We start from the raw sequence: 67,633 nt of genomic DNA, 5'->3' as shown, positions 1-67,633 counted from the left end.
ATATATATATATATATATATATATATATATATATATATATATATATATATATATATATATATATATATATATATATATATATACTGAACATAATACTTAAGAGTGAAGAAAAAAAAAAGGAAAGAAAGAATGGTAGAATGACAAGAAAAAGGATGGGTGATGATGAAATGGTAGGAAAAGGAAAGGTTATATGATGAATATTTTGTTGGTAACTTACTATATTATTTTTGTAAGAGGTGAAATAATGTCTTTATGACAGGAAATTTCAACACAAGACTATTATAATGATGATGAAATAGTTTTTGTTAGATTGACAACATGGCAACAAAAGAACAAGAAAAAAAAATTAACACTGGTGCAAAATATACTTTTATAGTAACTATTTGTACCGGTTGTAATTTCCTAAATATAAAAAGTGGCACAATGACATAATTGTAAATAAGATAACACTTTTGATATCGATTGTAATTGTAACAAGGAGAGAAAGAAACGAGGTGACATGTTTGTAATAAAGATGAAAATTTTCTCTACCAATTCTAGTTATAACTGATATAAAAAAATGAACACAGTGACACTTATGTAATAAATAAGAAAACTTTTTATATCGGTTGTAATTAAAACTTTTATAGAAAATGGACACAATGACATTTTTATAATAAATAAGAAAACTTTCTATACCGATTCTAGTTATAACTTATAGAAAGTAATTTCTTTATATATATATATATATATATATATATATATATATATATATATATATATCAAATTAAGATACACTAAAATTATAAACTTTCCAAACCTTAGCAATAACACCCCGTGTGAGCACCTTCTCCTTCCATTGACACTCCAAGCATGCGAGAGCACCTTCTTACCCAATTCAGACTCCCTACACCATGGATTTAAACTTCCACAGACCTTTGAGCAACGTCGCTGGCGAGCTTGCAACCATGGATTTATACCCTCAGTGATCCTTTCCCTCTTACGAGAGTCTTGCTCATTCTCATTCTCTAATTTGCAGTTCAAATTCTCTAACATCACATCTTCATCTCCGGTGAGCCATAATTGAAGATGTAGTTCTCTATAATGTCGTTCCCCATTGCCCATTAGCAGAGGCTAGAGGTGCCTTGCTATATGAACTCCCCTGTCTCTTGAAAATCACCATCATCTGTGGTTCCATTCTAGAACGTTTTGGGAGTCACTTATAGAACACTTGTTGAATTTTCAGCACTGACGAAAACTACTTGTTAAGCACAATTACCATTGCATCGAGCAAAATTAGAAGAGATTTTCTCTATGCAATTTGTACCTTTAACTGGTATGAAAAGTGACACTTTCTATACTAGCTCTGAAGCCAGTATAAAAATTCAATATTTTTTATACCCTTTACTTTTATACCGATTTCAGAATCGGTATAAAAAGTCCTTGTTAACACTCTGACAAGTGTACTAGATCGTATCAAGTAATAATAAGTGGTAAGACTAAGTATTGTTTTTCCAAGAGACTCACGACACTAAACATTTGTGCTTTTGCTTAGCCAATCGAGACTATAAGAACAATATTTTTGGGTTTTTGAATGCAAAACAATAAAAGTAAATATGCATGCAATTTGATCAATTGAGGCTAAACACAAAAGGGAATGGATGATGTTGATAATATGAGATGAATATCTTATTAGGGTTTAGATTTCACCTAATCACTCTCATGCATAAACAAATTCATCTTCTTCATTAATGTCAATTCCACTTTCTAATTTACTTTAAACCCGAGGTCTTGGTGAAAAGAGCCTACTCATAATTACTAGTTTACTATGTTTAGTCTCCCTAGCAATTATTCATGCATTTCATTGGCATAGAAACTTAAAGTCAATCGGGCCTCCTATCCCTACGTCTAGGTAATATTGCTCCTGAGAGAATTCCCCAGATCATGATTTGTACATATCTCATGATACCAATCTTAAGGAGAGAAGAGGAGAGCTGTCACCTTCCCCAAATCCACCAAACCCTAAGAGTGCGATATCTCCTCATGATACTTACAAATCATAAGATTTATGCCATACATAAAAGAAGAATATCTCTAACAATTAATGAAAGAAAACATATATGTAATAATAATCAATTCAAATGCAAGAGAGTTTAGAGGTTACATCTTCCCTAATAACAAATGAGATTAATTCTCCATTGTCATGGAAGAACTAGGTGTACAATGGAATGAAAGAGATAGAAACCCTAGAAAAAGAAAAGGAGAGTTGTCAAATCTCCAAATCTGCCCCCAAAGGGGTGAAACACGTGTTTCTGTGCTTAAGCCATCAAAAGATACCCCTTCTGGTTTGTCTAGGTCTATATATAGTACAGAAAAGTAATAGAATTTTTGCCCAGGCCCACTAGTACACCACCCAACGGTGGTTTCCACTGCCCGACGGTAGGCGCGGCACTTGGTCCACCCCTCAGCACTACCACTTGAGCATCCTCCAGATAAGCCATTGAAGATTCCACTGCCTGGTGGTGGATAGCGCCACCCGACAGTGAGTGCGGTACTTGACTTCACCTCTTGGTGGTGCCCCTTAAGCGCATGGCAGTGGATGCATTGAAGGTCACATCGCCCGACGGTGATTTCACCGCCCCGCGGTGGCTGCGATTCTAGTTTTCTTCAATCTTCCACCTTTTTTGCATCCAACACTTCTCTTCTTTCCTTTCCTTCACCAAACTCCTGATAAATCCTGTCAAAACAAGGGAAACCAAGCATAAGACCTAGAAAACCCACTTTGACTCTCTTATTCTCTAACTTAAAAATGCATGATTTCAAGCTAATTCTAAGTCATAAAGGATGTGATTTAATATAAATTTTAAGTATAAAAATAATGTTTAAACCGTTATCAGTCCTTTCACTACAAGACATTAGGTCATCGATAAAAGTGCATTATCGACGGACCATAAGGTCGTCTGTAATGACTTGTTGATTTAACTTATCAGCGGATATAGGCCGTTGATAAAGTCTTCGATGAAATGAGGACAAAATTATAGTTTTCCTTCTCGCGATTTGATTTCCCAACAAACGTTTATTCTTTCTCTCGTCCCTAATCTTACCACTCTTGAACTAAACCCTTGCCTGAAACCCTAGGCCACTCTCTTTGTTTTCCCAATCTCACCACTCTTTCATGGTTCCCTCCTTCGTTCACTGTCGTGGTTGGTTTTGCTTGCATTGGTTTTGTCAAAGTGAGGAGGAAGGACGTGAGTTTTTGAGCTTGGTTAGAAGCTATATGTGGTCCTATTAAGAGCATAAAATCTAGGAACCTTGTACAATGTTATTTGGAACCACCTAGAGGTTGTAGTCTATTTTTCAAAGTAAGGCTGTTTTCATGTCTGTACATTCTTGTTTGGTCATGAATCGTGCTATCCAATAATGTGGCCGTACTCTTTCTATAAACTATGTTAAATCATGCTTGGAGTGGACTGTCATATCAAGTCCAAAACGTTGCTAAGATTTGGAGTGCATGAATAATGGATAAACATCCTTAACTTGGTCAAGAATCCAAATTAGTCTGTCACCTTAAATTTGATTAAGGTTCTAACTGGTGAAATAATATGTAAATTTGAAAGAGTCTCCATCTTGACCTTGGAAGAAGATCATTTGCTTAGCTCTAAGCATATAGGTGTAAATAATTATTCAGATTAATTGTATCCGTGTAAAGACTCATTGTGAACAATAGTGTTTACAAGTCCAATTTTCACAATACATGCATACTAATGTAGAGAAGAAAATTAGTTTAAAGGCAAGGAAACATAAGTTAGAAAGTGCATAATGCATGGGAATTAGCTAGAGTCAGCAATATGACAGACAAACAACACGCAAAAGAGAGAGCAAACAATAGGTTGGAAGTAGTCAACATCTATTTTTGTCTTTCTTTTCTGCATTCTGACTCCTCCTATGCGGTATCACAACACATAAAGAAAAAAGGGGAAGAGGGTGGTGGAGAATAAGCTTTTGTCGTCTAGTTATGTTCTTCAAATACTAACTTTTTTCTCTCAGTCTCTAATCATTGAGCAAAGGAAAGGGATGCAACTATGTGAAAGAACTGTAGTTGGTCTAATAGCTCTTTAGCATGGGTAGTGGCTCTACGGTAGTATGTACAAGCTAATAATGTTGGTAAATAATCTCTTTTATTCTTTGTTGAAGTTTTTTTTCTGATGTAAGCAAACTAGAAGCTCGTGTCCTACCTAATGCATGTATCAATGGAATTTTACCAAATCAAGGTGAACATGTATCATTTATGTGATTCCTTTTGTCCTTGTTCCAAATCTAGTATACATATACATTAGCAGCATATACTTTAAGTGTATTATTATTAGAAGATTTTAATAACTATACTTTGTTGCATATACTTTGTTCCTAAAATTCACTCATAATTTAAGGTAGTTGTAAAAATAAATAAGTTTAAAGACATAGTAAACTGTATATATATATATATATATATATATATATATATATATATATATATATATATATATATATATATATATATATATATATATATATAACTACTTAAGTGGGAATGTGACACCCTTCCTTGAACAACTAACATATATCGAATTTCTTTGCATTGCATTCAATAACTTTGAGGATATATTCTTATTCAACTTTTTGTACAACTATTCAAACCTTAAGAATTTCATCATTGGGAATATGAAAGTGGAAACCGAAAACCCACCTTAGGTTGCATAATTTTAGTTGGAAGAAGTCCTAATGTGCGGTTGTGAGTTAAGCTTACCAGCAGAAATTTCAACTTTCCTTTCAAATCAAAGTAGCTTGCACTCTAAGAAAAACTTGCTGACTTAGTTCGTCACCAATGTGGGCATTAACAAGAACTGTTGACACGGTCCTGCAGTTGTTGGCTACAGCTTTTCCTACTTCACTTGCATCATCTGGTTGATTCACCAGAAGTGGACTTCCTCCTTTGGATACCTTGTTTTTGTTGATTAATCAACCCCTGAAATAAAAAATTTAACTCAATAAATCAAGATTTCTGATTTAAATAACAAGTTCTCACATTAATAATTGTGTACTGAAACTTGTCCAACTTACTCATGGGGAGCTTTCTAGATTAATTGTGCACAGTTATGTGATGAGGACCTTTCTCTGAGTGCTTTTGAGTGAATCAATCATGCTTGGCATTAGTTCTATGTTGAGTTCATTTCATTTTGCGTTTTTTGAGCCAATTACTTTGTTGTATCATTTTATGAAATGAAATTTTGTAGAATCAAACTGTTTGTGAAAGTCATACTGCATTGTTGCCAATTTATGTTGTGTATGTGCTTATAAAGTGATAAAACCATGATGTTGACTAGGCATATGAAAGGACTGAATAGTGTTAAGTCCCTGGCAAGTGTACAAGATCGTTATCAAGTAATATAAAATGGGTAAGTCCAAGTATCGTTTTCCAAAGGACTCTTAGGCCTTACTTTTCATGTAAACCAATCGCGTAAGACTTGAGAAAAGAATTAAATTAAGGCTTGAATGCAAAGAACAAAAGTAAACATGCAAATGCAGTGATTCAATTGGCTTAAAGAAACTATGGTTGAATGGAGTTGTTGGGGTTTACAATTTAATCTTATCCACCCTCATATATCAACTCTTCTTATTTAATTTGCTTATTTATCATATTGTCATGCAAACTTTCTTGGTCTACCCTTAATCCAATCCCTTGGCGAAAAGAGCCTATTACTAATTACCGGCTTGCTATCCCTAGCCTCCCCTAGTAATTAATAATGCATGATAAACGGAAGCAAAATACAATTGATTGTCCTACCCCTATCCCTAGGTGGTATTGCTTAATCAAGGAATTCCCCCCAGTTCATGACATTATTGTACGTTCCCGTATCAATAAAGATAAACAACATTTACCGAATGAGTTAAACGATAAAAATATTAAATACAGGTAAGGAACCCAACAATTAATAAATTAAGCATATGCAAGCATATAAGCTAAATAAGAATTTGGATATATGAGAGTTTCAAAAGATTACATTGTTCCCCAACAACCTAGGGCTTAGTTCACCATAATCATGGTGAATCTAGATGAAATATAATGAAAGAATGGAAGAAATAACCCTAAACTTGGTAGATTGGAGCCTAAGCATCCAAGGAACCTCCTCCAAGGTGTGTGGAATAGCTTTGGACGTTTTTCTCTGCCAAAAGAATATGTTTTGATTCGCACTGGGGCTATATATAAGACAAAAAGATAACAAAAAGATTACAGAATCTATGCTAATAATAACAGACAACCGCCCAGGCGCCTAAGTAAACCGCTCAACGGTCAGTTTTGCAGCTGAGCGATTTGCCCTTGATCGCTCTGGACGCTCAACGGTCCATTCTGGCGCTCACCAGTTCATTTGACCCTTATTTTCATCCTTTTTCTTCTTCTTTCATGGGTCTAAGTCCACCTTACTTTACTTCCATCTTCATTTCACCTTAAAACCCTGCAAAACATTGTAAAAACAAGCATAATATCTCTAAAACCATCTTTTGACTCTCACATGACTCAACTAAGTGTTTTACTTGATTTTAAGCTCATTCTAAGCCATAAAGGGTGTGTGTTTTAATATCAAATTTAAGCATGAAAATAACGATTTTTAGACCATTATCACAACTCCAAACTTAGAACTTTGTCTGTCCTCAAGCAAACAAGACAAAACTTGGCTTTCCACTTCTTCATCAAATAGTTCAAACACTTTTCAAAATTCTTTTTTCTCACAACGAGTTTTTATACAATTCAGATTTCAGTGGAATCCTATAAAGTTGCATGCATGCTTTCAATCCAATTCAGTTCACATAAACAATCTTTTTCCAACAGATTTTTTGTTTATGAATGATCAATCAACTAAACATAGATGTAAACATAGATTTAACAATTCTCACCAAGCAAGTGTTTCACTCAAACACTCAAGTTTTTAGGAGGTCACTATACTCTCTACTGTTCACATGTCACATAAAACAATATTGTCATTCACTAAAAAAAATCAAAATCTTCACATGCAAATGTCATCACAAGGACTTTTTCCAAGGCTTGTAATAAGGCTGGGCTATCAAGAAAAATTGGTTTTTCTAGAATATAAAATCCTGGAGTTTAGAGAGTTTAAATCATCATTCAAAGTTCAAGCATACTCTCTTTTTAACCAATCTCACTCATTCCCAACTTTTTCCCTTTTTCCTTTTACATTGGCTCACTTTACATGCCTTTTCTTTTCTTTTTCATGCATTTTTATTTTTTCGACTTTTGAACTCAATGCTTTTTCTTTTGCCTTTCACTTTCTCCATACAACCCCAAACTTGAACCTTTTCAACACATACAATTATTCTCAACCCAACTCAAGGTAAATCAATTCAAACAAGGGTTTTCATACCGTTTAACGCCAAGGTTCAAAAAGGGTATATCATTTAAAACACTTTGGGTGAAAATTTGGCTAAGTAAGGGTTTCCAAGCACGACCTTAATCATAACATGCAATTCAATCAATTATCAAGACTAAGTCAATACCATTCATGATTCCCTGTGAACAGTGCATACATCAATAAAAACTCTGAATCTCAATACCTCACACAATCATGCTTTCTCACTTCTCATTCATGAATCCTGCTTAGCATCAAAATCACAATCATAAACCACTTACTCATCTGTTCACATAGTTAAAGAACCATTAACCTGGATATCAGCATTCACACATTCTCAATCATTATCCACAATCAATCATCATTATTAAATAACTCATCATGCAATAAAATGAAACCATCATCAGAATCAGTGTTCAAGCCAACAAAAATAAAATTTAACCTATACTACTAATTCAAAGTACAAAAGGAAAAGAAAAATCATTGTCCAAGTGCTGGCATCCATCAATAGATGCCATGTCAATCCATATCCTCATTTGAGCCATAATCATCCCCAGCCTGGGCATCTTCAAAGCCATCATCCTCCTGGTCATCATCCTGTCCATCTGGGGCTCCAGCTTCTCCAGACCCATTGTCCTGTGCCTTCCCCTGAAGCCACGCCGTTGCACTATGGAACTCGTCCATAATCCACCTGTGCACTGGTGGCGTGTCGTACAGTCCTATAATCATCTCAGCAGTGGCCACCTGCCCTCTGCGAAGAGACTCCATCCTCGCCTCCATCAGGGACATATACATGTCCCTCATCTGGAAAGGCTCAGGCTGTTGCGCCGTGCATCTACAGGTATGTCCTCCTGATGTGCTGCTGCCCTCCTAAGACGTCTCCTAGGACCAACTCCGGCTGGCTCATCTCCTCCACAGTACTGACGAAAATAGAAGGCATCAATAGCTCTCCTCGGCCTCTCATAGGGTGGAACTACAGTGTCCACTCCCGCCTGCTGGCACAAGTATGTAATTAGGGACGGATGTCCCAATGGTTTCCTGCTACTCACAGTAGTAGTGCAACTCAAAATTTCACTGGTGACAGTAGATGACAAGAATCCGATGCAAAGTGATGTCGGAGACATGAGAGCATGGCTGTATGTTGGCATGAGTAAGTGCCATCCAATACTTGGCTAGGGGAACCAAATTTTCCCTAAGGATGTTAACTGGTGCTCCATTACGATTTCTCTGAAAATGTCGACCAGGGATACACATTACTCTCTCAATGTCTTCATAATCCCTAGCCTCCCCTAATATAGCAGCATACCTACACTACTCTCCTTGCCACTCAGTCCCGAGGAAGGTGTTAATGGTGTCGGGATCGTAGCTGATCAATGTCCCCTCACATAACTCATATACCTCCCAACTGATATTCCTCCCCTGGGCAAGGCGTTGACATATAACTCTTTCACCAACTCGAAATGCAAAGAAGAGTTTCAAAGTGAAAAGCTTCAAAAATCGCTCAGCTTTTAAGAAAAGCCGAGACAAAACACACTGCAACCGCTCAGCGATAATTTTTCCTTCTTCTTCTTTGCTTGCTTTTGAGCAATCTCACCTTGTAGCACTCAATTTCAACCCTCAATTTTTCAATTATATGCCTTTCCCCTCTCAGATGCAACATTTAAACATACAATGCACTCAACATAGGATTAAAAACAATATAATCAACTAGGTTGCCTCCCAGGTAGCGCTAGTTTGACGTCACGAGCCTGACCCAAACCTGCCTAGCACTCATCAGTAAGTGCTTATCCTTCCAACACCCTTCAGTAGGTGTGCTTACCTTGTATCCTTCAGTAGATACATAAATCATTAGCATCCCTCAGTAGATGCTGCCCAATACACAAAAATTTAAAAATTGTTCATGATTACATCACCAAGATTTAAAAATTTAAAGTACAAAAATATTGTTCTTGGATCACTAGGGTGCCTCCCAGTAACTGCTCTTTTTATGTCACTAGCTTGACCCGGTAGAGTTCAAACACCCATCAGTAGGTGTTGATACTCCCCTTGCTTGATATTCTTTTCTTTTTCTTCTTCCTGCTGAATTTCTTCATAAAGTTGAGAACACCAAGAACATGTTTCCATGTTTCAACCATAGGAACTTTAATCTCCAATTTCTTGAAGATCTCCATAAAGCACTTGACCTTCTTTTCCTTCCTATGATATTTTTTTGAATGAGGAAGGGGTTTTTCATATGATCTTTTCTTCTTTCCTCTCTTACTCTTTTTCTCACTTTTCTCCTCCCTCACCTTTCTCTTTTTCGTTTTTCTTTCTTTCTTTATTTTCACAATTTTTCTCTTTTTTTTTCTTTTCTATCAACCACTACTTTTTCCTTATCATCATTTTTATCCCCCTCACTCAACTTTTCTTCTTCCTCTTCATCTCTCTCTATCTCTATTTTCTTCTCATCAACAAACTTATCACTTTCAGAGATAATGGCTTGACATTCTTCCCTAAGGTTACCTTCAGTACTAACCCTAAAATTATTCAGAGATGCAGTCACGCAATCTAATTCTATCTCCTTCCTTTTACATCTTGCGTCATCGTATTCTGAAAAGTAAATAATATTCTGCAGTACTTGTTGGAATGTCTCTTCACGGCTTTCTGATGGAGATAATTGCTGCTAATGTTGTTTATTTTCCTCCAGCCAACGTTGTTCAACTTCCCCCAACGTTTCTCTTGGCATAGAGGATTATTTCTACCAAAGACATTGTTCAACTTCCTTCTCTCTTTCTTCAAGTGTAGGAGAATATTGTTGCCTTTAACGCTCAACTTCCTTAAGTGAAGGACGATATTGTTGTCTTTGACATTCTCGTAACTCCTCACGTTGTTGCATCTCCTCCAAACTTCTGATGAAAGACATATTCATACCCGTCATCCGTTGACAAAATTCGTCATCTGTGGTATCCCTGCGTGGAGTAATTTGTTGCTCGGCAGCTTGCCCAAATTGGCTTTGATCCATGTATGAGTGAGGTTCCCAACAGTGGTTGAAATTATTTTGGTAGAATTGAGTGTCCATATAATCAAATTCTTGTCCATACTGCATCCTGCAAACATTAGGCACAAAACCCTAGAAAACATTTATTAGAACAAAATTAAAAATAAACATAAAATCAAGCCAAAGTTAATCAGTTTACAGTACTAGATAAGTTAACCACGAGTCCCCGACAAGGCGCCAAAAACTTCTTAAGTCCCTGGCAAGTGTACCAGATCTTTATCAAGTAATATAAAATGGGTAAGTCCAAGTATCGTTTCCCAAAGGACTCTTAGGACTTACTTTTCATGTAAACCAATCGCGTAAGACTTCAGAAAAGAATTAAATTAAGACTTGAATGCAAAGAACAAAAGTAAACATGCAAATGCAATGATTCAATTGGCTTAAAGAAACTATGGTTGAATGGAGTTGTTGGAGTGTACAATTTAATCTTATCCACCCTCATATATCTACTCTTCTTATTTAATTTGCTTATTTATCATATTGTCATGCAAACTTTCTTGGTCTACCCTTAACCCAATCCCTTGGCGAAAAGAGCCTATTAATAATTATCGGCTTGCTATCCCTAGCCTCCCCTAGTAATTAATAATGCATGATAAACGAAAGCAAAATACAATTGATCATCCTACCCCTATCCCTGGGTGGTATTGCTTAATCAAGGAATTCCCCCCAGTTCATGACATTATTGTACGCTCTCGTATCAATAAAGACAAACAACATTTATCGAATGAGTTAAACGATAAAAGCATTAAATACAGGTAAGGAACCCAACAATTGATAAATTAAGCATATGCAAGCATATAAACTAAATAAGAATTTGGATATATGAGAGTTTCAAAAGATTACATTATTCACCAACAACCTAGGGTTTAGTTCACCATAATCATGCTGAATCTAGATGAAATATAATGAAAGAATGGAAGAAATAACCCTAAACTTGGTAGATTGGAGCCTAAGCATCCAAGGTGTGTGGAATAGCTCTGGACGTTTCTCTCTGCCAAAAGAATATGTTTTGATTCGCACTGGGGCTATATATAAGCCAAAAAGATAACATAACGATTACAGAATCTATGCTAATAAAAACAGACAACCGCCCAGACACCTAAGTAAACCGCTCAGCGGTCAATTTTGCCGCTGAGCGGTTTGCCCTTGATCGCTCTGGACTCTTAGAGGTCCATTTTGGCGCTCAGTGGTTCATTTGACCCTTCTTTTCATCCTTTTTCTTCTTCTTTCATGGGTCTAAGTCCACCTTACTTTACTTCCATCTTCAATTCACCTTAAAACCNTGCAAAACAATNTAAAAACAAGCATAATATCTCTAAAACCATCTTTTGACTCTCACATGACTCAACTAAGTGTTTTACTTGATTTTAAGCTCATTCTAAGCCATAAAGGCTGTGTTTTAAGATCAAATTTAAGCATGAAAGTAACGGTTTTTAGACCGTTATCAAATAGAAATGTTAGAATGTTTATTATATGAACCTAGAAAGCAAGGTAAACCTTAGTCAAAACAGGACAACAACTAACTAATCCTAGAATCAGCAATTAAAAACTAACTACTTCATTGAAGTTTAAACTCACTAAAGAAATGTAGAAATAAACTTCAAACTTAAAATGCATAACAAACTCTAGATTTGACTACTTAAAACTTTAAAAACTCTACTAAAAAGGTGAGAAATTAGAAATTGTACTAAAGTAGCCTAAGAATATGTAAACTTGATATCCTAACAAGTTTAAAACAGTCAAATGTAGCTAAGAAACAACTCAAATTGGAACAAGTACCTAAAACTCAAAATATGACTACTTGAGACCTAAAACTAGCATCTAAAATAGTAAAAGAAAGGTAAAAAGAAAGCTAATTCGATAAATAGAACAAACTACTTCATTGTAGTTTAAATTCTCTAAAGAAATGTAGAAATAAACTTCAAACTAAAAATGTATAATAAACTCAAGATTTGACTACTTAAAACCTTAAAAACTCCACTAAAAAGGTGAGAAATTGGAAATTGTACTAAAGTAGCCTAAGAATATGTAAACATGACATCCTAACAAGTTTAAAATAGTCAAATGTAGCTAAGAAACAACTCAAATTGGAACAAGTACCTAAAACTCAAAATATGACTACCTAAGACCTAAAAAAAGTAACTAAAATAGTATTTTAAAGGTAAAAAGTAAACTAAATTCGAAAAACAGAAGAAACTACTTTTTGTAGTTTAAATTCGCTAAAGAAATGTAGAAAAAAAACTTCAAACTAAAAATGTATAAAAACTCAAGATTTGACTACTTAAAACCTTAAAAACTCTACTAAAAAGCTGATAAATTGGAAATTGTACCAAAGTAGCCTAAGAATATGTAAACATGATATCCTAAAAATTTTAAAATAGTCAAATGTAACAAAGAAACAACTCAAATTGGAACATGTACCTAAAACTCAAAATATGATTACCTAAGACCTAAAACTAGAAACTACAATAGGCTAAAAAGTATTAAAATGTAAATCTCAGTAGAGTAATAATTAGAACTATGAAGAAAATATGTACATAACTTTTGAATACTAATACAAAGCTAAAAACTAACCTAAATTCCCATGTAAAGGAATTACATACTATCTTCCCATATAACAATACTACAATTATAATACATTGAATGACCAATTTCTCTGACTGCCTTGATGACACTTGAAGGCATTTCTTATTGTACAGATTAAAAATTATCATACTTCATAATCCTAAGTTGAACTTCCATGTTCGACTTAAGTAGTAATAGGTATATTACTTATGTCGCATGGACATATTTTGTTATGGCTAAGTTTTTGCTTGTTTTGGCTTTTCACATAACATGGCCGAAGTCCTCAACCACTATGTGTAAATGTATGACTGTCGTTATAGTGGAAAAAGAGGTTTGAAGGAAGCTTTTTCCAAAGGAGTTGAAAAGTTTGTATAGACAGTTCGACGATATAGATATTATACTCTTGATGGAGGAATTTGATGCTCATGCATCAAGTGCGAATGTACAAGGATTTTGAAAGATGAGGTGGTCAAAGTTCACCTATATGAAAAAGGGTTTATGCCAAATTACACAGTTTAGACATTTCATGCTGAAGAAATTCCTTCTACCTTCACTGCTCGTGAAAAGAGACAATCTTCAGTTTTGAACACTTTTGTACATACAACCGAGATAGATCAATTTATGCATATGCAAGAGATGGTCAACCATGCTGTTAGTCGGCATGATGAATAAGAAGCATATGATATTCCTGATGAAGAGTCTCCAAATGAAACAACCCTCACAACAGCAAGATGATGAACAACAAGATGATAATTATGTAGATTATTAGTTTTGTTGTTACTGAACATACTTCTTCTAACATTATATTTTATCTTTTAGACTTCGCCATGTGTTACAAACATACAATAGTACTTAGTTTAGATGAACATGTTTTATGTTTTATGTTTTATTACAAATACAAGTTCTTAAGTTTGGAAATCAATGTTTAATGTGTTATTATTTATTGCATCAGTGATTGGATTATTGTGGGATGCATATTATGTAGGTTTGTCTATGCTTTGAAAATGTTATGCAAGTTTGTCTTTGAATATGAAAATGTTATGCAGGTTTGATTATGTAGTTGGATAACAAATATAAATGGCACTTGATTCTGCCAAGTACTTTTTGATGGTCATTTCCTTCGGTAATTATCAATGATATTTTCTTTCGATAATTAAAGACGACCTTTTCTTTCGATAAATTACCGACGACCTTTTCCTTCGGTAATTATCGATAGCCTGATCCTTCGGTAATTACTGAGGACTTTTTCCTTTGATAATTACGGATGAAAAAGGTCATCGATAATTATCGAAGGTTAGGATCCGTCGATAACCATTACTGACAAGGGTATTACCGATAGAAAAGTGATCGTCGGTTTATCAACAAATTTTGGCTATTTCCGATGGATTATATCCGTCGGTAATCCCAATTTTGATTTTGTAATTTTTTAACCGATATATAAAGGCTTTTCTACACTAATGTAAGACAAACAAAGTCAATAAAAAAGATTCTATAATTAATGCATAAAGTCAAGTCCCTAGAAAAAAGATTATCCTAAGCAAAAGGACAAAGATTCTTTGGTTTCCTTACATATAATGATTAAACATCTAATGATGATCATCTAGTGCTAGCCATTCAAGATAATTTACATTATTCTAAGACATAAATTTTGAATTCTGGTCATACATTCTATTTATGCCTAAGCAAGACCTACTTTGAGACATGTGAGGAGATAGCTAGCGATTTATGATGAGCATAATAATCCTTGCAAATTTTTTAGCATTGTGCCTATTAAAATTTGAATTATTAATAAGGACATTGTCAAATGTTGATCACATTTTATAATTAAAGGAGAACCTTATTTCAATGGGTATAATGGATGCATAACATTTTACATGTAATGTTAAAAGTGAAAAGATGTGAAATTTAATGTAAAAGATTTATGGTAATGCAAATTAACAAAGTGACAAATTTGTATATGTTAGAAGTGTCCAAAGGAACAAACTCCTAATTGTCTATCTCTTAATTTGCATTGGACATTTCTTTGTTGCATTTGCATTTAAGCCATGGTTACATGGTGGAAACAAAAATATGTTATATTCAAACATATGATATGATACTCATATACAGAATAATTGAAAAAGAAATCCATCAATTATTTATTTTGGAGAAGACAACATTACATTTGTTTCTAAATATAGAACCAATAAACTTTACGTATAAACCTCATTTTCTATTGGCTTACATAGCATTTTTCATTTAATCCACATTATCCCCTCCTAAAAATTCTTCTTTCGCTTATCATAATTCATCAACTTTTTTAAAGATTTTAAAGAAAGTATAAAATAAAGAAGTCGTATTATAAAGAATGACTTTATGAGACTTATTTACAAACAATACGTGATTTCTTTTAAATTTACTGAATATCTTCCATATATCTTAAATTTCTCGTATCAAAATCCCTACATTGTGTTCGCCTGTGGGTGATTAACTGTTCAGTAGGATGGTCACAGACAGATTTGAGGTATAAATTATGTTCGTTTTGAGGTATTTGGAAGCGAGGGAAAGTGATCATTTGTGGGATTCAACATTTTTCCAATCTTTGCTAATTTGTTGGGATTTGGGGGTATTTAGGCTGAAAAGCCCTTTTTATCCTAGAACAACTTTCTTTTTACTTATATCCAACTTTTGTATATCAAACAGAGAAGGAACTGATTCCATTACATGTTGTAATTAATTCCATTTGTAAAGAAAGGAATCAATTCCCATCATCCTCGAACCAATTAATGTGAGAAACATATTTTCGTTTTTATCAATAATAGTTATAGTAATAATAATAATAATAACAACAACAATAAATAATAAAATAAAATAGTGATAATAATAATATCAAATAATAATAATAATAATAATAATAATAATAATAACATTAACTTTAACTTTACCTAGGTTATTTTATCCGTAACGAGAAGTTCTTTCTTTTCCTTCACATATACCTCTATTCTTTGGTCAGTTGCGAGATTCTTGAGCACAACACATAATACAGTTGGGATTAATGAAGACACTTTTTCTTTGTACAAAATTTTTTACCATTCATTAAGCTATTAAATATGCACTAGGTGGTTGGTATATGGTTGGTGAATGTATAGTAACTTTCATGGAGAAGGAGAACCTCATTTGACTCAATTATTATGGAGCACAAAGTGGTGTTGGGAGTTTTCTATCTTAAGTGTATAAGTTTTCAAACGTCTTAAAGGAGAAGCTAAGGCATTAAATCAATGTTGCGGTGGAAAAAAGTGTTATTTAGAGTTATTTCAGGTGAGTGTGCATGGTTCATGGGTTACAATGTTCACTTGTGACAATGTTAATGAAGCTTCCAACACCGTTCCCATTGTCGAGAACTTCCATTGTCCTAAACATGGAGATAAAGGTGAAGGCGAACGAGGAAATGATCTCCTTTCACCTAAAACATATTCCACAAAGTAACAAATGAAATGGAATTGATTACAGGAAACTCATATCAGATTAATGGGATAGAGTAATCGATTCTAGAATGTGTGGAATGGATTTCATGAGTTTAGAATCGATTATGTGAAACGTCTAACTCATTCTATGAAGCTTGTAATGGATTCCATGGCGCTCTAACCCATCTTTTTTCTGTTGCAGGTGTTACATGCTCGAAGGGGAAGCTAAAGCAACTAGTGTGTGGACGTATATAACTTGGTTTTTGTGGTGGTGCTATCTGTGTCAAGTGTTGTGATGACTTGGGCACAAGCCCAAGTATCTATTGCTAGTATTTCTTGTGTTTCAATAAACATGTGTAAAATGTGTTAAACATATGGTAGACATAGGTGGGACTTTCATCCCTATAAGCATGCTAAGCACCTTGTGTAAAATCACTTTTGAGAATAATGAATTGTCATTTTGTAGAGATTACTCCATAGCAATTCTACCTTGAAAGTCAAAGTTAGAAAATCTTAAAGGATCTCCTCTAGCCACCTTCTATTCACATTGCCATTCTCTCATTTCCCATCATATTCTATCTGCTCCACCAAAGCTCCCTATCACTAATCAGCATCATCCGCCTAGCTTGCATCAACTATCACATACGCGTCAACGTTTTGATAACGGTTGATTTCATTGTTATCTGTGATTCAATTTTGATACTAAATTAACCCTTTTTGACTTAGAAACTTGCTTGATCTCTTATTTTTAGTTTAATTATGTGAATATGAGAGTTGAAGTTATACTTGATGATATTATCACTAAATTTCCTTCATTTTGTAGATTACTAGAATGATTTGGAAGAGGAGTTGAAGTATCAAGGAGTTGGAACCCAGAAAGGACAAAAGAAGCACCAGAAGAGAAGGCTACAGAAGGTCGTAGGACGCTTGGTTGCCCTTTTCTGGGGCCCTCAATGCCAAGTGTCTCGCATGGGCGCCTGATTACCCTCCTTGGGGCGTTGAGCGCCAGCTACTTATGTCGTAGAGCGCCTGCTTGCCCTTTTCTGGGGCCCTCAACGCCATTCCTCTTGCAAGCTCGCTTGGTTGCCCTAAGTGGAGGCGCTGAGCGCCAGCGTGGTGGGCTTGGACTTTGGTTTCTAATCTATTTAAAGACATGTACATTTTAGGGTTTGCATCTTTTGGAGGCAGAAGCGCAGAAACACACTTTTTGACTCTTTGGAGGCAGAATTCGATGCGGGAGCTTTCCTCTTCAGTTCCTAGGGTTTCTATATAACTTTCATTCCATTGTACACCTAGTTTCTACATGACAATGGAGAAATAAACTCATTTGTCGTTGGGGGAAAATGTAACCTCTAAACTCTCATGTATTTGAATTTGTTCTGAATTATTATATGCTTCTTTCATTAATTGTTAGAGATTTTCTCCTTTGCTTTATATGCTTGTTATGTTTTGATCACTCATAGCATGATTTTTGGTCTTCTTTGTTATTGGGGAATACCCTGAAACCTAGATCTAGAGAATTTATCCCAAAAGAAATATTTCCCAGGGATGAGGATATGATGTTTGGTTGTCTTAAGCTTTTATTCGTAATGCAAAATTAATTATTAGGGATGCAAGGGATCAGGTTCTAAGTAATTTAGGGAGTGACGTTAACAATTTAATAAAGAAGATGAATTCTTATATACATGAAAGTAAGGATGGTGAAATCTAAATTCCAACAACATACTTATATCATATTATCAATATCATCCATTCACTCTTCTATTTTGCTCTAATTGATCACATTTTACATTTTGTTATCATGTTTATTTTTATTGCATTTAAAAACCTACAAAAGAGCTTTTCAGTCTTAATCAGTTAAGTAATTACACAATTGTCTAGTGGCGTGAGTCTTATGGGATACGATACTTGGTCTTACCATTTTATATTACTTGATACGATTCGGTACACTTGTCGAGGTCTTAACACGTTTCACGCTGCCTCTCATGCCTCATCATACGTGCTTCTCCATTTTGCATTTCTCTTTGGAAGCCTTGTCCTCACAGAGACACACTTCATTCAGATTTGCCTCTCGAAACCTCCCACATCTTCCTTTTCCAAAACCTTTTGAGCTTCTCCCTCACCCGATCCTTCACTGAAACACATTGTCTCCATTCCTCGCAAGATCAAATCCTGGAAAACCTCTTCCATTAGGTTTTACCTCGACCCATCGTTTGTTTTTGCCTTTTCACCGATTAAATCCTTGTTATGATTTATTTCACTGATTAATTCATTTTTTACCACATTCCCACCGATTAATCAGTTCACCTAAGGTTTTAGTGATTTCGCAATCAGTTTTGTGTTTTCCCTTTGCTCCTTGGGTTTTCTACTTATGTACTTTGAATCCTTTTTTCTTCCACTGTGATTCAACATCAAGGATGCCTCAAGGAGTCCAAATCACTCAAGTTCGATCTTCTCCCTAGAGTGTGCATCATCATGTGGTATTCAGAGCCTAAGTTAGGCGCGTCTACACAGAGCTAAGTGTTTCTTTTTTTTGTTTTTCGCGTTATTCACTTTTATTTTCCATTATATGTGTTGATCTATTCTGATTTGTCTTTTTTTTTTAGAGATTTACTCTTCGGTTTTGTTTTTGGATTTAGTTTCTTCAATTTCGTATCATTGAGTTTCCCGTGTTGTCTTGAGTATTATGTTATTGTTGTGCTTGAATTGTTCGATTAAATGCCTATAAGAGCTATTATGAGTTTGTTTATTCATAAAGCTCTTCGTATTTGTTTTTAGGTTTTCGTAATCTATTGTGTTTAAGTGTTCTATGCTTGAATCAGTACGTCTTTCATCATTTTTATCGGTTCATTCCACTATTTTGAGTCATTTTATGTTTGAAATCATAAATTCTAGTTTGAAACCGTGTTTTGATTGGGCTGCACAATCTGATCAAATGTTCTTCGTTTGCACACCATAGGAGCCATGACAAACTCATTGAGAGCTCAGGTGCATGATGTTTGACATCAGATTCAACTTTCATTTTTTTTTTCTGCAATAGTGTAATATGCCTTTGTGTTCATTTGCAAGTGAATGAGAGTTGAACTTTGTGACACATCTGAGCAAGTACCAGGTGCATACTATAAAATCAATGAATTACTTAGGCAAAGCTTGGTTGCATTAAGAAAACTCCAACAGAGTCCAGATTGCAGTTGACCAATCTGCATTACACTTGTTTGAGTCTATTTTGTTGTTTGCAATGGTTCAATGTATAGACCATTGTTGAACATCTTTAAGTGTGATTCTAGTGTCTTTCTCAAGTCTTATTTGTTTTTTTTTTAGTACACTCAATGTCCAAAACTTATTTGGTCAGTGATATCTAAAATTGGTTGGTGGAAGTTGTTTAAATTGACACATAATCGAGTTTGGATCAGTGAATTTTGGATACACTACTGTTTAGCATAAATTAAATGTGCATACAAGTTTGTTTCAATGAATTAAACATGATCATGCCAAAGAATTTGAAGTTTTAATAGTTTTGTGTCATTTCACTCTCCAAACCACTAGTTTTAGACTATTTTCTATTCACAAGTTGCTAATTTAATTGCTAATTTTTGAAACCTACTGGTGCATTTGATATTGTGTAAGAATTGTAGCAGAAGCTTGGTTATTCTGAGTTAATACAAAATAATCAATCCAAAAGAAGCATTTATATTATTTTAATAAAAAAAAAAAGCTAAAAGACCAGTGCAATCCAATTTTTGAAATTCAATGCACCAGAAGCTGATTTTCTTTTAGGCCTTTCATCAAACAGTTTCAATCATTGGAATTGGAGTTTCAAATTTTGAGGTTGTTACAACTTGTTTTTTCGTTTCTTGCTTTCTTAATCTTCTTTAGAGCTATAGTTAAGTTCAATTTGAGTGCTTTTGTCTTAGTTCCCTTTAATTGATTACTTGTCTTTATTGAACCTCTAGTTTTGTCTCAATGCATGTGAAATATATTCTATCATTCTTTAATTGAAGCTTTTAATTGCTTTATTCATTAGGTCTAGAGTTGTCTTGACTCTATTGATCTGTTGTGCTTTCATTACTTGGTTGTTTGACTAGTTTAATGGTTATGCATTGTTGCACAAACGTTGAATATATTGGATATGTATTTGAGTGCAATAAATAACGTTATGGAATTTGTACCATACAAAGACCATACCAAACAAAGATTGTCCCGTAGAGCTACTGATGTCTTACCTTGTGCATACTAATTAGTGTCACGACATTATTCGGATGGGACCAGAGGCATTTATTAACCTTTCCGAACAACTAAGAGCAATTGGACCATGATGAGTCCGCTCCTAGACAAATCGACAAGGAACCCGAGAGAATGGAACTGAACGCATGGCTGATGAAGATGAAACAACGGAAGAAGTACAAAGTTATATATATACGCTAAGTTTCAGTGTGAAAGAGGACAAAGTTCGAACAAACCCTAGATTGATGGTTTGTTCGGCGGAGGATTTAGATCTGGTGGTCTAGGTTGGTTTAATCGGTGAGATTGACCGATTAAACGGTGGAAAAGGTTGGAGATGGAGATTTAATTGGTGTAATAGGCTCGAATCTGATTTCAATTGGTGAGATTGAAACAAAAGATCGAAAAAGTTCGGTAAAAAGGAATGAAAGGTGATGAGAAGGCGGATCTGATCGGTGTTTCGGTGAAAAAATTATGATAATGGAAAATGAGAAGAATGGAAATGTGAATGGAAGGTGGCTGAGGGGATCCCTTGGATTCTTCTGCCTTGACTTTCAAGGAATTAAAATCTGGATTTCTCTCAATAGAAAATTTAATTTAATATCTCAAAAGTAATTACAAGAAGTGTTGGCATGGCTATATATAGATAGGACTAAAAGTCCCACATGCCTAACACAATTTACACGTCTAATATAAGTAAACGAAATGCTAATATAAGAAATTGGGCTTGGGCCTAAGTCATCATCCCCTCCCCCTTGGAAAGGATTTGTCTTCAAATCTGATGGTTCGCCCGAGGACTTATTATTGTAGACTCCATACAAGTTCCTCCTGGGTCAAAGATTAATTTGCAATAAGAATCAAACATATCTCTAATTAGCTTTATTTGACCCAATAAGATAGATAGAGGAATATGTTTAGAAGAAGGTTTCCTAAATTTGAAATTTTCAAGTTTATGATTATAAAGAAACCTTACTTCGTTTGACAATTTGTTTTTGTCTTGAGTTAGTGAAAAAGGTAACTTTAACTCAATTTTTTTATTGCCATATGTTAAAAGTTGCAATTTTTGAAAAGATATAATGGCAATTTCTTGGGAAGAATAGGTAAATTCAATAATAAATGGAGAAAAGTGAAACGGTAAAAAACCTCCACTTAAAGATTTGGTATCTATTGTGAGTATAGGAGATGTCGCCCTCCATTGTTCTTTCTTCTTTTCTTCCATGTCCTTCTTTTCAAGTTCTTACTGCTCTTCCTGTTCCTTTCTCTCTCTCTCTCTTATTTTCTCTTCTTCTCTTCTCTCTCTTTCTTCCTCTTCGCTCTTTGCTTGCTCTCTTTCTTCCTCTTCTTTTCTCTCTTGTTCTCTTTTTCGCTCTCTTTCTCTTCTTCTTTCTTCTTCTCTTTTTCTCTCTTTACTTCTCTCTTGTCTTTCTATTCTTTCTTATAGTTTCCTACATTCTCTCTCAACGTCTCTTTTACTTCCCTCATTCAAGAACATCATAAGTTTGTATTTAAACTCTCTTTCCTGATGAGAAAACCCACTTAAATTTTTAATGAATGATTTACCCTCTTGAATAAGTTCTCTTAAAATCTCTTGATTTCTCTGATTCTTTTGTATGACTCTTTGATGATTGAGGATTGCACCTCCCTATTTAGCTTATCTAGAGTCAAACTTTCTATCAATTTCCCAATCTTTTCATTATAGCCCTAAGAGCATCTTGCTTTTCCAATTCACTAATCCTATGACTTTACATCTTTTGTTCTTAAAAGTTCTTCTAATCTAAAGAGGTTAAGGGTTTCACACTTGACAAATCCCAGGTAAGAGAGGTGAACCACAAGGGTTGCTTAAATACCAAGTCTTGCCTTAGCCAGATTTGTCTTATGCTACTCACTAAATACCCTTTATAATAAAATTACTTCTAAAAGCAAAGTACATAACAAACAAAGAAAATTGGCGGACTCTAAGCGGACTGTAAGACCCCTACGCCCCTAAGCGAAACACAATTAAAAGACAATCAAATTCTACTCCTATGGTGAGGCTTGTAACTTTTGCTAACAAGACACACTCACCTATCTAAGCCTAAAATTAAAAGGAAACAATCAAGAAAAGTTGCCAAGAGTTGGAAAGAGCACTAAGAACTCTTCCAATCTACTTGGACTTTATAAATGGCCTTTTACAAATTAAGTCTAAAGCTCCTAGGAGTGGGCTAAACACAAGCCCATTTCAAATCAAATACAAGGAAAGAAAAAAAAAATAATACAAAATAATTTAATCCTATGCTACAGTCCACTTCTTGTGCCCACATTCACGTGCTCATTTTGGTTCATCCTTGTGCATAAATCTTGTGCTCAATTTGGGTGCTCTCTTGATTTCTCCTTATCAGTGCACTCCTACAAAGGCAAATCAACAAGATAGCGGTCACTTACACCCTTAGCTAAAACCAATTGCAAAATAAAAACACATAACAATAAACTTCCCTTTTATTCTCTTGGCTGCACAAGCTTCCCAATCCTCGTCAAATCCAATCTTCAGTTCTCAAATTGATCCAATATCACTGTACAGATGATTCACCCAATTCAACAGAACATTCAACGCTTAAAATGGACAATTTATTCAGAAACAACTAACAAACTGGAAGTAATTAAACTAATCAACTCCCTTAATTAAATGATGGCCTCTAGTTGCTAGTGCTTTGAACCAAATCAGAAACCTCCTTGCATTCTACACTACCCTGCACGGTTTCATTTCTTTTTGTGAGTTTGTACACTTGATGCAACTAAAGGAGTTCTTGTGTTTTCCAGGAATAAACTGATTAATGCTACTTCTAAATGTGGTTTACACAGTGTTTTCCAGGAATAAACTGATTAATGCTACTTCCAAGTGTGGTCAAAGAGACACGGCTGGAAATGAAATGAACGAGTAAGTTGGTGACGCAGCGTCACAAGATGATGTGAATGGAAGGTGGCTGAGAAGAATGGAAATGTGAATGGAAGGTGGCTGAGGAAATCCCTTGGATTCTTCTGCCTTGACTTTCAAGGAATTAAAATTTGGAGTTCTCTCAACAGAAAATTTAATTCAATATCTCAAAAGTAATTACAAGAAGTGTTGGCATGGCTGTATATAGGACTAAAAGTCCCACATGCCTAACACAATTTACACATGTCTAATATAAGTAAACGAAATGCTAATCTAAGAAATTGGGCTTGGGCCTAAGTCATCAGACCAGATGAAGTAGTTGCTAAATTTATTCATATAATTGGGTATAATGTGAATAATCAAAGTGTGATATTTTTCTTCCGTCGATCTGAGTCAATTGTTAGCAAACTCTTTCACAATGTTTTGGATGCAATTTAAGTTTAGAGTATGAAATTATAATCCAACTCTAAAATTTTAATTCAGCCCTCGAGATCGAAAGTTCATCTAAATTTGGTAAACAATAGTCAATTTTACCCATAGTTTATTGTAAAACTTTGAATACTTAATATCTACCTTTATGAAAACATAAGAATGTTGTTCACCTTTATTATGAATTGTAATTTCTATGAATTAGGATTTTTTAGGGGCCATAGATGAAACTCATGTACGAGTAAGGAAATTCAAAATGTTTTGCAGCGTGTGATTTCGATATGAATTCGCATATGTTTTAGTTGGTTAGGAAACGACAACAACTGATACAAGAATATGAAAATATGTTTTGGCACAAGATGATCCGTTGGTTTTACTTGAAGGTTAGTGCGTTTATTTCATTTTTACGTTGTTAGTCCTTGATTAGTGGTATATGTATAATATTGTAGGAAAGTATTATCATGTGGATGTTGGATTTATGCTCAAAAGAACAATTATGACTCTATATATATATGTGTAAAATGTCATCTTAAAGAATTCACACGAAGAGGACAACAAAATCCACGCAAACTCTTCAACCATTGCCATTCATCCTTGAGAAATATCATTGATTAGACATTTGGTGTTTTGAAAAAGTTATTTCCCATTATCGCTAGTGGCATTGAACCTCATTATGCTTTGGATACAATGACAGACATTGTGCTAGCATTTTGCATCCTTCACAACTTCCTATATGGTGTGGACAACGATGAGTCCTTAGTTGATGAGGTTGACTGGGAGTTGATGGAACACCATAATGAAACGACGACTGCTCAAGTTTCTGAAGATGAATATAGGGTTGATTGTAGTATTAGGGATGTTTTAGCATAACAAATGTGGTGAGATTAAGAAAAATCTTAGATATTGTACTTAATTGTGTTCTTTGAATATGTTATTTGTAATGATGAGTATGGTTTCTATGAAATGGTTTAATGTAATGTCATCACTTTTTTTTTCCAATTAGGTTTGACATGAACGGGGAAAGAATGTTGCCATAGAGTCATCTGTCGGAACAAGAGAGTTTATGAAATGGACTGAGGATATGGATGAACAAAATCTAAATGCAATGATAGAAGAATCTTTAATGGAAATAGGGTTAACAATAGTTAGAACACCCAAGTATATAATAATATCGTCAATAATATTCATCAGTTCAGATATGTGGGAGTTATGAAAAATAACAAAAATAGGCAAAAATTTTGAAAAGGAAATTGTGTGAGGATCATGATTTGTTCGATTCACTTTGTGGGTTTGCATGGAGTGCAATATCAACATATTTGAAGCAGAGGATGAAGTTTAGATTGATCTGATAAAGGTAATAAATATATTTCTTAATATTCTATTTAATATGTGTATTTTAACCGATTGGCTCTTTATGATGTGGTTGTGACTTGCATTTTAGGCTAAGTCTACTATGGGTAAGTGAAGGGTTAGTAACATTAAACATTATGATCTAATGGTGGAGATTTGGCTGGTTGATCGAGCTACAGGTAATGGAGTGCAAACAACATGCTAGACATGTCGTTTTCACTAGGAAGCTCATTTAGATGTTAATCTTAATGATAAAATGGAGTACATACCTGAAGAACCTATGTTTCAAGGGCATAATGACCCGAATCCACCTTTATCACCACATATGGATGACTTCAGTCCAGGGCCAGCTCAATTTATGTCATCATCCCTTTCGGGGGAACGACATCATCATGTGGTTCAAAATGTAAAACCCCTTTATGGTGGATTTAATGGACTCACAGTTTGAAATGTTGACTACAAAGTTGGACGACTTCAGGGATGTGATGGGATCGAGTAACTCTCAATCTATGAAAAATCATTGATAGTTGAGCGCCAAGTGGTTACCACTAAGAAGTCCAATGAAATTCTCAGTGAGCAAGTGGGGATGATGCATTCCAACGCAACATTCCAATACATTAGGAGTGACATATGGGAAATGTTATCTAGCATGAATAGACAAGAAGATAACCTTATAAAGCAGTGCTATGATTTATTACGTGCAAACCCTCTTTACATGTTAACTCTTTGACAAGTACTAAATCGTGCAAGTAATATAGATTGTAAGTCCAAATATAATATCCCAAAGGATTTGCAATTGTTTAGGTAATTATGCTTACTTACTAGTTTAGGCAATGACTACAATTTATGATTGATTCAAGAGTATTGTAAACATAAGAAAATAACTGAAAATAATGATTATTAAACGATATGAGTAAAACTCATTGGGGTTGTATTTCATGACTCAAACTCTAATCACTCACCCATGCAATATGATTTTGACCTCTTCATACATTCACATCGAAGATAAACTAGCCCTAATTCCATAAAAGCAAGCCCTAAATCTTCATGTAAGAAATATTAATCCCTTAGATGTCCAAACACAAGATTTTCATTTAGAAAAGATGTCAAGAATGACCAAGAGCCCTAGTTTATGTTTATAACCAAGCCTCTTGGTTGTTCTATCCCGGTCTAGGTTCCAAAACACTTTCCAATGATTAGAAACCAAAAAGAGAGCATATATATATATATATATATATATATATATATATATATATATATATATATATATATATATATATATATATATATATATATATATATATATATATATATATATATATATATATATATATATATATATTCCATAATGCAAGTAAAAGTAAGGGATAAAACACATGAATACAGAAATAACTTCTATTACATGGAAAAAGTTACAAAGTTTAGGTACATTACATCCAACCCTTATGAAATAGAGTTTAGCTACTCCTATACATTCTAGAACACAAGGATGGATTGGATTATGAAAATGATGAAGGAAGATGAAGCCTTGAGCTTTGGAAGTTCCTCAACCCTCGTTCTTGACCTTTATCTCCTTTCCAAGTGCAAAAGTGCTTCATTTCGCCCGCTTTCGACACTTTAAACAAAATCCAAAAAAATGTATTTTTACTGGGCGAGTGGTACTTTTTCTGATAGCTAGGCAGCTCAGCTCGTTGGGCTGCAGGCTTTTCTGGTAGAGCTAGTGCTGAATTCTCGCTGGGCAAGTAGAGATGGCTCATTGGACAAGCCACTTATGGCATAATTGCTTAAAAAAAACTCCAATCTTCCTCTTTCCTATAAAATACCCCAAAATGAATAATTATATGTTTTTATACTTTAATGTATAATTTTGTAATTTCTTCATTTAATTTAAACACAAAGCACATGAATCAAAGACAAGAAGGGGTTGTAATAAGTGTGAAAAGTAAGTAATTATCACACTTATCACTACACCAAAAGGTTAATGGGCATGCCCGCTCATTGCCAATGGAATAAGTTACTTAACATGATGAGGGGAAGTAGTTGAACCCATTTATGATACAAGTTGCTATATTATCTTTATTCTGTCATTTTGACACTTGTGTGATGTATATATTATTTTCAACTATGTTATTTATGGCTAAATTTTAAATGTAGGAAGTTAGTATTTTCTTATTGTTCTTTGTTGTTCTTATATCATTGTTGTTCTTGTTTCATTATTTTTGAAGTTAATCTTGAATGATATCATCATCATCTCAAAGGAGTAGTAGAAGTTGAGAGGGAAACTAATCAGTCAGTGAAAAAGACATTATTACACAGAGGAAGCCATCTGTCGAAGATATATTATATTAACAATGTTATTTTAGCAATCATCATAGAATGGAGCATTATGTAAGTGAATTTTATATCAAAACTCATGTGCTACCAAAGATTATGAATTTTAAATCCTTCACTACATCCGATGTTTATTTTCATCATCACTTAATATTTCAAGGGCTGGCTCACTTTGTTTCATTGGATCGTCCATTCTATCTCGATACGATAAAATTTTTCTATTCAAATCTAAGGATCTCTAGCAATGGATACCTACTAAGTGTGGTGAATAGGAAAAAAACTAAGCTAAGACCAAATGATTGGTTTAATATTGTCCATATGATGTACGAGGGTAAAAAATTGTCATTTGCAAATTTACTAGAAGACTTTTCCTTCAATTGTGACATAGCATTGGCTTCTATGGTGAGACCGAATATGCAGGGTCAATGTGTGAAAATTGTTCATTATTTGAACATAAATAGCAGACTTCTTCATTATGTGGTGGTGTATATGTTGACTCCACATGCTGGTAATTTTGAAAAATTGTTGAAAGAAGATATTTTTATTATATGCGTGTTGGAAACAACATATTCATTAATCATCATATCTTGCAAAATATGCTTAAATGTAAGGACTCTGACACACTTTCTCATATGGTGGTGTATTGATCACCCAAATTATGCAATATAGTGAAGTAGATCTTTTTGCCGATGGAATCACTCATTTTGGATTGAGAAATCATTTTTCCACCAATTTTTTGAAGAAGTTCAATATTGTTAACGTCAACTGTGTATAGCAGCACAACCTCCATGTTAATGAAGATAAAGGGCAACCACATGAACAAAGCCCAAGGCATGAGGAGCCTATGTTAGAAAATAGGTTGGCTTATTTATTTCACCAAGAGGGGGGTGAATTGGTGTTGTTTCAAAAACACTTTCTTTTTGCAATCTTGCAATCAAAGTATAAAGCTTTTTGAAATTTCTTGAATTGCAAGCAATCAGAATATGTATGCAGCGGAAATTACGTAGTTGACTGCGTAAAGAATAAAGTCGATTGGAATGTAAAAAATAAGGGATAGAAAAATGCAAACACAGATTTTTATACTGGTTCGGGCAACAATGCCTATATCCAGTGTCCTTCCAATCTAGGAAGCAAATGCACTATAATGGTTGCGGTTTTTACAATAAGGAATTTATAGAAGACCTCCACGTCAAAAATATAAATCTCCTCTCTAACCCAAAACCAAAATATAGCTGCACAACACAATCAGACTTGCATCAAGAATACCCTCTTCTCCAATCTGCAACACAACTTTGAACAATCCTCAAAGTGAACTATCCCCATGTATCACAACAGGTCCAATTCTCGCAATCTTCACAGGATGCCAAGCCTCTCAGAAAATTCCAACAGTCTTCACAGGATGATGCAGATACTCCAGCAGAGGTGATGTTTGAATGCAGCGGAAGGAGTTGGAAACTATTCCAGAGGAAGCGGATGAAATTGCTTATGATTTGGCAGCAGCGGAACAGAGATGTTTCAGTGGTTTAGATGGTGGATGAGGAGCTTAGATGGATATGGAACTAGCTCAGGCAACCTTCCTTTTGGAAGGAAGCTAGATGGGAAAGGGAAAGCTCAAGAGAAGTAGACTTTTGGGAGAATTCGGTGTGTTGGAAATGCATCAGCAAAGCAAATTCATATAACATTCAAAAGTAATTTTACATAAGAGGCAAATGGGATTTATATATAGCATCCCGTGCCTATGGTGTGCTTTGCAGTCAGCACAAGCTCCGTGAAATTTGGATCTATAGCGATGTGGGGGTATATGTGATAAATGTGCTGAAAATTTAAACTTCTAGATTTACACGTGGAACAGATGCAAAAGATGAAGGTTGTGCTGTAATTGAATTCATGATGCAGCCACCTTGCTTGTTAAGCTCACCCCTCCTATATGTAAAATGACTTCTTTATCCTTCTTTGGTGGACTTTATTTATTGGGCTTGGGCCCCGCGTATCACAGGATGCCAAGCCTGTCAGAAAATTCCAGTAGTCTTCACAGGATGCCAAGCCTACCCGATCAAGAACAAAAGCACCTTCTTGTGCAGATATTGATAAGCCAATGAATGCGCAATTGAATCTCCTCTTTGAATATCTTTCAAGAAAGATCACCACCGTCTTCTTGGAGAATTCTTGGAGTAATGAGAAATCTGAAACAAAAATGAAAATGTCAGATCACCAAAAGTCTTCGAACAAACTAGTGTTCAGTCTATTTATAGATTTTTGTTAAACAGTCGAATGTCTACTAATTCAGTCGACTATATTATACAGTTATAACAGTTTAGTCAACATAGTAGCCTATGGTCAACAAATAACAGAACTCATTCAATACAGTCGACCAAGTCATCAATGTTCAACTAACTTTTAAAAATATAGTCGTTAGAGTGCAAAAGCATAACATAATTCCAAATCAACCAACAGATACAGTCGAATATGTAAAACACAATGTCGACTATCACAATGTCAAACACTTTGAAATTCTTTTCTTCTCAAAATAGCACATAGCAATGATTCTCAAAATTTGTACAAAGGTTTTAGTATAGTCGAATCCATTAGTAATGTAGCCGACTGAACTAGAACTTTGCAGCACAAGAATACATTCGTAAAAGTGCTTGTGATTTCTTACTTAAAGATATGTGCAGTAAAACATATGAAATGATGCATAACACACAGCACATTAAAGCGTATACACATGTTCCAGAAATATATCAATCAATCAACACAAGAACATGTAACACAGTATATACACATACACATGTTCAATAGATATTAAAGTTTAATCAGCATAAGAACATGTAACGTACAAACAACATGTACTTGTTATTAAGCAATTGTTGTCATCATAAAAACTAGATTGATATAGAAATTGTGTTGTCAACAATCTCAACAGCCTATTGTAGGAAGGCATCACTTTGGTAGTGATTTTTTAACATCCTCCCCATCCTTCAAATTCTGTGAGGCTAAGTCAAATGTGGGAGGGGGTCAAGACTTGCAAAACAGAATGTAAGGAATGGAAGATATGCAAGGATGTGTTCAGCGAACTGAAAATAACTTATCCAACTTAATTATGGACATCAATTGACAAATGACAAAAGTGAATTTCAATGTCAACTTAATTCTCCATAAATTATAGGATTAGGAGGTTTATGCTTGTATAATTGTATAATTAGTGGTCTTTGCTTCATTATATTTCATCAATTTTAATTATATTTTATTATATATAACTTGTTAAAGGTTTTTTTTATTGTCATTTTAATTTATTGGACTTCAAATCAGATGAACTCTATAATAATTAACGAACTGGAGGAAGAAAATATTCAAAGAAGAAGAATGTCTGCCATTGATGACTGATAACTTGTCGGTATTGAATGTCAAAATGCCCTACTTAATATCAAAAACAACCTAATTACTGGAACCTATTAATCTCAACATATCAGAGATGAAATTTCTTACTAACAACAATGAACATTCAAAATGATAACTTATTTAAACAGTGCTTCAATTTTTTGTCTTCACATTCATCCCATACACGACGTATAATGAAAATGCCAACATAATATCGTTTGAATAAGTTACTTACATACATTAACGAAAAGGATTTCATTATGAACTGTGATAAATTATGTTGTACCTTATAATGTACATACATTTAATATCTCATGTCATATTTTAAGTTCCCTTGAACATGAATGTTTAATGTAAATGAAATAGTTCCTGATCATTTACGTCTTCCATAAGTAAATTAATTGTAATAAAAAAAACATTTAATTTTAGTATAAAAACAAAAAGTAATACTATAACTAAATTATGTACTAAAATAATATTATTTAATTTATGTTCATTATCCTAAATAAATATATTGTATTAATTATTTATTTATTTTTTAATTCTATTACTTCTAATACTTTTTACTAAAAAAATGTTACTTATAAATATAATTTGATATTACTATTATTATTAAGAACAATTTGATATCTTTATTTTCTATCTATTAAAATATTTTTTAATTTATTATATAAATCAAATCCTCACAATTTTAAGAAATTTTATTTTCAAATCTCTTAAAAGAAATAGTATACACTTTATTCTTAATTTCGTTCAAATTCATTCTTCATCCATCCTTATTCAAATCTTTCCACTTAAGTGAACATATTCTAAATAAAACATATTATTAAAAGAAAAAATAAAATAAATTAATTTAATTTTAACTTTTTCAAAATAGTTTATTTAATATATTTTTATTTTGAAATTTAACACTTTTATATATTATAATGTTATCGTAAATTTTAATTTAAAATTTATTTAAGTCTCACTATATTTTTAAAAATTATATTTTATATCAAATCATTTTTAAAGAATTATTCTACGAATTACTTTCTAGATATATTAATATATAAAAAATATTTTATTACATGAATCAAATCAATGATGCAGTTTATTCTCAGTCTTTACTCTTTTTTTCTCTTAATCAAAAGAATTTAATTTCTTTACTTTTTCTTTTTCATTTTTCACCTTCTCCCCTCTCCCAACAGAGCTAATTGAATTGGACAAGAACTCCTGTAGAAAATACTTCCAATTCATCATATCTTTAGGAAAAGATGCATTTATATATATACACAAGTGTCACTTTTCCTGAACATGCCTATAAATTTCACAACTTTAAATAAAATGAAATGTATTAAATTTAAATTATTTACTATTTAAAATATTTTATTTAGTTACTTTATCAAATTTCAATTTTTCATGTTGCAAAATATTTCAACATTATAAAAGAGAGAATTAAAAAATTTTAAAATTTTACTTTTTAATTATTTTAAATTAGATAGTTTTAAGCAATAAAAAATGTTCTTATGAATTTCTAATTTTTTAAACAAACATTATGTTTTCCATAAAATATTAAATTCACCGTACTTATTAAAACATTTTATGATGTTTTTTGCTCTTTCAAATTGCAAGTTCCAACATTTTTATATAAATAATCTTTCACTTTTCAACAAGGGATTTGCATCTGACCAAATATGTGTGTGATGGAGATATTTCAAAACAAGATCAAGTATTACATCAAAAGTGGTTGTTTATACAATAAGTTTATCAGTAATATAAAAATACCATAAACGAATATTTTATTACAGGAGAATTCACATAATTTAGTTAAATAATTTCATAGTGACATTCCTTAAATAGATAACTCCATCAAACTAAAAATGCTAATCCACTTGCTTAACTTCTAAAATCAATTAAATATTATAGTTCAACTTTAAATATTGCTTAAATAGATGTCATTAATTTTTATTCATAATAGCCAATCATAAGTTTCTAAAGCTGTATCGCAGCAAATGAAAAAAATAATAGGTCATAGTTAATGCCCTAAATAGCCTTGCATACATGACTCCCCTGTTTCTATAATAATAATAAAGAAAACCTTTATAACTTCTCTTATTCTACATTTTTATCCATTCCTTTACAAAGTAATGAAGATGATATCGAATTTATTCTTCCTCTACTAATTGCTAAGTCCTTTGTATATATTCAATTGGGATAGAAACTATACTTCTTTCATTTTTTCTGTTCAACAATCGAAAGCCACTAAGGTTACAGTGCTTTTAGTGGAATCTTAAAATTTATACATGTTTAAATACGTCTATTTTAGATTGTTTTATTTTAAAAAAAATCTACCAAAGTTGATGAAGTGTTATCTTCAAAAATAAGATTGGTGAAAAATGATGAAGATCTCGTATCAATAAGAGAAAAAAAAATTATAATATATAAGTAAATGGAAATATGATTTTACAAATTTAATTAGTAAGTTTGAATTAAATTTAAAATTTATTTTTTAAGAGTAATCTTACATCTATTCAAAGTAAAATTTGTTATTTGTTAGGTTTATCATACTACTTTTATCATACCATTCATTAAAAATTTTACACTCGATGTGAATATATATCACATGACATGGGTATGTTAGAGGTCCCACATCGAAGTTTGGTATAGCAATTAACTTTAGTTAGTTTGGTTTGGTTAGTTCAGTTTATTTTTTCCTCTTCTTTTTACTATAGGTTCATTGAGTCTTTTAATATATACATAGATAAGTTTCGTACTTTCTTTCCATCTTTAATAAACGTTCTTGTCTCTGTCGTGCTATTGTTTTGGCTCTATTGTGTCACCACGTTGCTTATGCTATGTTAATATGGTATCAGTTTGGGAACTCTGGCTTTCACTCTCCTTATTTCGTCTTCTTCCTTGTTGCTTGGCATCGTGCTAACTATGTGGTAGTATCGTAGTTTCACAAATCCATTTTCAAGGGCATTATTCTTAGTGTTCTTTTTTTCCACAACACACGAGATCTATGAAGATTTGAAAACTATATTTTCAAGAATGGACCACAAATCTTTCAACGTCGTCGATAATTGATGCCTCTTCAACAATGATTTGAAAGTGTCAGCACATATTACACAAAGCTTCAATATGGGAAGAGTTTTCTGGTTACAAACCTCATTTTTAGTGTTCTTATGGTGCTCTTCAAAATCTTCAAGTTCATAATTATGTCTTTTTTGATGGGCCTTATTAACTCTTTCTCTCATATTCGTAGTCATATTCTTCTTTTCGACCTTCTTTGATCTATCGGTAAAGTTTCTCCCTTATCCTTCAAGAAGAGGTGCAATGTGAAATTATTAATCATTCTTTCTCTCAGCATTCTAATGATTCCTTTGTTTTTTCAGTTTGTTCTTAAAGGATTTTGGTTAATCCTAAAACTAAAAATTTCAAGAAATCTCGACCTAACTGTAGCCACTTTCTTCTATGTTGATATATAATGTAAGATTGTAATATATAAGTGAGTGTAAACATCAACTTATAATCTGGTTTAGTAAAATTAAGTTAAGCTTAAATTCTACCTATTTAAAAATAAATAAAGATTAGATATTAAATACTATGTACATATAGGAGCTGTATGCAAGTTGGTACATTTTTATATGGAACTGTATAACAATTTGTTACTATGGTGGTTTTAGTTATGAAATTTGTTCTTAACTGAACCCCGAAACTGATTTTACTCAAACTTGTGAAAGAAATAGTGTTTTGCAAGAGGCCATTAATGTTATAAAAGTAAGGTTAGAAATTCATATACAATTGTTGACTTTCCATTCTCATCGTGTTAAAAGCTTGAACTATGTGACAAAAGATGTTAAAAGCTTGAAATTCATGCATTTTACAAAGGTGATTTTCGTGTGTTTACAGTGACTATATTTTATAAAAAAAAAAACGAACTATAGTCAACAGATTACATTTGAATACTAAAAGTCAGTTATGCATAAAGTTTATAAAAAGTATATTAAAGTCTCATTTGAAAACGAAGGAAAACATAAGAAGTGACTTTTGGGAAAACACAAGAATGATTAGTCCTACGTTAATCACCTGCAGAAATTGTTTGGTTCCTTTCGGTAGTCAAAGTCAGATTAGCACTGATTGATGCAATATCTTAATAGAATATGTTTATAATGCTTTTAGGCACAACAATAAAAGGGTTTACTTTATAAGCTTCACAGAATGTGTGGTAGTTTAGATCCCATTAAGATAAAGAGAATGAAATTTAGAGTGTATAAATATATATGATAAAAAACGTGTATCAGCAGAAAACAATCATATCAGTCACATTTTGTTATTCAAAATGGAATAAATATGGAAATGTGAACGATTTGGTTTATCATAGCATGTGCTGCTACTGTAATTAATAATTAATTAATTAAAACATTAGAGTTTGATTAGGTTGATGGTTAATTAATTTAATATTTGGGTTATTGGAGTATGACCGAACTTCTGGTAGTTTAAGATTAAAAGGGAGAATGTTAACTTACTATTATTTTACAATAATTGAACCCGTAATAAAAACGATTAGCTTTGATTTTATGAATATAATAAAGGAATAATTATATCTCCATGAACTTCAAAGCTAATTGTTCGCCACAATTTTTCTTAAAAGTGAAAGTGTCACAGTATCTCATAAAAATTCAATTTAATAAGGAGGGTATAATTAAATTATTATTGTGTTGATTGTGAAGTGATATGAGACTGTTAGTTGTATTGGAACAAGTTTTTATTTAAGAATTGAAAAGATTTTTTGAATTTAAATATGTTAAAATAATATGGTTAAATTAATCATCACATTTAAAGTATGAACTGTTTTGAAATTTAAAATTCCCTTCTTAAAAAACATTTTAAAATATTAAAAAAATAAATATTCATACTGTTCTTAATATCAACTTTTATATTATGTAAGGAATAATTAATAATTTGATAAGTTTCTTATAATATTTGAGATATTTTAATAAAAGAGAAGGAAAGTATATTTTAATAAAATTCTCATTGAGATAAAGGTCCACTAAAGAAATACGACAATGTTTTTATATATGTATCAATACTATTATAAACATTTGTGAATGTCAGAGCAACAACGTCGTTTCTTAAATATGTTTATGCTCTAACAAAAACAAAGGGAGATGCTGATATAAACTTGGTTTCTCTAAATTTAAAATAAATATTTTTAAAAAGATATTTTATTTAAAAGTAGATAAAATTTTCTTATTAAAGTAAGTTTAAAACCTTCTATTTTTTTTTTAAATAAACAAGACAAATACGCGTATTAAGTAAGTTTAAAAAACAGCTTTAAAAAAAAAAAAAAAAAAAGCAAAAACAAACTGTCTATAGTTTAATATTAATATGGTTATTTAATCATGTTTAACGAAGCATGCTTGATAGTTCTTCTTGTAATGTTCTTTATGTTTTCCTTGTAATGCCAAAAGGTGAGAATAAAAAAACACGGACCTGTTTCCAGCTCTTACCATATCGTATGATAGGAATAAATTACCTGAAGAAAAATATAATAAAGCACAGTCGTTTTGGCATGTGTTTGCTATAATAAAATAATGCAATTATTATAATAATTATTAAAACTTATATTACATAACATTTAATTATAAATTTTTTATTAATTTTTTAATATTATAATTATGCAATAAGAGCTCTTATAATTTTCTCAAAGTAAAAGAATGAGTATGAAAAACGGATACAAAATTCGAATAATTAATTATGATAGATATACATTATAAATACATTAACACTAACATATGATTAGAGTTTAGATAATCGTATATTTAAGCATATAGAAAATTGAAATTGAAATATAATGAAATCAAGAACATAAATATTATTATCATTTATGGAGAAGGTAAATGAATGATGCTTCTAAAACGTCGTGAGTTAATTAATTTATTAGAATTTGATAGTTAACCCATTTAATTCATAATAAATTCAAAATTGGAAAGGGAAAGAAAAAACTAAAATGTGGATATGAAATACAATATTGTGATAATAAAGTTAAATCTTTTAGGCCCATTACAGAGGGTATGGTTGGTATGGATCACACATAGATTGAAGACTGAAATGTTTAGATAAGCCTCTCCTAATGAAGGATAGCCTAAAAACCCTAAAATCAGGAAAGATCTCAAAAGACAGAGTGGTGATGAAAATGCAATGGTAAAACATGCATCCCACCATTTTTGCTCTAATTGTTTTAATGCATTCACAGAGCAGGCCTAACGATACAACAAAACCTGCCACTTGTACTTTCTAGCCTAACAACCACAAATTCAACAGCAACGGTTCCATGTCTGCACAGTTCCAGGATGAGAATATCTTACAGGTCATGCTACGAGACAAGCAAAAATAAATGTTGTCAGCAATCCGGAGTAATCAATCAGCTTGGAGAAAACAAATGTTTTTTGGCCATTGGCCATAATCGGGCAGTGGTTGGAGTAGGAAGGATAGAATGACCAAAACAGAGTCCAGAATTGGAACTACAAGATATTCGCACTTTGATAAACATATTCTGACTGCACTAAACAGTTTTTGATTCAACATTGTCACACCCAGAAGAGAAGGCAGGAGTGGTTAAAACGAGTGGAATCATACATGTCACACCAGTGGCTCCAAGGCACCATGTTTTACACAAGTAACAAAGTGCGTGTATGATTGGCGTACCCAATCCTTCGTAACTCTCACAGCACCAAGTTGAAAGGAACCCTTCTAAAAGTGGAACCAAATAATCATCACAAAGAAGCCAAGTCCATATTGTAGGAGGAATATTACACTATTTGGAAAGCCAGATCGAATATAGGCAAACACTCAGACAACTACTCATTTCCTAAGTTTAAAGAACCGTCTTTCATCAACTTTAAGCTCAAGCTATTGAATCTCCCACGTGAATAATGCCTTGATGCTTTTCTCCAATCCGTTCCAGTTTTCATCATAGCAACAAATTCATCGTAGCTGATACGTCCATCCTGCAATTGTTCAAGAATTTGAGGCGACAATTCCCTAATCAAGACTATATCTAAAGAAATAACTCCCGAATATCACCTTATCCGTGTCTACTTCTTGGAAAATGTCATTTGCGACATCTGTACAATCATCTGCTCCATCTTCCATCAAAGCATTCCGTAGCTCATCCGGTTCAATATATCCATTCCCATCTTTGTCAAAATAGGAGAAGGCCTTACGAAGATGATCGTCATTAGCCATCCTTTTTAAATGAAGGGAAACAGCAACAAATTCTCCGTAGTCTAGTGTTCCCTTACTACCTACCTGTTTGTCAACATACAATGATTAAAATACAAAACAAAGAGCAATGTAAACCTAAAAATTTTACTTAGTACCTTCAAAATGTAACTGAACAAACCCAAACAAAATTATAATGGAAAATATATCACAATTGTGCCCCATGCATTTCAATTTATATTTGCAAGTCGACAATATCAACTTTTGTCGGCCAATTTATGATTGTAGCAAGTAACAAGTAACAACATTAGTGTTCAGTCACAATAGTTTAGAGGAGCAAGGGGAAATTAACCATACTTACAGCTTCAATAAGCAACTGAATTTCAGACTCAGCAAGTTGAGATCCAAAGTTTCGAAATCCAGCTTTCAGTTCTTCTATGGAAACAATGCCATCATTATCATTATCCATCTTCTTGAACATATCTTTGATGTCTTCAACTTCTTCATTGGATAAGAAATCAGCAATGACCTGTTTTCAAATGTACAATCTTAGATCCGACATGCTATACAAGCAATAGCTTAAGTTACCACCAGAGATGCAGCGAACTAACCCTAAGGGCTTTTCTTTTGAATCTGTTCATCATTGAAAATTGCTTAAGCCTTGACTTGACAACATCTCCAAGTGGAACATTAGGAGCCTTCTTGGCATTTTGGAGCCAGGGATGCTCTGCAAGGCAAGAAAAAATAGATGAAATTTATTATCTGTCCTGAAAAGTCATCAACATAATTACCACAAGTAATGTTTGTGTTGAAATTATGGGGTTAAGATATTAACAAAGATTGAGTTGATATTATCTAAGATGCCAAACATGTCCTGATGGTACAACAAATCAATGAAGCAGATGAACAAAATAAATAACAAAATTGAAAATTGCCAGAACGAGGACATGACACCCAAAGAACTCTGAGAAACACGTCAGCAAATTGCGAGGCTAAGCTGAAGAAAGAAGCAGGAGTGATACCAATTAAGTAGCACCAAAATAGTTGGGGAAACCAGTTGTTAAGGGGAGAGAATCATGTGGTTAAAAAATATTCCACAATGCATCTCAATACTTGATGAGGGACCTAATATAATACATCACAGCACTGCCCTCAAGAGACAACATCGTGATGGCTCAGACTCTACAACATTTCACTCACTCAACTTTCTCATTGGTCAAAACCTTTCACTAGTCAAAACTCTCTACTAGTAGCAATGCTGAAACATCTGACAACCAACTACCAAAGAATGGGAACCTTGGGAGAACCACAACAAAAGAAAAAAAACTAGCTATTGTAGTAGTATAGGCCAAGGACTTATAATACTCACACCGGAATCTCATACTTCAAACGAGGAACTCCAGGGTCCGTACCTTGCAATCGGATCCTAACACAAAGCTAGATGAACTTGCTAGAAGAAACACACAGTAAAAGGGAGTGAAAACGCAAGGGGATTGACAATTAACTTGAAGAAAGAATCATGAAATGAAATTAGTACTCCAAACTTTAGGGACCTCGACCGTGGTGGTGACAGGACAGTTCACTAAGGATGATACCATCCTAATACCATGTTTAAATTATGGGAGGTACAAAGGGAGGAGAAGAGACAAAAGAGAATATAGCACTGAATCGATATGAACTTAGATGTATGTCATTGCCATGTTCTTGATAGTTGATATATCCACCGAACTTAGAACACTACCCCATAATTAGACTACCTTTCGTCCTACAGATCACTTCCAAATATATCTATTTTCATTCTATATAGCCTTGATTTATTGTAGAATCAATTAATGAGATATGTATTCATTTCCCATGAGAGTGAATGCATTTATTTGGTTATTGGCAAGACAAGTAACACCCATTGGTTGTAAGAAAAAACATCGCTCCATAAATAGTGTCATTAAATAAACTTGAACCGTTTATCCTGTAAGTATTTTTGGAATACAATTTAGCCAGGACACTATTAATGAAAATTGACTAACTTAACCACTTTTATTGATATTGATGAATTAGATATTTGTCTCTTATATATTACATCTAGTCCATACATGAGAAACAAATAGTAATTCATCAAGGCCAATAGAAATAGTCAAGTTAGTTATTTTAATTAAAAATGTCATAAATTCAAACACCCATATATTTAATAATACTACTCATAATCTACCAGAGAAAATTTCAACCAATGGGTGTGACTTGTTTTGTTAAATAACTGAATAAATTCATCCATTCTCATGAGAAATGAATGCAAATCTCATTAATAGACTCTCTACAGTAAATTAAGGGTACAAATGAAAGTTAGCCATTAATACATTTAAAAATGGTCCTATGTTTCTTGTGAAAGGACCACAAAGATATCTTCATTTTGTTTTTCTTATATACACGAACAAATGTAGCAGTTATTAAAAATTTAAATCCCAGAAGGAGATAGTTTTTACCCATTTATTTTATTCACTTGATTTCATTAATCATACTTGCTGAAACTTTTGGTATTTAATTGAGATCTTAAAAAGGCTCTTAATGGTACTATGAAATGAACATGGAAGAAGATAAACATACCAAGCACTTGTTTAGCAGTTAATCGAAGCTTAGGATCTGGTTCTAACATTTGCCTAACAAGACTTTTAGCACTTTCAGAAATACTTGGCCAAGGTTCCCTTTTGAAATCTATAAGCCCCCGAAGAATGGCCTGTGCAACTCCTTGCTCAGATTCTGCATAGAATCAACATCAAGGAAAGAAAATAAGAAGACTTTTTTCAAGCAACAGAAATAAGAAAAAGAACCGAGCTCAAAAGCCCAAAACTCATAATATGCTTGAACCAAAAGAAAAAAGCAACTAGCAGATTAAAACCAAGCCAGAAAAAAAATGGTATGTCACAAACCAAAAGAAAAAGACAAAAAGTCTAAGCATGCAAGTATTAGCACAGAAAATGGGACACACGTGAATGTTTATAGATGCCAATGCATATATAAAAAAAAGGCATGCATAAAGAGCATTGTAAGAATATAACGATTTATACCAGCCCAAAACGGGGGAACACCACAGAGTAAGATGTAGAGAATTACTCCTGCACTCCATATATCTATTTCTGGTCCATAATTCCGCTTGAGAACTTCTGGAGCCATATAATATGGACTTCCAACAATTTCTGAGAACCTCTCACCTGGAAATTTTTATATTACACACAATTCATTATGGAAAATAAGTCAGATAATGCAAGAATGAAATAATATATACACACACAAAAATAAATAAATATATATATATATATATATATATATATATATATATATATATAACATTGAAACATGAGTAGACAGCAAAGTAAGCCAACATTAAAGGGCGTTAAGTTTGTTTTTCGATTTCATTTACAACATGTCCCCATTACAATAAGAAAGATAAGTTAGTTTCTTCTTGTACCCTGTTTTCAATCTTTTCTGAAAGAAACAGTCAAAATCTTAAAACAACAGTGCAGTTAGATTCAATTTATTCCCCTGCTTTCAAAAATTGTTTACAACATTACTTAGAAAAAAATTTAAAGCAAAAAAACTGTAAAAATGTGCTTGGGTTTTGGTGATGTTTATAATTTATAGAAATATCAACAATTGATATTATAAATAATTCCAAAGTATTTTTAAGCACAAATTCATGACTTTCAACACAACAATTATTAAACCGCACCTTACCCTCTGAAGTCTACAATTTAAAGGATCGAAATCCTTTAAAATAATTGTTCAGAAACTAGCCATAAAAAAAACATTATCTTATAAATTAGCATTATTTTAACAAGTAAAATGAGACAGCCATAGAATGGAGAGAAACCGTGCAACATTTTCACAGACAATTAAACAAAATACAGAACATAATCACAAATTAAAGAGTGAACTCAAAAGTCAATTACACTTCCTTTTGGAAATGTGAAAATATAGGACAAGACCCTCTCCTGAACTTTGTTGGTGGACCTAAAAAGATGAGTAAAGGAAGCAGCAGGGCACCACTACACAAACCCATACTCTGCTACAATGTGGCACCATAGTGTTTGCACAAAACCATGAGGATAAACATTAGGCAAAGAGTCCTCTGCTTTGAAAAAAAAAAGGAAATGGAGGAAGAATGGGATGATGAGGACCTCTTTCAACCGGAAGAGAAATTTCTTGTTGCAGATAAAAAGACAATCAGAAGAGATAGGCTCATCTATTTATAACATTTTAAAGAATTGAAGCCAAACATTGTTTTACCGTCCCTAACCCTACAACACCATCAAAGAACAAAAACATGGCAGTGTAATTGGCAGGAAAGCTCCTAACGTCTCCATACTACACCTCACAAGAAAATGAGATGGTTTCTACAGTGTCAGGCCTTCTCATCAGCAGCATCTCAACCTCCCAATTGATCTCCAAAACAGTGTCTTCAGTAGCATAAAAGAACCAGGGAAAAAGGGTTCTTAGGGTGCAAAGTCTTCAAAGTTCAAAATGTATACCCCTAACAAGCTAGACTACACAAAATTACTCAAATCCTTCAACCAGTATAGTTCAACGACAAACAGTTTAAGAAAATCATAGAAATATCAAATAAACAAAATAACCAAATAAAGAAAGACCAAACACGCCAAAAAGGGGCCAGACCAGCAGTTCACCAACCATATATAGCAAATACAGGCCAAATCTAGGCAGAACAACACACTGACCACACACTGAGAGACATAATTGCATAGAAAGTCCCAAGGTCTTGCAACACTTCCATTGCCAAAATTGACACCAGTGACCACCCAAATGCAGTCAGCAATGACAATTTTCCTCCTCAAACACTGATTGACACAACGCATTTCCAAAGAGCTAGAAGAAAAGCCAAATCCGAGACAGAAAAAAACAAGTAAAATTGAATCTGAATTTAATACTAATTGAACTCGCCAGAGCTCCAGCCAATCACCATTTTCATAACAAGCCATTACACCAGGCCAGCCCCCAACCCTAGTCAGGCGGCTCCATCTACACACATCCACCACACCACACACAAACACCATAAAATTAAGTATGTCCGAAAGTGCACATTCTCCGGTGTTCACATGCGCTCAGGATATGTTAAGATATCACCCAGAGGTCATCGAGAGAACCATCAATTATTAATGAATCTATATACACCACAAGCATTGAAGAATCACCCATGCTCCAGTTTTCCAGCAGCAGTGAGTTGACAGAAGTAACTCTACTCTGATTTCTAAACAGATTCAACCAATAGCCACCTCTTCAAGAATACATTCCAACATAGAAACAGATGTGGTAATGTACAAGTACAAGGCCTCCTCATTCATAAGGAATGATACTGCTCTAATACCATGTTAAGAGATAGAAAACGAGATATATATATATATATATATATATATATATATATATATATATATAGAGAGAGAGAGAGAGAGAGAGAACCACCTAATAACGCTGAATGGGAAGTGAGTAATGTGGTACTCTAATACATAACCTAGAGCTCTCACTCTAATTAGTAGTCCTAAAGAATTAGACAAGCCTACTACCAGTAACCTTAATATATTTCAACAAAACCATCAAAACAGAACCAAAAGCACTTTGTTTGAACACAACCATACAACAGACACAGAAAAATACCACCTTACTGTTAGAGTACTTATTTCTTATTCAAATGAAGGGTAGCAACCCCCAGCATAGTTGAAATAAAGTCTACACTTCATCCCACGTGTTGCAATAGAGTTTAGAAGAAAGGGAAAATAAAAGGATTGACAAATGGGACTAACAATGAAAAAGTGATGGTCTAATCCAACACAAGCAAAGCAACTGCCAAGCTTAGCGCTAGCTGATCTATCATTACCGCAACCGACTCCACAATTTCACATTAGACAACAGATTGACCACTTAGTATTCGCCCTCTCATCTTGCAATCAAAATCACATTTTTAAATCCAATCACCGTAAGAGTAACATAAATAACAAGGCACCCATATTACATAGATTCCGTTCAGAGCTTGAGTTAAAAACAGCATGGAAATTTAGGTGTCAACGACCGTACCAACTAAACAACCATCTTACTTCCTTTTGTGCTGCAGGCGCAGAATGTAGACAGTACAAAACCTAACTGTACCAACTTCAAGTACACTAAACAAGGTCCTTGGTTGGATAAATTTCTCTATAAATACTTAAAAATTGTAATAGAAAAAGAAATAAATTGATTTTATCCAGTAAGCTGTAAACAATTTATAATACTTAACTACTTTAAATAGAAGCTCTCCGGTTTAACATCTCCAAGAGCTTAAGTTTTCCTACGAGACAAATTTAATTCAATTTCTTTTATTTTCTTCCCGTATGAGTGTTTATAGTGTAAATAATCCAAATTAAGCCTAGACACCATCACAGGCATCTGAAACACCAACATAGTCTTCCAAACAATAACCCCACCAATCAAGTAAAAACTCAACCATACCTTCCCATTCCAAACCAAAATTCCCCAATGCAGTCAATGAAATCCAAATTCACTCACGGCCGTACCTGGCTTGAAGAATATGGAAAGCCCGAAGTCAATAGCCTTGAGCGGCGAATTCTCCTTTTTGTTTGCAAACAAGAAATTCTCCGGTTTCAGGTCGCGGTGGATGACCCCATGCTTGTGGCAGAGCTGCACAACCTCCACAATCGTCCTAGTGACAGCGGCAGCAGCTCGCTCGGTGTAGTGGCCGCGGGCGACGATCCGGTCGAAGAGCTCACCCCCCTCGCAGAGCTCCATGACGAGGTGAACGGCATTGTCGTCCTCACAGGCTTCGCGGAGTGACACGATGCTGGGGCTCTCCGGAAGGTGGCGCATGATGGCGACCTCGCGGCGGACGTCGTCGACGTCGACGGCCGTCCTAAGCTTCCGCTTGGAGATGCTTTTGCAGGCGAGCAGCTCGCGCGTGTCACGGTCGATGCAGAGGTAAGTCACGCCGAACTCGCCGCGGCCGAGCTCGCGGTCCACGAGGTAGCGGTCCTCGATGTTTTCCTTGGGCACGCCAGCAAGGACCGTGATCGGCGCCTTCTGTTTGACAGCCTCAGCCCCGGAACCGCGCTTGCCATGGTGGTCTGCGTTGGAGAAGCTCGATTTGACGTCCTCGCGGGCCACGGCGGCCGGGGATCTGCAGCAGTTTCCCATGGTAGGAGGAGCGGAGATCGCGGCGGAGGGGAGGGTTTGGGAGGAGATGGTGGACGAGACGTGCTAGCGTTTCACATCATAATGCGGAAACCCTAACCCTAGAATGTGATTTTGAAAAAGAAGGTGTGATTGAAACGAAGGTGACGAAGACGATGAAGAAGATGAGTAAGAGAGTGAGAATGAGTGTGAGTGAGTAGCGAGTGAGGTGAAGGTGGGTGTGTGAGGGTGTACGGTAACGGCTGGGGATGCGGTTTTTTAGGAGCCAGGAACCTCGGGTTTTCGCCATTTCATATATAAATTTTTTTATTCCTCTTTTTTCGTTTTCAATGAACTTTTACTTACTATTAAATTACGTTTTGTTTTGAGTAATAGTGAAATAAACAAACATTTTCCTCTTTTGTGACTGCGAAAGTTAACTAGTAATGATAATCAATACAACTGTAAACAAAAATAATTAATAAATACAACTGCAAAAGTCATAGTTTTTTGTTTTTTTAAGCACTACCTTCCAAAACCAATCACCATTATTTCTCCAATAATCTGAAATATCCAAATTTATGTATCAAATTCTAGTAGATATTCTTTACATATATAAACAATATTTAAGTCTTCGATCTGATCTTTAAAATTCAAGTTTATAATTATTTGTCTCGAAGCATGTGGGAATATTTATAGAGTTATATCCAAGAGTTAAATATTTTAATAAACATTGAACGGTTGTGTCCTACAATATTAATATGCAAAAGATATTAATACAATTAAATAAAATTTGAAGTTGAAATAAATATACGGTTAGTGAGAATTACAGTGCATTCATGATAATCATTTCTTTTGATGGGTTACATTTAGCTACATCAAAACTTCTTATTAAATGTGTGGTGAAGTAATTGATTGAAGTACATTTATTTAATTAATAGTGTTGAATTTGTCTTAAATACGTAGTTATGTTAAGAAAGAGAAGTTTGGTACTTCTCACCTAAAATATTCATATTCAACATAAATAAATAAAAACATTTCTAATTAAAGAAATTAACTTAATTCTTAACAAATTAAATAATCCTATTGAAATTACCAAATAGTTTACATATTCTTATATAAACTAAATAACTGAGAGAAAGGAAGAAATATATATATATATATATATATATATATATATATATATATATATATTTGACATCCAAAATAAGAGAGAAAGATAAATTTGATGTTTGATTTAGAAGGATTGACGTTTAAAGGATNATATATATATATATATATATATATATTTGATTTAAGGACTAACGTGTAAAGAAAGATTTGATGTTTGATTTAGAAGGATTGACGTTTAAAGGATGGTTTGATGTTTGATTTGAAAGAATCGACGTCTAGACTGTGTTCACTTCGACATAATTTTCTGTTTACGCGAGAAAGCGAACGACTAATTTAAAAAAAAAAAACGTGTTCACTTTCGCAGAATCGGGAACGATGATTTGAAGGTGTTTGCGAGATTATTCTACTATTCATTCACCTGCTATTGTGCGAGGATTTGGGAGATCAATCACGCTTTGTCTAAATTGCCCCCTTCATTTTAAATTATTCGCAGTCTACAAACTCGGTGTAGGCTGGGTGAACGAAGAAGACGAAGAAAGTTGTATCCGGTTACGCAGCAAGCTGGATCCGGATACCGCAGAAACACTGAAAAGGCCACCAACTTGTATCTGGTTACCAAAACACTTGTATCCAGATACGGTCATTCTTCATTAAACTGCTTCTTCATTTAAACTGTATGTTATTGATGGGTCTCCATTGAATCCAACCATGTCTTCAAAACCTGTTTCTTCCTCATACCTACACCACATATATTCTATAAACTTTTTTTTCTTTAAATATGTTTACGGTTTATTGAATTTATATGAATAATTTTTGAAGAATATATAATATATGAGTTTGATGATAAGAAAAGTTAGACCTAAGCATAGCAGTAGGACCATTGTGATCAAACTTGACCATATCCTTCCACCAACCTCTAATATATAATTATTCTAAATTTTTAACACTTAATAAACATTTTTACAGTTAAATATAATATTAACAAATATCATTTTATATTACTTTAATACTTGGGGGCATATTGGTAATCTTCAAATTCTACCAATTAAATAAATTTTTTAAAACTGTCACATCAACTAAATCCTACACTAATTCTCACAAAATTCACTTCCAAATTCACCCTCAATTACCTTCAAATCCACTCCACTAAACACAAAAAAAATCACTCTCAAATTTCCTCAAATCCACTCAATCACTCTCCCCGAATAGCTCTCCCCTCATCACCTCGAAGTAAACACACCCCTATAGACAATAAACTTGGAATTTTTTGTTTTGTATATATACAAACCATTTGACATTTGATTTTAAGAGAATTAACGTCTATATTTTATTTGATGTCTAATCTTAAAAAACCGAGATATTTTATTTATAAAACAAATATTTTTTATATTAGTTTCATGCCATCGCATTTTCTTTAATTTTCATATAAAGCAAAATCATATGTAACACTTAAATATATTATTGAAAAAAAATTAATTTATAAGTCAAAAAGGGTTTGTTTTGTGTTTAGGTTTCTTCCAATTAGCTTGCGACCACATCTTGCAAAATAGCGGAAAGATCTGTTGAGGTATTTGTTTCTTGGTAAATGGTGCTACTTGACATGATCCTACTTGCTGTTATATTTGGAAAACATATGTACTATGTAGTTTTCTAGTGGTGAAGAAGAAATCTTGTTATACGACAAAATTCAATAATTGAGATGATAGTTTAATCAAATAAAAAATGTTTCATGCACTCAATTAAAAAAAGCTGCATTGCTTCAAATTACCAGCAGACATGTTAATTGATGACTATTGAGAATGTGAATATGCAAACAACATTCTACCATTTTTTAAAAAAAAAATTACTTTAATGAACATGTGCACACTTCCCTAAAATAAAGATGGTTTACTGTCCCAAGCACTGGAAGCATCTCTTAAAATTGACTACAAAGTGTCACACACTTGTCTGTATTTAAGGCTTAAAATTGAACATTGGAAATCTCACCTGGCTCCAATTCACACCAGCTACATGCAGCTATTTACTAAAAAAATTTGAACTTTCTCATTAAACATGGCTTAAGAAAATATTAACTCCTTAACTACAACAATTTAAAAGGATCAAGTTAACTTTGAGATATAATTATTTAATGAGAACATAAAAATTATCCCTCTCATTTATACTTTCTTAATAAACAAAACCAAATAAGTATTTATAGTTACATGAATATGCAATCTTATGCAACATGTAAAAAACAATCATTATTAAAAATTTTAAATATACTAAAAATCAATTTATAATTTGGAAATCTCATTTTATTTGTAAGATTAAATTAGATTTAAAATTTAATTCTTATTATAATATCAAAGTTGTTAGAGTCTATTCTAACGATATTGTTTTATCTATTATCGAATTGTTATTGAATTATTCTTTATTATCTAATTTCATGCAAATATTTCAATATTTATATCGATTATAGATAAGATTAATTTTAATTCTTAAAGAGAAATGATTCTTTGACACACCTAAATTTTTTACATTCATTTGACACTATCTTTATCTTTTTACTCTTTTTTTTTTTAAAAAAACTACAAAACTTTACATTTTTTGAACAATTTTAATTTTATATTATGTGTCAAATGAATGTAAAAGTGTGTCATGATATTCATCTTCTTAAAAATGACAGTGAAAGGAGGTTAAAGAAAAGTTGAAGAAGAGAAAATGGAGGAAGAAAAGAAGATAGGAAAAAATAAGAATAGAAGATGGCATGTGGTGTCTCTTTAATTTACAAAGACATGAAACGAAGGGGACCTTCTTGTCTGTCTTGTTTCTGTGTTTGTTAGTGTGAAAGAGGAAGGGAGTGGGTCTGGTTGGGCATCTCTACCAACCAGTTTTTCTGATTGTATTTCTGAAGTTGCTTGCATTGTTGGGGTGCTTCTTTAAGAAGCTCTACAAAGCCTTGGATCACACCCTCAACAAAGGGCACCAAATTATGACTCATCCAAACCTTTTTTTCTGACCAAACCTTATTATATTATTGGGTCCATTAATTGGGGAACAATAGTTATTATGCCTCATTTTGTATTCATTATCTTCTCATTGGAAGCAGAGAACAGAGACAGATATTTCCAAACAACTGAAACATACACGACAAATATCCACACAAGAAGCCCAAATACACAAATCCTATTCAGATTTTATGCTTTCTCATTTTCAACATTCAAACAACCTTCTTCTTTAATCAAACCCTTCACAACAATATATGAGTGATTGGCAACAGAGCTATGCATCATTATAGCATGTACAGAAAAGTAGTCAAATAAGGCAACTTTTGCTTATAAAAGTGTACTTGTATAAGAACTACAATAACTTACCTTCTCATTTTGTTGAAGCTTGGCATTCCATATACAGAACCTTGTCTCTGTAAACGGACATCACACATGAGTATAGTGTAGAAAGTAGACAAATTTTTAAGTTGGAAAGAAGGAAAAATGAGTAAGAAGTTGATTGAGTGGTGAAAATTAAGAATAATGATATTTCGATAACATTTTTATGACACTATTTAAACATTATCTGCGTGTCATTATGTGATTGATCTATATTTATGATTATTATTATTGACTGTAAAGTAATTTTGGACAAATCACAAAATGACATATAGATGTTAAAATATATTATCTCAAAATTAAATATTAATGGGAGCCAACTTTTGGCAACACTGCAGCTTTTTTTTATTAAAATTGTTAAATTGTACTGGTTTAGCACCTTTTTTAGCCAAACCAAAAAATCTTTAGTGACTTGTTTTGTTAGGTCATTCATTTAGTTGGTACTGAACATTTTGCTAAATTTAGGGGCATCCATGGTTTTCTATTTTCTTTTTCCTGATGCATTGTGACCAAATTTTCTTCTCCAAGCTGAGAAGCCAAATGATTATTTGGTGATAATCTGTTCTCTCTTTTCCTTATCTTATATACCTAATCCTTGGTCAAAGTTGTAGAATGATTTTATATTTAGAGTACTTATGAATTCGACATCTGGAATAATTTTTCTCTCACTTTATATTAAAAAAAAAAAAGTAAATTCTAATGTTATATAAGTGTTAATAAGCTCTTGAGCAAATAGTAAAAGTAAGAATTATAGTTTTATGTGGGTATTAGAAAGTCCTGCGTTTGTCTCAAGTACTGCAATGCCATCATTGTGTAAGTTATTTGCATTGTGGTAACTTCACTTGTAAACAATGATACTTATCATACTAAAGAGTCAAAGTAGTGCTAGAATATTATCATTAGTCATATTCCTTACTTGAAAAGAAAGGCATTGTAATGAAACAAATTAATCTACCAATATAAGTTAAATTTGGGATACATTCCCATAAATCTAACACCTAAAATTATTTCCAGCAATAATTAAAGTTTATCTGTAGAAGAACACAAGCCATTAATCTTATGAGTTGGATTATAATTTTTAATCTCTATGTCCATTTTAGTTTGTTTTGGGTAATTCGTTTTGATTTGCCATGAATATTCTAGTTAGGACCACGAGTATTCCAATAATATTTGCCAATAATTTTATTTTATTTTTTGAAAAATAAATCATATAAAATTTATTTTCTTGGAATAGAGGTAGATAGAAATCCAGCCCAATTGTTATAACAAAGCACCAATAGGAAATGAAGTGTTGCACTTGCATGATGTTGAAATATTATTCCATAAAAAAAAATATAAAAAAAAAAACTGTCTAAAGGCCCATATGTAGTCTTTTGGTAAGGCTTTTTTCACAGATCCATGGATATTTTATATTTATAAAAAAAAAAAAAACAGTTAACAACATTCATTTTAGCATATATTTTTTCTATTATTGAAATTAACGAAGTGTATACATTTCAGTTAATGATATTAAATTTTCACCGATTCAAATTTACAAACTATTGGTTGTTAATGTTAGATCTCAATTTTATTTAATGATTTTCTTTCTAACTGTATATATATATATATATATATATATATATATATATATATATATTTTATAAATTCCAATTGATAGTAAGATATGTTGAAAAGAATGCTATTAAAACTTCTTTAACATTATAATATGATTAAAAAAATTGATCGTTTGTTGGTATTGTTGCAGCAAACATAGCATAGCACCATTTTGATAAATATTACATAGTGCAAAAAAACTAACAAAAGAAGTTCTTTATCTTCAATTAATCGTTACCAAATAAGGTTTCCTTGACTCCATAAAAAGAGATTTTAACCTATTGCCCTTCTTCAATGAAAGGAAAGTGTGTTGCTATTAGAAAATTATATGAACAATATAGTTTAATCATGGTGTTGATGTTAGCATAATTCACACTAAAGAAAGAAAAAGAATCAAGCTTTTAACATGTAAAAATGTGCTCATGTTGGAGGAAGATGTATTTTATTTTTTCTTTTCTTTTCTTAGCTTGTAAAACCACGAGATAGATGAAGGCTAGTGTGTATGTCAAAATACACGCCTATAAAAACCCTAATATTATATAAAATTTTGCATGTGTGAAGATTCTAGGAAGATATGCCACATGTTAAGGCTTATCAGAAGGTAATTTTGAAACAATTTTAGCAATATATAATGTGAAAATATAAAAAGTGTTACGTGAAAAGTTACAATTAATTTCAAAACTTGAATAAGCTAACACGACAAATTAAGAATATTTATGACACGAAACCTAAGTCAAAAGTTAATATGAACGAATATTCTTTGTCCTCTAGCGCTTATCGCTAATATTTATTTATATAATTACGTATTAATAATTATTAGATTGTTTGATTGGTATGGTGTGAAAAGACAAAACATAAACCTAACACATACTTTTTAATCTTTGAAATTTAAGAGATTATTTTTTAATCCACAGATTTAATTTTTTTAATCACTCAAAATTGAATGTGGTCTCCCAAATGAGAGACTAAAAATAGTGTAATAATCTATGATATGTTCATTTAGGAATTTGTGGGACAAATGGTTTTCAGAGTTAATGTCATAGTATTATCCTACTATCTTTTTCAAGTCTTATATTGCATTGCTGTGCGCATGTAAGAAATAGTTGTTAGTCTCAGTGTCCTCTTCTCACTCCTCCTAAATAATTATAATAGTTAAGTATTTATTTTATTTAATTATTTTATACTTATATAGATTATACAAATATTAATAGTTAGTTATACTTAGATATTAACTAATTTTAGAACAATTTAATTAGTATAATATGTGGTTATCAATAATATTAAAAGTAAGTTTATCATTATTTTTCTTTAAATTAATATTAGAATTAATGTTGAAAATAAGGCCACAATTTTAGAGCACTACAAATTAATGAACAATTCATATCAATTAAGTTGACCTAAGTTATAGGATCGTACTCATTTTATTTAGTTATATTAAAAGTTTCACAATCTTTTAATGAAGAAAAGATATAAAATTTTGCACGTTGTTAGTCCTCTTGTTTGTAGGTCTTTATTGCTTTTTATGCTAATTTGAATGTAATAGTATTGGCTTAAAAGTTGTTTTTATTATTATTGATAAATTGTATTATTAAAAATTTAAATTATTTGTGTCATACTGTAAATTACTAATAATTTATTTTAGTATTATGAATGTTTGTAATATTTTGAATGAAAAATTTAATTCAATATTATAAAATTATAATGGTTTTATTACGTTTTAAAATTTTCATAATATCTTAAAACCTTAAGTCCTCATTTAATAATATCGTTATCAAAGTATCGTACATATGTAAAAATAAACGTATTTTGGATGTAGGGCTAAATAATTGAAACCTCCACAATTTATTCCAACTGTTCGGAACGGTACCTGTCAAAAAGTTCTTCGATGTTTAACTTAGCAAACCGTCTGTACGGGGTCAAAGTAAAAGTATTAATGTATAATAAATGTGATCTTCTATCTCTTATCTTTGACCATTATTTATAGTTTTTGAGATAGGCTTGAGATTAGCGAAACCTTAATTTCGGTCCAATCTGAGCCTATTATTTTTAATGAACACTTACCTTAATACTTAATATGGGAAAGCTGATAATTAAGTTAGACCATCCAGTCTTGATCGTGCTCGGTTGGTACCTTCACATACTCTAAGGTTATCCGACTCGCACATCGTACGTTGTCCGATCCTACGGTGCACAGGCCCCTCAAGCCCTAGACAACATTAGTTGGCGTTAGGATTTGTCATCTATCCATTCGTTGGTCCGGCTAGTGCTTATGGATAAGAACCGTCCAAGTGAATTTAGAGTAAGGGAATTTGGCAGGAGCAAAATTGGCACAAAGACATGTATCGTAGGTTGGTTCCTCCTTGCTCTTAGGTAGTGGGAAGGTTGCGCGATTAGGGTTATTGATCGTGGCTAGCTTCAACGGTGGTGATGCGCTGGTAGTTTCAAAAAAAATTTCTATAATTAGGGTGGTGGGTGCCTTGTCACTTTCACTATTCTCCTCATTTTCGCTCTGCATATCGTTCGACTTTCTTTTCGCATTCTTTTTCAAAGGTAATAATAATGAGCATTGTGCGTGTTGTCTCATTTGAGGAGTCATCAGGTAGAGGCGGCAGGGAACCGACGGTTGAGGGCGGTCGACCTTCATCCCCAAGTTCTGTGTCGTCCAGATATCTCGCGGGTGTCGAACGGGAGAGTAGCTCGGAGCCTCAATCCCCTCCCATGTATGGTGACAGGCCAGTCGATGGGGTAGCCATCTGCCTTTGTGTTTGGGGGTAGATATCAATGACGAGGAGGCGAGTCTTGTTGAGGTTACCCAACCATCGGTGGCTACAAGTGGGTAGTGCACAAGGTGGGCCTTCATACATCATGCTTCCTTCGTAAGAGGGACCTGAAATGGTGGGCCGACCGGTCGTACGTGGTGCGGTGTATAGAGGATGCATGTATGATTAAGTTGGGTGTTTGCAAGAAGAACAAACGAGTATACCATGGGAAGGGGTCAAGTACCGAAGATTTTTTCTTCATTTATACTTACCTATTTTCTCAAATGTTCGTTCGGGTGTTGTTCACTGAATTTTAATCGGACGTGCTACGTGAACTCAACATCACCCCCACCCAGCTTCATTCGAACGGATGGGCATGCATACATGCTTTCATGGTGGTTTGCTCCGCCTTGGGGATAACTCCAACAGTTCCTGTTTTCTTGCATTACTACTATGTCCGACTATTCACCAAAAGAGGATGGGTGTCCTTGACATCTATGGGGAATAAGTGATTATTTAAATCCTTCTTAGATTCTTTTAAAGGGTTTAAGACCGGATATTTTAAAGTTATAATAAGAGAGTCTGATCGAGCGGATTTTCACGACAAGGTCGACCTTCCCTTGTTTTGCTTTTACTGGACAAGGGAACCTCGTAAAATAAATGTGTGGCCGATCGGGACCATGAGTTTGATTGAAGTAGAAGCGATCAGGATAATAAATATTCTGCCTCGCTGCCTCTCTATCCGAAGACTGATTGAATGTCTCGACTATGAAGACTTTGACTAATTAACATTCAATATGGTATTTTTTTTGTTATTGTTTGTTTGATTTAGTATTAACTTGACTAAGTTTTTGTCTTCTCCTCATATATAATGACAGTCCCTCCTAAATTTTTGACTTAAAATTTGTTTTTATTATTATTGGACTTTTAAATTATTTATATGTATCATACTCTAAATTACTAATACCTTTCTTTTAGTATTATTAATGTATGTAATATTTTGAATAAAATAAATTTAATTCAATATTATATATAATGGTTTTGTCACGTCCTAAAATTTTCAGAATATCTTAAAACCTTAAGTCCTTATTACTTAATAACATCACCATCAAAGTATCATACATATATAAAATTAAATCGAAAGACTTTTAAAATTATATTTCAAAAGAATAACCTTTAAACATTCTAAAATGCTTTAAAAATATATAAAAAATAAGAGTTATACAGTTTTCCAAAATAAAGATAAAAGGTTTTTCTTCTAACTATTTCTGTCCTAAGCCACGAGTGACTTGCTCCAGCCCTCCCAAGTTACTAACCCCATCATCTTTGTTCACATATTATTACATTATTATTATAGTATGGAAAACAACACCTAAGAAAAAAATAAATCATATTATAAAAAATTTGAGAAAAATTTAAATGTAAAAATGTAGTAAAGCAATAATTTAATAAAATAGCTTCATAGATTAATGTGAAGACCAAAATTTTTTGTACAATTTAAAATTTGTATGTTGAATGAAGTCGAATTTACATTTGTCTTACTTATCTAACTACTCTTAAGATCATTAGTAGAGGTACAAAAATGAAACAATTTTAACTCAATAATAGAGTTAACTTTACTAGCTCTTTAGATACAATGTTTTTTCATATAATAATACTATTTGTCATGTAAACCTTTTTCAACTCTTATCATCTAAATATCTCATTAGATATTAGTAGAATTAGAATAATCTTACTTTCGAAATCTCTTTTCAGTACATTTTGACACTAAAGAATAGTATTCCCTTGAAAAATAATTATGACTCAAACTACACCTAACATTCAAAACTGCATGTGGTATAATGAATCATGTAACAACAAAATTTTAAACAATTTAAGTAGTTTCTTTCTTCTAGAATATCATACTAAATCTTCTTCCCATTATTATTTATGATACACTTTCACCTTTAAATTTTTATTATTCTTAACAAATTCTAAATTACCTTTTTATCACAAGAATGGTCACATACACGCAAAATCCAACCATAGCTACATAATAGTTTTTATCATTGTACTTTCTTCCATTCTATAATACAAAACACAACCTATCATTTACATTAAAAATCACTTTCTTCAATATATGCTAACCCCATATTTAAGTCAAAAATCTTATTCATGACACCATTCACACCTAGTAAAATTTCACTTTTCAGCCTCATTCCATACAGTAAAATAATGCATAATGCAGTTATGTGTTTACTTTATCATTCATTAAAATTAATGTAGACACATTTTCAATGCAACACAATTCACAACTCTTCTCACATTCACCACTTATATGACAACAATATTTTCAGAACCCAAGAACTAAATAAAAAATCAAAGCATGATATACATATTTGAGAATGAAGAAATTTTTGCAAACAACCTCCATTTCGAAAAAAATATTTAATTTTTATAATATAATTATTAATAAAAAAATAGAGTTTTATTAATATATATATATATATATATATATATTTCTTTTCTTTTTAAAATTATGTCTAAGTTCTCACATATTCATAATAAAGTATTTATTTCTTTACTAAAACTATAATAATCATATTTATTCATTTTAATAAATTAACATAGTTAAATTTCATGAATTAATAATAGGTAACAAAGAAGTTTTAAAGTGCATCTAGCATATCATGTATAAGAAATAAACAATAGTTTGTCATAATTGTTGTTTATTGGGAACAAGAAAAATAAGATTTCAAAATTAAAAAAAAAAAAAACATTTATGGTTTGTAATATGACAATATAAATAAAACTATATGTATTATATATATGTTGTAACTTTTTGTCAATGACGAGCCATTGTATACTTAAACCATTAAAGAACTTCATTATTAGTGGACAAGATATTCTATAGGATTGAAACTTAGTACTTTCTTTTACGGTTCAGTGTTATAATTATGTGTGTTTTACTTTTGATCAATATCTTAGTTTAGTTTTAATTTGTATTTTGATTAGTTATTAGAATTTATAGCTAGTTTAGTTTGGAATTGTCTTTGATATTTAGAATTATTAATATATTTGAATATTTACAATTTTGATGTGATATTAAAAATTTATTTATCTAGAAAAAATGTATTTGTTATGATGTTTTAAAACTTTTTTCAATTAAAAGTTGGAAAATACACAAAATATAAGAAAAAAAAAAATCACGTACTACATTGTTTATAACCTAGTGTAATGGTATTTGGATCTTTTCATATCAATTAGTGATGAATTTTTTTTATGCAATTTTGGGTTATTCATTTTACTTACTGATGTAATAATGGTTTACAATCTGATATAAAATGTTAAAAATAATTTGTATCACATACATATATATATATATATATATATATATATATATATATATATATATATATATATATATATATTTAGATAAGGTGATTGTGGATACAGATAGATAGCTACAAGTGTTGAAGAACATTAAAGATTCATTAATTAATACGATAATAACCATTAATAGATGGTTAACTTGTATTTAAATGGCTAGTAATGATTAATTAATAGGTTTGATATCTAGATAAAGACACTTTTTGACATATTTCGATATATTTTAGACCTTTTTGAAAGACATATCTGACTTAAGTGTCGAAATATTTTTTGTAGGACAACAATTGATCGACATGTAGCAGAGACTACAAAAAAAGTGTTATTTAGTGGAGGTTTTTTTTGCGATTTACGGAGGTTTTCACCCTCCGCAAATTAATTTGCGAGGGTTTTTCAAACCGCTGCAGTTTGAGTCGCCACAAACTATTTGCGGGGGTTTTTTACAACCCCTGGTATCACATTCAATTTGCGGAGGTTTTTCTGCGGAGGGTAAAAACCTCCTCTATTACTGGCTTTTATTTTGTGGGAGTTTTTAGCCTCCTTTATTTCCAACTGTTTTATTACAAAAAATACCTGTATTCTTGCCTTTTTTTATTATTTTGGATTAATAATTATACTATAGAAGTTTTAACCTCCCTCATTTGTATTATTTAGTTTGAGGGTTTATTCCATAAAATGTTTATATTTTTAGGTCAAAAATATTTATTTCTAACAAGATTAAAATATATTAATGTAACAAAAGACCTCACAAATGCATATCATTCCATTGTCAATATCAACGTAATAACATAAAAGTAATTTAAAATGAAATCCATCCTTACAACTTAATCAATAATTATTCAAAATTCATAATAGAATGGATATAGATTTATCCAAAAATACATCATAAATTTTCTAAACGTTACTTCCACCAAAGGGGACCATTCAGGAGAAGGAAGTGTTGTGTATCTTCGAAGACTAAGTGGAGTTTCACAGCAGCAGGGCAACTTGACCAACTCCTTCATCAACTCACAAGAAGCAACATTTGGGGCAACCTCAATCAATGGAATTGATCTTCAAACTCTTTCAGTTGCCGGTTAGCTTCCAGCTCAAAGTTTAGCCAAGCTTCAAGCAGCGGCACTTGGCAGGAAAACTGCTAAAGCTGGTGTGTCTATGCCTCTATCTGATCAAAAGAACCTTATCAGTTTTGAGAGCCCAAGATTAAGATTCGCAGAAGGGTCACTACATCATTTAAGCAATAGTAAACCAATGAACTTGCTTCATGGCATTCCTACCAACATGGAGCCAAAACAGCTTGTCACTTTGCACCAATATACCCAAACCCTTGGTAACTTGAACATGCGAGTCAGTACTCCTGCTGCACAGAACAACCCCTTGTTGATGCAGATGGCTCAGTCTCAACCAAGAGGTCAGATGCTAAGTGAAAATGCTGATTCTCATGCAACCAGGTTTCCATCATCTTTGGTTCAGCCTACAATACCAAATAGTATTTCGAATGGTGTTTTGGGAAATAGAATTACTGGCTCCAGCAACATAACTAGTGCTTATAATACTGTTGCACAAAACTCTTCATTGTTGAATTAATGAGTACATATAAGAAGGACCATTAATAAACGTGAGCCACATTCTCCCTTCTACTTCTAAGTTAGTTTATCAATGAGTACATATAAGAAGGACCATTAATATATAATTAAAAAGATATATAAATCAGCCTGGAGATGATAACTTATATAGAAAATGCATTACACCACGATTTTACTACTACTATTAAGTATATTCAGTAGTAAAGGTCATACACTTTATACTTTTCTAAATTAAAAACAACTCCTAAATTATTGCCTGTGAGATTTTTTCTTTTATATTTTTGAAATCATATAAAGTTTTGAAGAGTGAGAATTCAAATGTGTTTGTTGAGAGTTTTTAGGTTACTTCACTTAAATATTAGTGAGATGAACAATACATATATACACAAATCTATGTCTTGGTGAACTTAATTCCTTAAATCTAAATTTTTATTCGACAACCTCTAATCTAGTTATCCAAAGAGCTCAGTAGTTCGTGTAAAAAAATGATTTACAATCATTACAAGATTTTGGATTTATAAGGAACGAATGACTCTGACACTTAAAAAAATTAAGAAAAAATTCACAGTCTAGTTATAAGCTTCAGTTTATAATAAATGAAATCAAACTTAAAANGAAGACTGTGAAGAATCAAGTNTAGAGTTAAGATTCCCCTGCATTTGCTTGAAAAAAGACAGAAAATTCCATTTAAAATATAAAGTAGCAGTGTGACACTAACCTTGGAAAACTATTGTTTTTTACTATCTTTTTCCCANATTTTCTCCACTGGTACCCATCATCNAGAACATCAACTGCGCTTCTCATTTGAAATGCATATATGTGGTGCTTAACTTCCTTGTCACTTTTGTTCTGATGCCATATGTTGCAAAATTCATGTCCTGCACATATTCAACAGAGATAAATTGAGAGTATTTACTTCCTAGAATAATCAAGCAAAAAACAACTTAGTTAAGATATATCACAAAGCTCAATGGCCCTGTTGCTGAAATCTGAGGCAAACAAATTCCGTATTTTTTCCAAACTTCTTTCCACACAGAAAAAGAATAACAATGCCACTGGATATTTCATACAAAAAACAAAACACAACAACTTATGAAAGTCACATTTGGCAGCCATGAAATAAGGTAATAAAGGCAATGTTTATGAAAAATCTATTATAGAAACTTATTCCATTACATTGAAGCAGATATAGTAAAAAAATACAAAAATTAAAGAAGAATTATAATGAAGATTCTAGGGTTGGGAATTTGGGACATTTTGATCGGTGAATAGAAAGGATTCAATGATTGAATCGATGGAATGGAACGAAAAAAGGTTTTAATCGGGCAAAAGTGAAGATAGAACGGTGAGGATAGGTTTAACCGGTGAAAAGTGGATTCTATGGTGGATTAGACTTATGTAAGGGAGAAATGTACATGAGAATGAAGATCTAGAAACTAACCGTGGCTGGCGGATGATGATTTGAGGCGGAGGAGCTCGAAATATGGATTGGAAACGAGCGGAGGTTCGAGAGAAAAAGAGACGTGTGCGGGTGGATCTCTCGAGAATGGCTGGATGAAGGGCGAAAGTTCTTTTTAGGGTTTTGATCTGGGNAAAGTTCTTTTAGGTTTAGATTTGGGGGGAGTTTCAAAGAGTGTAAAATCATGGAGGGAAACAAAAAAGTATTAAAGAAAAGAAAAAGGTAAAAAGAAAAAATTATTATAATTTAGGGAAGATATATACCTCTTCTAAAAAGAATTTAAACCCCCTCTATTACCAGCACTTAAACAATTCACTAAAATCTTTTTAAATCATGTTAGTTTGTGGGAGTTTTTTAAAACCTCCTTAAAATAACCTCTACTAAATAGCAGTTTTTTGTAGTTAGAGTACAAACGAACAGAAGAATTAGAGTGAGGCTAGACCAGACGATCATCCATCGACTCGTTATATCGAAACATTTTTGAATCCATACCGAAGACAAAAAAAATAACTAAAACAGCAGAGCATGTCAGGACCATAAGATCCTCAAGAGATCATGCAAGAAATAAGGAAAGAGATACAAAAGGAGATTCAAATATAGGTAAAAGAAATGCAAATGAAGTATGACACTAAAATAGTAGCCTTGAGGGCTAACCGTGATGTAAGAAGGGAAGAGCCATCCACCCAACAAACAATGTCTCATAACCCACTTCTCTTCGAGGAAGTTAGCCTTGGAGATTAACTAATGTTTTAATTAAGCTTATCATTATTTTTCTTTAAATTAATATTATAATTAATGTTGAAAATAAGGGCACAATTTTACAGCACTACAAATGAATGAACAATTCAATTAAGTTGACCTAAGTTATAGGATCCTACTCATTTTATTTAGGGATATTAAAAGTTTCACAATCTCTTAATGAACAAAAGATATAAAATTTTTCATGGGTTAGTCCTCTTGTTTGTAGGCCTTTATTACTTTTTATGCTAATTTGAATGTAATAATATTGACTTAAAAGTTGTTTTATTATTATTGATAAATTGTATTATTGAGCTTTTAAAATTATTTATGTATCATACTGTAAATTACTAATATTTTTTTTAGAATTATTAATGTATGTAATATTTTGAATGATAAATTTAATTCAACATTATGTAATTATAATGGTTTTGTCACATCCTAAAATTTTCAGAATATTTTAAAATCTTAAGTCCTTATTTAACAACATCAAATTCAAAGTATCATACATATATAAAAAGAAATCGAAAGACTTTTAATATTGTATTTAAAAAGAAAACCTCTAAACATCCTAAAATGCTTTAAAAATACATAAAAATAAGATTTATACCGTTTTCCAAAATAGAGATAAAAGGTTTATTTGCTGACTATCTCTATCCTAAGACATGAGTAACTTGCTCCAACCCTCCGAAGTTACTAACCCCATTTGTTTCATGCTTGCTCACATATTAATATATTATCATCACAATATAGAAAATAACAAATGAATCATATTATAAAGGTTTGAGAAAAATTTAAATGTCAAATTATAATAAAATAATAATTTAAACAAATAGTTTCATAGACTAATACGAAGATCAATAAAATCTGTACAATTTAAAATTTGAATGATTAAATTTCTGTACAAAATTTATTTTGTTAAATATCTATTTTTTTTTTCAGAAGACTTAGTATATTGAATGAAGTCGACTTTACATCTGTCATACTTATTTTATTATTTGTTGTATACTCAGGATATACAAGACACAAATTGATGCAACGAGAGAATGTTTTATTCAAAAAACAAAGGTGGTTTATATAAGCCTTTACAATAACCGTCAAACTGAACGTGCCATACTACAATGCACTAAATTAGACACGTAAAATAACAATGTAACTATCTAAGACTATTTCAATCCTATAAACAAGGAACTTTATGAGTACGTGACAGAAACTTAACAAAAAGAAAACTTAATAACTTAACATTCCCTCCGTAAGCTAAATGGACGCATTTAGCTTATTTAAGTAACTATTGTAACTCTAAACATGTGTTGGATTTTTCAAACTAATCAAGTTTCAATGCTTTAGTCATTATCTCAGCTACTTGCTCATTGGAACAACAATATATTAATTGAACTACTTGATCATTAACCAAGTCTCTTAGAAGATATGCTTGCTTCTTCCATGGAAGACATGATTTTTGGATAATTGAATGGTAGAGTTGTTGTCACATAAAATTTCAGTTGCTTCATTTTCTACTGAACCAAGGTGCGCTAAAATTCTTTGGATCCAAATACACTGGCAGGCACAAGATGCTGCAACAATGTATTCAGCCTCAATAGTAGATAGGCTTATCACAGGCTGCATTTTTGACATCCACGAAACTACTCCATTTCCAATCAAAAAAACAGCTCTAAATGTACTTCTTCTATCATCTAAGTCACCTACATAATTGTTGTCACTATAAGCCATGAGACCAATCTTTGTTTTCTTTTGATAGAATATACTGTTGGAAAACAAGTAGGCTTCGTTTCAACATCAAGAGGGGGGGGGTGAATTGGTGAGGTTTCAAAATCAGAGTCTTTTTAAAATCTTTTTCACAAAGTAGAAACCTTTACACAATTTCTTGAATCGCAAGTAATGAAAAATTATGTGCAGCGGAATATCAAAGTAGACTACGCAAATTATAGAGTTGACTGAATGTACAAGAGTAGAGATAGAGAATTCAAACGCAGGTTTTTATACTGGTTTGACCTCAATGCCTACATCTAGTGTCCTTCCAATCCCAAGAAGCAAATGCACTATAATGGTCAAGGTTTTTACAATAAGGCTTTTATAGAGACCTGCACATCAAAAATATAAAACACCTCTCTAACCCTTTAACCAAAATATAGGCAGAAACACACAAGAAGAACTGCAGCAAGAATCCCCTCTCCTGAATTCTTCAACCCACTTTGAACAATCCTCAAAGTGTCCAGACTCCACGAGTCCACCCCCTATAATCACAACAGGTACAACAATCTCCAGCAGATTGTAACACGAGCCTTGATCAACCAAAGAACAATTCAATTGTGCAGATAATGACCAAGCAGTGAGCACAACATAATTGTCCTTCACTCTTGTTGAGCCTTGATATTTCTTCTACATGGATTCCTAGATTGCCTGCAACATACTTTTGTCTAATATGGTTTCCAAAATCTCCCGATCAATAGCTTGGAATAGGTAATTCTTTACCTTTATATCCCTTAGATTAGCCTCAGCCATACTCTTATGTTGTTCCTCAATGGATGTGACTTCAAGCACTGGTATGCCCTCTTCTACGAGCTGCCACAATTCTTTGTTTCGTAAGAAGTTCTCCATTGTCATGGACCAAAAGTCATAATGGCCATCAAACCTTGGTATGATCGGTTGCATGAACTTCTCTATGGACATCTTTTTACACGTACTGTACTCTCACACTTGGATGTTTTGTGGTTCTCTCACAGCACTCTAGACTCACACTCTATGCTAGACCCCTTACGGAGCTTTGATACCAACTGTTAATAACTTCACAAAAAGAAAACTTAATAACTTAACATTTCTAAGGTCATTAGTAGGGATAAAAAGATAGAACAATTTTAACTCAACCAAAAAATAGAGTAAACTTTACTAGCTTCCTAGATATGATGCTTTTTCATAAATACCGTTTGTCATATAAAACCTTTTTTTGACTCTCATCCCCCAGATATCTTATTAAATATTATAGAATCAAGATAATCTTACTCTCAAAATCCCATTTTCAATACATTTTGGCATTAAACAATAGTATTTCCCTTAAGAATAATAGTTATGACTCAAAATACACCTAAAATATACAAATAAAACTTCACAAAATATATAACTCCTAACATTCAAAACTACATGCCATCCAATGTGCATGTAACAATTTTTTAAAACAATTTAAGTGGTTTCTTTCTTCTAGAATATCATACTTAATTCACTTCCCACTATTATTTATGATACACTTTCACCTCTAAATTCTCATTATTCTTAACAAATTCTAAATCACCTTTCTATCACAAGTATTGTCACATAGACACAAAATCCAACCCTAGCTTTACATAATAGTTTTTATCATTATATTTTCTTCCATTTTATAGTACAAAACACAACCTATCATTTACATTAAAAATCACTTTCTTCGATATATGCTAACCCTATATTATTCATATATATCACCATTCACACCAATAGGCATTACATAGTTTCAAGATTTGTTAGTAAAATTTCACTTTTCAGCCTCATTCCATGTAGTAAAATTTACTCTATTATTCATCAAAATTAATGTATACACATTTCCAATGCAAAAAAATTCACTATCACAACTCTTCTCACATTCACCACTTATGAGATCATATTTTCAGAACCCAAGAACTAAATCAAAGATCAAAGCATGGTTTACAAAACACAACTTAGTGCTATCAAAACAGGTCACCCAGCCCAACCAGTCCCGGCCCACCACAGATTGGTCACTTAGTGAGCCAATCCAACTCGACTCATTTATTAACCAGCTGAAAAAATTCAAACCTGGTCCGGTCCACCACGGGTTGGTGGGTTAAACGGGTTGACTCACTGGTTCACTTAATTACACATTTTTTTTTTAAATCCAAAAAAAAATTAATTTCTTTTTGTAATTCAAATTTAAATAATTTCACTCTAAAATGATGTTAAACTCCAAAGACAATTCAAAATAAAAAAGATTAACATACAACTCAAATGTAATCCAAAAACAAACCCAAAAAGCGAATAAATAAGTTTACAATATTTATAATTTTTGTGTCATTTATCCATTTACAAGAATAAAGTCTTGAATGGATAAATTTATAATATTTTACTCTCTTGAAACATCGTTTTCTTTATTCTCATTTATAATTCAGTAAAAAGAAAATGTTAACTAATAATATTAAAACAAAAAATAATAAATAATTAAATTAAATTAGGTGGGTTGGTGAGCCAACTTGTCTCACCATGAGTTCAACTTGGGTGAACTGGATTCTAAATAAGTCGAGTTGAAAATTGACCCATATAAAATTTTTTTATTTTTTTTAAACCCAACTCGGTCTGAACCTATGACGAACTGGATTAAGCCACAGATTGTAACCCATTTCGATCACACTAACCCAACTTAATGAATATGACTCATTAATTGCTTATAGAATCCGATAAAGTAAAAGATCTAATTACTAAAATATAAAAAGGAATGGTGATTGAAAGAGCCTTTTGAGAATGAAGAAATTTATGGTTTGTAATATGCCAATATAAATAAAACTATATGTATTATATGTTTTAACTTTTTGTCAATGACGAGCCAGTGTATACTTAAACCATTAAAGAACTTCATTATTAGCGGACAAGATATTCTCTAGGATTGAAACTTTGTATTTTTTTAAGGTTCAGTGTTATAATTATGTGTGCTATTTAATCTTTAGTTTTGATTAATATCTTAGTTTAGTTTTAATTTGTATTTTGTTTAGTTATTAGAATATATAGCTAGGTTAGTTTTGAATTGTCCTTGATATTTATAATTATTGATAAATTTGAATATTTACCATTTTGATGTGATATTAAAAATTTATTTAGATAAAAAAATATATTTGTTATGATGTTCTAAATTGTTTTCAATTAAAAGTTGGAAAATACACAAAATATAAGGAAAAAAATCAAGTACTATATTGTTTATAATCTAGTCTGATGGTATTTGGATCTTTTCAAATCAATTAGTGATATTGAAATTTTTTTTATGCAATTTTGGTTTATTCATGATACTTTACATTGGGTAATTTCTACGTCGATGATTTCGGTATTAAATCTTAAACTGATATAAAATGTTAAAAATAATTTATATTAAAGACATTTTTTTAATGATATGCCTAAGAATGGAAATGGGGGAGGAAAAGAGGATTTTTTATGGGAGCAAATTGATATTTTCAATATATTATTAAAGTATAACTTTGCCATATTTCTACATGCATGTTTTCTATTACATTAATTAAATTATTGTTTCGACATTATATAATAATAACTCTTCAACGAGATTTAACATGTGCAATTATGTTGTTTTTTAATTGTGTGTAATTGAAATATTTGTAATCTTTGTCAGAAAAAATAAATTTACAATAATATTTTGTTCCGTATTCGTTGATGTAGACCTGTCAAACCATGTATTTTATTTTCACTTTTATTAGAGAGTGATTTCGCTTGATTATTTTTGTTATTGCATGATTCTCCAAGTGACATTGATCGGATTAAGATTGGTTAAAAATTTCTCTACACAATATTAGGAAAATGATATTTACTAACTTTAATAAAAAACAAATAGTAGTATTATTCATTAAAGAAAATCATTATAAATATTTACCTAAACAATAGTTTCAAGATCATCCAATTAATATTATATCTTCTCCGTCCCAAAGGAAACACATTAGTTATCAATTTTTAATGAAAACATTTCACATTAGAAAAAAGATACTATTCATATTAATTAAAACATCACTTTTAATTTAAAATTCAAATTAATAAAATTTTATATATATTTTTTATTATTTATCTTATTTATTTTTAGTCGATGCAAATATCATTCTAATTACTGTAAATAAAAACTTATTACAAATGTTAATCAATACACCACTTTTAATCCATTCTAATCTAACAATAAGTTTTTAAATATTTTTTTTACTTTTTTCAATTCTAATTATTTAAAAAAAATAAAATTCAAGTAAGTCTAAGTCTTATTTTGAATAAAAATGATAAAATTAAACATCATGTAAAATAAAAGATCAATAAATTTATTAATTTTGAATTTAAAATAGTGTTAATTTCTTATGTGAATTTAACACATGTTTTACTCATATATATATATATATATATTTCTTTTCTTTTTAAAATTATGTCTAAGTTCTCACATATTCATAATAAAGTATTTATTTCTTTACTAAAACTATA

At 32.3% G+C, this 67,633-nt stretch overlaps 1 protein-coding gene across 1 annotated transcript; it reads right to left on the bottom strand.

Moving 5' to 3' along the window:
- Positions 1-37,042: 37,042 nt before the first annotated feature.
- On the bottom strand, positions 37,043-45,709 carry LOC106779043 (calcium-dependent protein kinase 13). The gene is made up of 7 exons (XM_014667072.2): positions 44,808-45,709; positions 41,313-41,456; positions 40,852-41,004; positions 38,865-38,980; positions 38,615-38,782; positions 38,116-38,340; positions 37,043-38,039 (listed from the first exon to the last, which is right to left on the bottom strand). Exons 1-7 carry the CDS (start codon positions 45,439-45,441, stop codon positions 37,890-37,892), a joined length of 1,590 nt encoding a protein of 529 aa, XP_014522558.1. The 5' UTR covers positions 45,442-45,709; the 3' UTR covers positions 37,043-37,889.
- Between the last annotated feature and the right edge of the window lie 21,924 nt (positions 45,710-67,633).

This window comes from Vigna radiata, unplaced genomic scaffold, assembly GCF_000741045.1.
Source record: "Vigna radiata var. radiata cultivar VC1973A unplaced genomic scaffold, Vradiata_ver6 scaffold_297, whole genome shotgun sequence".
Lineage (NCBI taxonomy): Eukaryota > Viridiplantae > Streptophyta > Magnoliopsida > Fabales > Fabaceae > Vigna > Vigna radiata.
The sequence above is the reverse complement of the archived record's forward strand: the minus strand, read 5'-3'. Positions and strand labels throughout refer to the sequence as shown.

Coding starts and splice junctions, on each gene's coding strand:
- LOC106779043 (XM_014667072.2), bottom strand. CDS start 45,441: ATGGGAAACTGCTGCAGATCCCCGGCCGCCGTGGCCCGCGAGGACGTC. Junction 41,457..44,807: donor TTCCATATTCTTCAAGCCAG/GTACGGCCGTGA, acceptor AAAAATTTCCAG/GTGAGAGGTTCTCAGAAATT. Junction 38,341..38,614: donor TTCAGTTGCTTATTGAAGCT/GTAAGTATGGTT, acceptor GTTGACAAACAG/GTAGGTAGTAAGGGAACACT.